Source organism: Prosopis cineraria, unplaced genomic scaffold (assembly GCF_029017545.1).
Source record: "Prosopis cineraria cultivar Desert tree isolate PC_DT_omini unplaced genomic scaffold, ASM2901754v1 PC4, whole genome shotgun sequence".
NCBI lineage: Eukaryota > Viridiplantae > Streptophyta > Magnoliopsida > Fabales > Fabaceae > Prosopis > Prosopis cineraria.
This window is the reverse complement of record NW_026555335.1, coordinates 37,846,925-37,901,398: the sequence shown is the minus strand read 5'-3', so window position 1 is coordinate 37,901,398 and position 54,474 is coordinate 37,846,925. Positions and strand designations below refer to the sequence as shown.

The 54,474-nt window shown below is 31.0% G+C and overlaps 4 protein-coding genes across 5 annotated transcripts; 1 reads left to right on the top strand and 3 right to left on the bottom strand.

Annotated features, from left to right (window-relative positions):
• Nucleotides 1-20,051: 20,051 nt before the first annotated feature.
• LOC129307750 (ferrochelatase-2, chloroplastic-like) lies at nucleotides 20,052-25,670 on the top strand. The gene is made up of 11 exons (XM_054948627.1): nucleotides 20,052-20,206; nucleotides 20,300-20,484; nucleotides 21,115-21,442; nucleotides 21,566-21,709; nucleotides 22,274-22,375; nucleotides 22,858-22,961; nucleotides 23,062-23,188; nucleotides 23,816-23,968; nucleotides 24,539-24,639; nucleotides 24,748-24,949; nucleotides 25,078-25,670. The coding sequence occupies exons 2-11, from the start codon at nucleotides 20,378-20,380 to the stop codon at nucleotides 25,300-25,302; spliced, it is 1,593 nt and encodes a 530-aa protein (XP_054804602.1). The 5' UTR covers nucleotides 20,052-20,206; nucleotides 20,300-20,377; the 3' UTR covers nucleotides 25,303-25,670.
• Nucleotides 25,671-26,611: 941 nt separating this feature from the next.
• Nucleotides 26,612-27,299, bottom strand: LOC129309692 (ferredoxin). Its single transcript, XM_054951365.1, has one exon. It carries the CDS (start codon nucleotides 27,230-27,232, stop codon nucleotides 26,786-26,788), a length of 447 nt encoding a protein of 148 aa, XP_054807340.1. The 5' UTR covers nucleotides 27,233-27,299; the 3' UTR covers nucleotides 26,612-26,785.
• A 4,040-nt stretch (nucleotides 27,300-31,339) lies between these two features.
• On the bottom strand, nucleotides 31,340-33,242 carry LOC129309630 (UDP-glycosyltransferase 88F5-like). The gene has a single exon (XM_054951278.1). The coding sequence runs from the start codon at nucleotides 32,969-32,971 to the stop codon at nucleotides 31,595-31,597; it is 1,377 nt and encodes a 458-aa protein (XP_054807253.1). The 5' UTR covers nucleotides 32,972-33,242; the 3' UTR covers nucleotides 31,340-31,594.
• Nucleotides 33,243-35,547: 2,305 nt separating this feature from the next.
• On the bottom strand, nucleotides 35,548-41,081 carry LOC129307741 (TOM1-like protein 5). Of its 2 annotated transcripts, XM_054948617.1 has the most exons (12): nucleotides 40,990-41,081; nucleotides 40,588-40,858; nucleotides 40,008-40,077; nucleotides 39,367-39,489; nucleotides 38,795-38,873; nucleotides 38,529-38,627; nucleotides 38,321-38,434; nucleotides 37,612-37,772; nucleotides 37,033-37,108; nucleotides 36,591-36,676; nucleotides 36,240-36,398; nucleotides 35,548-36,166 (listed from the first exon to the last, which is right to left on the bottom strand). In XM_054948617.1, the coding sequence occupies exons 4-12, from the start codon at nucleotides 39,465-39,467 to the stop codon at nucleotides 35,800-35,802; spliced, it is 1,242 nt and encodes a 413-aa protein (XP_054804592.1). In that variant the 5' UTR covers nucleotides 39,468-39,489; nucleotides 40,008-40,077; nucleotides 40,588-40,858; nucleotides 40,990-41,081; the 3' UTR covers nucleotides 35,548-35,799. The 2 variants fall into 2 exon arrangements, with proteins under 2 accessions (XP_054804592.1, XP_054804593.1); XM_054948618.1 differs by lacking the exon at nucleotides 40,990-41,081 and having other exon boundaries at nucleotides 40,008-40,092; nucleotides 40,588-40,944.
• Between the last annotated feature and the right edge of the window lie 13,393 nt (nucleotides 41,082-54,474).

Sequence of the window (54,474 nt, the reverse complement as noted above, 5' to 3'; positions counted from 1 at the left end):
GTTCGGTGTAGTATTATAACATCATATCCACCAAGGAATCTCAAGATGTTTTGATATTTTTAGAATCAAATGATAAATTTATCTCGAAACTTTTGCATGCGCCAGATATTTTAAATTTTTTATTAAAATAATATTATCTTTTAATTTTTAAAAAGAATGCAATCTCGCTCTATTTTAATCCCGAAACAACATTCATTGTTAAAATCCTTAATTTGACTATCAAATTTACATGTGGCAAGTTAAGCATGTGACTAGACCCCACGTGTCACCTTCCCTGTTCACACGACTCTCTCTCTCTCTCATTTTCATCTTCCCCTCGTTCTTCGTCCAGATTCTCCTCCTTCCCCTACTCCTCTCCCCTCAGTCCTCACTCTCACTGGTATCGACTAACTGAGGGTAGGCATCATGGCGGTGTTCCTCCTGAAGGGAAGATCTACACTCGTAGGTCGGTGTCTCTCCTCTGTCGACAACTTTACCTTCACTTTGCCCTGTGGCCACCCGGAGTTTGGTCACTCTCTTTCCCCTTATTTCTTCTTCCCGATCACCATACCTGTTTGTTTCTTGGGAATTTTGAATTTTTCTTTTTTCTACGTTCAAAAAGAGCTTGAAGGAATGTGTAATTAGAGAAGTGAAAGAGGAGATGAGGCTAGAGATCGCGAAAACAGTTCAGCGTTGCTAATGATTGTGAGGCTTATTAATTTGGTCTTCTGAATATTGTTTTGAATTTAGAGGAACGAAGAAATGGCCACCACAGTACGCTCCCTTCCCTTCACTAATAAAAATATGCAAGTAATTATAATAAAAATATCTCTAAGTACAATATTGGACAATGGCCCTTCATTCATTCATTTCTCCTATGAGATTAATTTCTATCCATCAAATCAAGCTCCTTTGGCCTTGTGAGAATGACATGAAGTAGGTGAGTTGGATCCGCCTTCACTCGTGCTTCCATTGCCAGATTGAAGAATTTGCAGGTTTATTATTAACTGGTGGCGACATGGGAGACGTTAGAGGGTGGTGTTTGTGATGATGGTGTTGGTGTTTTGTGGTTCCTCGAATCGTGAAGCAGCAGCCTCGCCCATTTCTCACGAACGGTCGACCATGGTAGTTCTGCTATGATTGGTTAGCCTCTCTATAGCCACTGCTCCTTGGGTGGTCAGGATGATGGTGTTTGCAAGTGAAAGATAGGGTGATACAAGCCCAAAAAAATCCATGTGGACCCATCTTTTGTCCCTCTCAGCAAATATATCTTGCCACGTGGGATTTTATTGGTCAACAAAGTTCATTCACCGTGCATATGGGTTAACAGTGGGGTAAAATTGCACACCTTCAAAAGTTGAAGGATTACATTACTCTAATAAAAAGTTTAGGATATTAGGCTTGATGAAAAAGTTTCAAGATAAATTTACCTTTTAATCCTATATTTTTATTTTATATGACTATATATTTTAAGATTTGATCTTAAAATTTTACAATAAGTTGATGATTTATTTATTTATTTATTATTTACATCTCTCGACTGATATTTGCTATCTTGTAACCATCACTTGAGTTAGATTATATGGTAATCAATATTGAGGTTCAACTAGAGAAAGAAAACAATGTTGAATGCTGAACAGTTGTGGTGGAGTTCTCTCAAAGTTGTTGGGAGCAGCAAGGCGTTTTTTCCGTTTGTACCAAACAAGATGCAATTAGAGCTTATGATATACTTCCTTTAATTTTTATTATAAGATACTTTCAATCTTTTTACATATATTAAAAAAAGTTAATTTTTTTATATTATAAAAAAGTAATATGTACTTTCATTTTTATCTTTAATTTTAAATAATAATATAACTATATTAAACACTTTTATACTTATGAGTAAGGGGTGAAATTGAAAAAAAAAAGTAGTTTAATCATTATAAAGTATCCTATATTTTAAACTAAAAATTACTTTTAAAATATATTTTATAAATATAATCGAAGCCAATATATTTATGTATAATACGAATATTTATTTTCTTAGGAAAATTTATAGCCGTCCTGTAGTTTTATCATATTTTTTAAGTAGGTCCCTGAAATGTTTTTCCTTTTTATCCAATCCTCATCGTTTCATCCGTCTGAGGTTTTTCCTTTTTATCCAATCCTCATCGTTTCATCCGTCTGAGGTGCTCATCTCTGACGTTAAATGAGGATCAACTGGCCTTGTAACAGCATTTGTGTCTGTTTGAGGGTGCTGACATGAATGATGACCTGTTCATCTCCATGTATAGACTATATTTTAAAACAGGATAAGGGTTTAAAATGTCCCTCAACTAAGCAAAAAGGGTCAGGATTACTCTTAAAATTAAGAAAGGGTTATTTATATCCCTCAACCTCTAAAAATTTCATCATTAGTGGGGCCACATTTGATTTTTTTAATATTTTTAATGGATCTCACCATTTTTTAATAAGATTAAGAATCTAAAATGCCCTTCAACTAAGCAAAAAAGGTCAAGATCGCCCTTAAAGTCAAGAAATGGTCATGTATATCCTTTAACTGTTAAGGTTTTTTATTCCATTATCCTACCGTCTATTTCATTAAATTTCACCTTTAATAGGGCCCATATTAAAAATTTTTAATATTTTTAATGGGTCCAATTACTTTTTTTAATATTTTTAGTAGGTCTCCTAAAAGCTTAAGCCATATCTTCAAGTGAGTCCCTGTTCATGCTTGTGAAAATTTAAACTTCACACTACGGCTCTTTGATGGCTCCAAACTTGATTTTTCTACTATAATTTCTAACATTGCCCTCAAAACTATCATTCCTAAATAGTGCAAGAACTCCATCAACCATTGCAAGAGCATGCTTCCTGTAACACACCAAATTTTTTTTTAAAAAATAATTTAACTCAACCATAGTTGGGTTACAGTCACCCAACACATTTTTTTTATATCAATAATTTCAATATAAAATATTTTATAATTGGCTTCAACTCGCACAATACAACATTTCATATAAATTTTTACCTCCCACTGCCACTAGGCTAAATCACATTTGTCCATCCTTATACTCCCAACAAGTAAAATAAACAATTTAGTCAATTTTCAACACAAGCCAGTTATTTGGCCTTATAATCGTGCCATTTTAACCAATCCAAAGTAAACCAAATATTAAAATTACAGTCATCCAAATTGTACCAAAAATAGAAATAGTTTGAAAGGCATGATTACATTTATATATTCATATAATTGACAATAAATAAAAAAGTCCTAATATTGGCAATATAACACATTATAAATCATAAATTAAATACCCAAAAGAGACAGTGGATCTATAACACTAAGCCTCTGGGACTTCTCCACGTGTCACTCGTGGCTCTTCTCCTGAAAATTGTTAACCACATAATGAGACTCAAAAGTCCCAGTAACCAAAGCCAATTTATGATAGTGTATACAAACAGTTAAGTGTGTGCTTACTAAGTGAGAATAAAAAATAATATAATTCCAACAAATATAAGAAATATTACAATACACACAAATAACCATCCTTATATCCCTCCATTAACCTCGAGCCGTAGCCCTCACTCGGTACTAAATTACCCGGCCAAAAGTAGATTAGCCCGAGCCCTTACAAGCCACCTATTGAGCTCCAATAGGGGCGTACCACGTGGCACATAAATACAAAAATAATAGCAAGTCTCCCAACACCTCCCACAATAATCAAACAAATTCATAATAATATTGCACAATATACAATATAAAAAAATTCATAATTTTCTCAATAATCACCCAATTAACATGAAGTAACACTAATCATAAATTAAAAGCATGGTTACCTTGTGGCTTTTTCAATAAATTATTCCTTAAAATTTCTCTCTCACCACAATCTTCACCAGTAATACAATCTACAAATAACATATTAGTTATAAATATTAGTTTCAATTTTTGAAACTAATAAAATAATTCTAATAATAGAATTAAAAATATAACATAATTCCTAATCTCAATCTTAATACAAATCTATAGTTAATACTATTAAGTAAAATTTTTTAACTCCTCTTTTAATTATCAATAAACATTAATAATCTAAAAATCAACTTCTAAACTAATTTCTATTATCAAAATTTTCTTTTTATTTCATAAATTCATACCTAAAATACCTAAAAATTAAAAATTGAGTCTCTAGCTTAGAATCATAATCCTATAACCATAATAATTCATTTCTCATCCCAAATAATCATCTAAACCTCAATAAATCAACATATATTTTCAGATCTAGTTTAGAATTTGATCCATAAGCCACAGATTCAAAGATCATCAATAAATTTATACTCTAGAATATTTATTATACTATTGACAACCTCAAAAATCATATTTATTCAACATAAATTCATCTCTCTTCCAGATCTTAAATTTTCTGCCACTACAAACTCAGAAACCAAAGAAGAAGAATGATTAAGAAAAATTTTTAAAACACTTACTTAGTCTTGAAAAGCTTAAAATCACACCCTAAATATCCTATTAAAAACTCTTACCTTAAAAATTTAGATATTTCGCACCGGCGACTCGCGTCTCTCCGCCTCAGCTCGCGCGCAGGAAAAGAATTGAAGAAATGAAAGGAAATGGGTGAGTTTTATAAAAATTCAGTGGGTCCCACATTTTTTTAAAAATTATTTCCTCTCCCTTCTTCTTTTTTTTTATTATTATTTTATTTTACTATTGATGCGGCGGCCGAAAGCGTTCACGTTTTCTTCCTTCTTCTTCCTTTTTTTTTTGCATACCTTTTTCCTTTTTTTATTATAATAATAATTTAATAATAATTTTTTATTATTTTTTTAATTAATTTTTTTAATAAATTTTTTTAAAATTTTTTTTTAATTTAGAATTATATCCTAAATTAAATTTAATAATTATTTTCTACTAATTTTCTTACCTCTAAATATTATTATTTATTTTTTTTAAATTTTTATTAACCCAAATTAACTATTAAAATTTAAATTGAAATATTACACTTCCAATGTACTCTTCAGGGCTAGCCAATCATGATGATAACAAGACTACGATTGATGTGTCGAGAGCCCTGTTGTCGTTGCTACTCCACTTACTTCAATCCAAGAACAAGCAAACGAGAGAAGGAATGAAGGGAAGAAAGGGAGAAGAAAGAGGGGTATTTTTTAAAATTATTAAAAAATATTAAAAAATGATGAAACTCATTAAAATATTAAAAAAATCAAATGTGGCCCCACTAACTATGAAAACTAAAAGAATAGATGATAGGATGATAGAATGAAAATCTTAATGATTGAGGGATATAAATGACCTTCTTTTAACTTTAGGGGTGACTCTAACCCCTTTCATTTAATTGAAGAGCATTTTAGACCCTTAATCTCAAAAAATATAATAAAAAAATATTAAATAAGTCTCACTATTATATTTTATTATGAAAAGATTGTTTTAAAAGATTCATGTGAGCCTCACTAATGAATTATTAAAGCTAGGGGCATAGAGGATACAAATCTGTGGTTGAGAGATAAAACTAACTTTAAATTAAGTTTAAAGTTATTTGTGAACTTTCGTGTATGATTCAGAAATATAAATAGCTGTTAACCCTTGAATAAACCATGAGGAATAATTCATTTAAAAAAGTTTAACTTAAAGGAATGTACTTAGAATCGCTTCGTCCCTAGATTTTGCGAGGGTAGAAAATGCACCCTTTTCAAATCAACCACGAGCCTCCCTCTTTTCTTTTCTTTTGTTTTTATTTTTTTATTTTTGGGTAGGTGAATCTCTCTTTACTTCCACGACACATACTGCTACAATATTCTTTAGGTAAGTAACACCCCTTTTGTTTATTGGAAAGATGAAAATTAGGGACCCCCTCATGCCATTAATTATAAGTAAAAATCTTAAATTATAAAAATATCAATAATAGATTATGATCCTTACTTGAAATTAAAAACATACATAAATTTACCAAATTTTCCTTCACTTGAAAAATAAAAAAATGACACTGTCAAAATTACTATCATGGGATGAAAATATTGTTAATATCAGTTGAGAAATCAAGACATAATAATTGGGAATGTAATGTTTTCTAGTATAAAACTAAAATTCACTTCTAAAACTTTTCAAGGACATTTGTGAATATATAACAGTCACTTAAAAATTTTTTAAAGTTACTTATGAATATGATGAATTCAATTATTTATGAATTTTTATACTTGTTAATATATAGGTACACTACTTAAAAAAAAGAAACTATTAAAATTATCATAGGATGAAAAGATTGTCGATCTTAATTGAAAAATTAAGGAACAAAAGTTGAAAATAGATTTTTTTCGAGTATGAAACTAAAATTTACTTTTAAAATTTTTTAAGGACACTTGTAAAAATACAATAGTCTTTTAAAAATTTATTAAAGTCACATTTAAAAAGCATTTTAGACTATTAACATTTTTTAATTTCAAGTAAGGACCATAGTTCACTATTGAAATTTCAACAATTTAGGACCCTTAGTTATAATTAATTGATTTAGGAGGTTCCTGATTGTCATTTTATCTTGTTTTTGTGGCAATACAAAGCACCACCAATTATTATAGTGTAGGTAATTTAGACAGCCCATCTTATAGAAGTCAAGGTTAATTCGAGCTTGTTTGATAAGCTTGAACCATAAAAAGCTTATCTGGATAAGTTGGATTCGAACATATCTAACATTTTGACATATTTATACCCCAAATACATGAATTATTAAATATTTTTTATTTTAAGGCAAATTCCAATTTTTGCCTTACAAGGAACTATTGTTGTTGTTATAAAAAATATATATATAATACACTTCATGAACACCTAAAAAATATAGAAGAATCAATTTTATAAGAAAAATGTTGGTCGTAAAATTTAAAAATCAAGATTATTAAAACACATTTTTAAAATTATTTTAAGATAATTTGTATATTAAAAATTATAAAAATATATCAATATGAAACTTTTAAATTTCTTGAAAATATCTATAACAATATATATATATATATATATATAAATTCTAAGGAATTAAAAAAATGCAAAATGTGAGTATTATCTATTGTGGGAGCTTTATTTGGGGTTTCAATGATAAAGTAAAATTTGTTTCAACATTCATGACTGAGGCCTTTCCATTCAAACGAACCTTAATGCTTGCAATGCATGTAATATTTGGGACTGATTGTCAACTCCTCTAGAATTGTGTTCTTTGCAGTGTGCCTGACTTGATTTATTCATAAAATCATTGAAACCTTTACATCCAAGATTGGCTTTTCCCTAACCTTTACTCCTCGATGGTAATTGTGTAGTTGATTTTCTAGCAGCTGATACTTTTAAATAAATGAGCCCTATGAGCATGTGGGGTGGGTCTCAACACCATCACTCTCTTTGTCCTTTCTCCTAATAAGCTTAGATGTGATGGAAGCTTTGATTATTGAGGCGGATACTTCGAGTCGAGCTACCAAGATGGGTGTTGGCTAATGCGTTTCTCTTTTTGTAGTTGTCTTTTTAACTCTCTTGTTTTTTTGTTCCTGCTTTGTTGTTGCTGTTTCCTTTTGTTCCTGGACTCTTTTTTATGATTCAATAGAAGTATCCTCAGCGCCCCCAAAAAAAAAATTCTAAGGAATTAATTAATGTGTAATGCAAATGCATTCAAGTATTTGGGAATGATACTCGTCGTTTGGTGCCACGTAATTGAACGATGACCAACAGCGATACATACATACATACATACATACATACATATATATAACTGGCCATGTGACGCCAGGAATCTCCCTCCACAACTTGCTCATTGCCTTTGCCCACTCGGCCACGGCAAAGAGACACTAAACAAAACATGACAAACAAACCAGAAATGAATCCAAGAGCAACAGAGCAACAAAAAATCAGGTCAAAAAACACAGCAAGAAAAGTGATTCTCCCTCTCCACTCAGTTACACTAATCATACTTAAACTAGTCTAAAACCAGCATTGAACTTATTTATATATGAACTCAAAATTGTCATGAAACAAATTAGCGAAACTTCCTACCATCATTATAGGTCACGAGTGTTAGATTATTTCTTATTTGGTTTACCATTACCAAGTCAAATGATCTGTTGCTGGTGATTTATTTTAATAATGTATTCTATAGATTTAGCAGGTGTGATGCGAGAGATTCATGGAAAGTAATTAGTTACGCAATGTGATGTATAGACGAGGGCAGAAACGGAAAGAAAAAATTTATTTGAAAAAAAAGAAGAAGAAAGAAACTATATCAAATTGTATGAGAGCTCACTAATCAACTCCATCTCTTAATCCTTAATTAGGCTCTTTCTTGATCTTCATCCTTGTGTCGAACTCCAGCGTCAGTTGAAATCACATCCTCTTTCTTCTCCCTCTCGTTAAGTTTCCGAAGAGCTCTCTCCAAATCATTATTTAGTTCTTCAAACTTTTTCAGTAACTTTCGAACTCGACGTCGATGATGGTGGAGGACCATCCTTAACCGCATTTTCTCGTCCATAATATTCACCATCTTAACTCGAACTAGTTGCAATTTTTTTTTTCACACTCCTTAAATTGCATTACCACCACGTGCGCTTTTATTTATAGACCTCTTGATTAGGGTTTTATTCCCTTTTCAAATTCCCATTTAAATTTGAGATAATATTGGTCTTTGAAAATTAATTAATTATTATTATTTTCATTTCAAATTTTATATTTTCAATGTCATTTCAGATATCTAATCTAATATTTATATTCAAACTAAATTTTTTAAATTTTATTTTTTATTAAATTTTATTTTATTTAAACAATATAGTTTAGCTTTATTTTATACTTTATTTGAAAACCAATTAAAATCTTCAAATAATTTTTTTATTTTTCAACGGAAAAGTTTCATAAATTAACAATAAATAATTCAATTATACATTTAAAAGAAACCTATAGTTATTAAATATTCATTAGCTAACAATAGATTAGAGATTTCACACGTCGGTTAAATTTATTATAAAATTTATTTGGTAAATTATAAAAATTAAAATTATAAAGATCTGATGAGGATAATGTCTTAGTAATAAAAAATATAATTTATAATTTCATCATACTTATATTGATATATAAGACAAGACCTTAAATATATGCAAATAAAAAATTAGATATATAAAGTTGATTTAAAAAAAATATGGTATATAATAAGAATATTCAACCGCTGATTTCAACACGTGGTGCTTAATTGGTGATCTGTTGGAAATTTGGATTTTTAATTAAATTTATTTAAATATTTTACCATAATAACCATAATTTGTTGGTATCAGAAAGAAATGTATTTAGGTCTTGTTTGTTTAAAATTAAAATTAAATAATTTTTAGTTAATATGGTATAATATGGGATAAAATATAATTAGGTTTAATTTAAGATATTAGGATTATCCAATAAGAAAATTTAAATAAGGATATTGATCCATTAGATTAGCTTTGATTATTTATTTCATTGTTATCTTAAATATCAGTATTTTTAATATTTAATTTAGATTTAGGATTTGGGATTTAAATTTAAATAAAGATACTTCAAATCCCAAATCATAAATCTAAATTAAATATTAAAGATACTGATATTTAAAATAATAATAAAATAAATAATTAAAACTAATCTAATGGATCAATATTCTTATTTAAATATCAGTAATAAAAAATCTTAATATCATAAATTAAACCTAATTATATTTTATCCCATATTATATCATTTCTCAAAGATTTTATAAAAAAATATTTATTTCATAGAAAATTTATAAAAATCAGACATTATTTATATTTAATTACTATAATAATAGAAATGTGATTATTAGTTAGTTATTTTTAAATTTTATGATATCTTGCTTAATTTTTTTAAAAATAATTATTATTATATTATTTTAAAAAATTTATGATATTTTATATATCCTACTTCTTTAAAGCACTTTCTCTTATCAAGGAATGAGAAAAATCAAACTGTAATAGTACGGAGACACCCCTTGGGCCTCGACTCGGTACTGGACTCTGGCCCATCACTGGACCAAAGCCGACTTTCCCACAGGTGGTACTGTGGTTATTCCTCACCACTGCCTCTCCAGGGTCTTTTGGAACCTCCCCAGACTCGAACCTCCAACCTCTACCACCTTAACGAAGTTGAGGCGAAGTCTGGTACCATTGAGTCAAGTTGACTCAATGGTACCAGACTTCGCCTCAACTTCGTTAAGGTGGTAGAGATTGGAGGTTCGAGTCTGGGGAGCCTCAACTTCGTTAAGGTGGTAGAGGTTGGAGGTTCGAGTCTGGGGAGGTTCCAAAAGACCCTGGAGAGGCAGTGGTGAGGAATAACCACAGTACCACCTGTGGGAAAGTCGGCTTTGGTCCAGTGATGGGCCAGAGTCCAGTACCGAGTCGAGGCCCAAGGGGTGGCTCCGTGCTGTTACATAAAAGGCGCCTTTTATGTAACAGCCCTCCTGGTTCACCACTGCCTCTCCAGGGTCTTTTCCCAGGCGCTGGACAACACACATGTCACCACATGATTGCCGGCTTTCCCACTGGTGGTACAGTGGTTATTCCTCACCCCACCCTCACGGGGGTCTTTTGGAACCTCCCCAGACTCGAACCTCCAACCTCTACCACCTTAACGAAGTTGAGGCGAAGTCTGGTACCACTGAGTCAAGTGACTCAGTGGTACCAGACTTCGCCTCAACTTCGTTAAGGTGGTAGAGGTTGGAGGTTCGAGTCTGGGGAGGTTCCAAAAGACCCCCGTGAGGGTGGGGTGAGGAATAACCACTGTACCACCAGTGGGAAAGCCGGCAATCATGTGGTGACATGTGTGTTGTCCAGCGCCTGGGAAAAGACCCTAGAGAGCAGTGGTGAACCAGGAGGGCTGTTACACAAACCAAAATCAAAAACTAAATCAAATTTCATTATTTGATTAAGGCTATTCAGTTTTTTGGTCCAATTCAATTTTTTTTAATATTTTAATTGATTAATTCGATTCAACTAATAAGATTCAAAATCAAATATATCAAACCAATCAAATTATTATTATTATTATTATATATATATTTGTAATTTGTTAATTTATAAATTATTTTTAGTTTATTAAGTATTATATTTTATTTTATTCTTTTTAATTTTATATTTAAATAAAAGTAAATATATAATATGATGAGTTGAAATCCTAACCCCTCATTAAAATCGACTACTATCACTTTACAAGCTCAATTTTATATATAAATCTAGTCTATTTCAGTAGAAAAAATAATAAAATTAGTCTAAGTCCAAGTAATTTAACATGAAACTCAAAATTAAATTAACTGATCAAACCAAACTGTCGAATTTCGATTCATTCCTTGTTCAATTCAACGTGGTTCATATTTTTAATATTGTTCGGTGGATTGGTTTTACACACTTTGATATCAAATTGACCGATGCTCACCCCTACTCTTATCTACTGTATTTGATTATTTTTAAAAATTACTCAAAGAACTTCTTAAAATAATTATAAAACTTTTTTTATTTTAATTATTCTCAAAAGTTTAAGCAAACATCATAAAAACTTAAAAAATAGATTTAAAAAAATAAGTAATTGTTTTATAAAATAAGTTAAAACAAACGGGTTTATAATTGATATTTAGTCATTGTTTTTTTTTTGCCAGCCATTTTTATTGTTATATATCATGCATTTAAATTTTTTTAATAACATTTGATCAATTTTCATCCCAATCACTTATAATATAATTTTAATTTATAATAATATTAACATGTTTTTATCCTAGTTGATTTTGGAAGCATTCCGTCATGTACAAAAAATATAGGAAAAATGATAGATTAATTTTACGAAATGGCATAATTTTTCTAGAGTCTAAAGATATGTTTCTATCATTAAGAAATTATAGGAAATGACACTTCTACTCTTTATTCATATTAAAAAAATTTGTAACTTTTCATTCATAATTTTTGTTCATATATTAATAACTTTTATTGCTAAATTTACAACAATTCAATAGTCATTCATAATTCTATATCTGCAGATTCTGATATACATCAGGTGTTAAAAATTCACAAATTTTCATTTACAACTTCTTTTTTCATATTAATAACTTTTATTTCTAAATTTGTAATAATTCAGTAGTCATTTACAACTCAACATATACAGGTCTTGATATGCATTAAGTGTTAAAAATTAATAACTTTTCATTCACAATTTTTATTTCTAAATTCTTAATAATTCAATACTCATTCACATCTCTAGGGATTTTTGTTTTAGTTGAAAGCAATTTGATCATTTTTTTTAATTCTCTAATAACAAAAAATTCCATGAGACTCTAAAGAAATTATGCCATTTCATAAGACCAATCTATCATTTATATAATTTAAATGAATTTTTCTATCATTTTTCCAAAAATATATGTTACTAAAAAAAATGGAAAACATACCGTGACCTTATGCATATTATTTTCACATGTGTCCTTCTTCTTCTTCTTATTCTTTTATTCTTTCCTCAGATTTAAACTTTTTTTCTGTTGGCCTGAGCTTTAAACATTCATGAGTAGTTTCAAATCCTTGCAATGGGGAATTCATGTTTATTATAGTTTTTTTTTTTAACCATCCATATTAAATATAGTTAGGAAAATAAAAAAAATGTTTATTCAAGACGGAATACAGTAATAAAAAAAAGGAATTCACCACTCTTGTTACTATCAATATTAATTATAAAATTTATAATAAATTATATCATTTAGAATGATAAATAATGCAGAATATATTCTTCCCAGTTAATACAACACGAAAGTTCACTTCATTTTATAATAAAATCATAAACAAATAAGAAGAACACAAATTACTCGTGCATTCACGGTGTCATGTCTTTTATTTTATTGTTTCATTATTGTTGTTATTGTTGGCCACGTTAGTAGCAAATTATCATAAAAATCTTAACAAATGATAATAAGGAATTCAACATATAATCTATAAAAGAATTTAAAAGGCCCTTTTAAATACCGTTTACGTAAAAAAATTTAATAATATACATGTGTGCAATAAAATCATGCTTTTAATATTGACTTTTTAAAATAAAATCAACAAGTGATTGTGTGATTATGATAAAATCATGATGTTTTTAATTGCAAATAAAATCATGCTTTTAATATGACACAGCTTCCAGAAATGAGAGGCTTCCAAATGTGCTCTGAAAAGTCCTCCCCTCGCGCCACATGGTTCAATATCACAATATGCATGCATCATGCTTTTAATGTTGATTTTTCTCCAATCAAATTTCAAACACTTGAATATTATAATTATAAGTATAAGTATAAATATAAATATAACTCCTTGCATTTAACTAAATAATGAAGTGAGGAAAACAATTACTCAATTGTTAATATTTAATTTTAGAATTGATAAATCAAATCTTTTTTTTCTCTCGTCACCACCCTTATCCGCACGTCTATAATCTTACCATCTTAACTCAAACTAATTGCAAATTATTTTTCACACTATTAAAGTGCATGCCTCTTGAATAGGGTTTTATTCCTCTTTTAAAATTGGATTCTTGGTTAAATTTGAGATGATATTGATATTTCATGATTAATTAATTATAATTAATTTTAGTTCAAATTTTATATTTTCAATGCCTTTTCAGATATCGAATCTAATACTTATATTCAACCTAAAGTTTTTAAATTTGTATTTTATTTCAACAATATTGTTTCGTTTATTTTATACTTTATTTTAAATAAATTAAAATATTTAAATAATTTTTGTTTTGATTTTTCAACTGAATAGTTTCATAAATTAATAATAAATAAGTTAATTATACATTTATAAACAAGCTATAGTTATTAATTATTCATTAACTAACAAAAGATTAGAGATTTCACTCGTCAATTAAATTTATTATAAATTTTAATTGGTAAACTATAAAATTTACAATTATAAAGATCTGATGAGGATATTTTCTTCAATAAAATATATAATTTATAATTTCATCGTAATTATATTGATATGCAAGACAAAAAATTAAATATATATAAATAAAAAATTGATTAAAAATTGATATATAATAAGAAAATTCAGCTCCTAATTTCAACATGTGGTACTTAATTGGTGAACAATTGGAAATTAAAAGTTTTAATTAAGTTTATTTAAAAAATTTACCATAATTATCCTAATTTGTTGGCAACAAAAAGGTATATAATAACAAAGAGAATGACAAATAAAGACCTTATAAGAATATTAGTGTCAAATTAAAATTTTTCAACAGTAATGTTCCCAAATTCAATATTCATTCTCCTAGGTTTCAGTACTAAATTTTTTTATTTGGTATTAATATTTTTACAAAGTCCTTACTTGTTATTCTCCTTGATTGTTGATATTTCATCATTTTTATTGTTATATGGTGCATTTTATTTTTTTATATAAAACATGTTTTTTCCTGTTTGATTTTGGAAGCATTTCATCATGCACAACAAATATTTATAAAACATGTGTTACTCAGAAATTTTTGTGTGGAAAACATGCCATGGCCCCCTTGGGCTTGTGCATATTATCTTCACAGGTCTTGTTTTTCCTCTTCTTATTCTTTTATTCTTGGGGAAATTATGAAATTTGTGATGATATTTAACTTCTTGTATTTTTTTTTTTTGGCCACTGAACTTCTTGTATATTTATACTTGTGAATTTTCAAAGCAGAAGCGATTTTTTTATTTGCTTTGGTTTTCAACATTATTTGTAAATTAACAGTTTAATTCAATGTGATGAGATATGATTAGACAGAAGGACTTTTGCACATGTAACCCATTTAATATGATCGAACAAAGATAACAATCTAACATTTCAAATATTTAGCAATGTGGTCGGATTAATATATAAGTTAAATTAAAATGATAAAAATGCCCCTTCTCCTCAAATCTGAAATGTATTGTGCCCACTAAGCTAATTGTAAAGTATTCAAATATTGATATATGATTGTAAATGGGCTACAACTATAATCATTTAGTTATGGTAGTTTTGTTATTCTATTACACAAGTTTTTTTATTTGTTTTGGGGATAAAAGAAAAAATCTCATCCCAATTGATTATAAATGGGCCACATTCCAAAATTTTTAAAAACTTCTCCTATAATTTTTTGTTAATATGTTTTTTAAGGCCATTGGGCCAATTTACTCTTATAAAAAATACAGGGTATTTGATTAGAGCTAATTTTATATTTTAATATTTGGTATTTCTTAATAGTTATTTTTAAAATCCACTTCTATAAATATTATTTTCTACTGGTCCTTTTTTGTAATTTCTCTCTATTCCTTGATTAGATAACGGTAGTTGGGCTGGCCCATTTCATTGGACCAGATTTAATAACTTCAACCCAAATAATGACAGTTGCGTTGTGCTTTCCCCTCTTTTAGCCCAACACAACCTCCATGGATAATTGGCAAACAATGTCTTAAAAGTTCTGGAAAGGAAAACATAACATTTGATTTTTATAATTTGCGTGATTACTGTTCCAAGCCTCTCTCTCTCTGTTTTTTTTCCTTGTTCGGTCTGCAACATTGGTCATATTTTCATAAGAATGTCAATGTGACACAAATGATATTAAAAATACTAACATATTATTGATATTATTAGTTTAGTGACAAAGTATTAAATTATTGTTGAGATGAACTTTCTAATGAAAAAAAAAAGCTTTAAACGTTCATGAATAGTTTCAAATCCTCACAATAGGGAATTCATGTTAATTATAGTTATGAAAATAAAAATAAAAAATGTTTATTCAAGACAGAATATAGTATTAACGAAAAAAAGGAATATACTTATCTTATTATTATCAATATTACTTATAAAATTTATAATAAATTATATTATTTAGAATAATAAATAACGCAGAATGTTCTTCCCATTTTATATAACACGAGAGTTCACTTTATTTTATAATAAAATCATACACAACTAATAAGAACACAAATTATTCTTGTATGCATGGTGTCATATCTTTTATTTTATTTTATTGTTTCATTATTGTTGTTATTGTTGGCTAAGTTAGTATCAAATTATCCTAAAAACATGAACAAATAATAATAATGAATTCAATATATAATCTATAAAAGAATTAGAAAGGCCCTTTTAAATATCATTTACATAAAAAATTTAATAATATGTGTGTGCATAATAGAATCATGCTTTTCATATTGAATTTTTTATAATTAAATCAACAAATGATAATAATAAAATCATGATTTGCAAAAAAAAAAAGAAAAGAAAAGAAAATCATGCTTTTAATATGTCCTCAGAAAATTCCTCTTCTCGTGCCACGCATGGTTCAATATACATGTATCATGCTTTTACTATTGACTTTCCTCCAATCAAATTTGAAACACTTGAATATGATAATTATAAGTATAAATAGAACTCGTTATATTTAAAAAAAATAATGAAGTGGGGAAAAAATTACTCAATTGTTAATGTTTGATTGAAGAATTGGTAAATCAAATCCTTCAAGCTTAAGTTTTTCCTTTCTCCCTTCATCATTAGCTTAGCTCCATTAAAATCAATTTTCTAATCAAATCTCAACACCTAGCCTTTTCTTTTTCACTACATTGTTTACTTAAATGTAATGAGTTATAATTATATTTATGCTAAAATTTAAACGCTGAGATTTGATTATAGGATGAATTGTAATGAACGCAAGCCAGTAGACCTATGTTTTGTTATTTTGCAAAAGGTGGAATGCAATTCACAGTATTATTTTAATTATATAGCATATAATGCAAATACTGCATTCTTTAAAATATGCATGTATCAATATTTGTCCTGTCTGGAAACAATGCTAATGGGAGGCCAAATAATAATTCAGTGAGAGCAGATATTTTTGTTAAATCACTACTACAAATCTGCAAATATAAGATGCCTCATATAAAACGATTGTAAGAAATTCATCCTAATCGACAATTGGTTCATAATTACAATGATTGTTCAACATTTATCCTAAAAATATAAGAGGCCTCATATAAAACGGTTGTAAGAAATTCAACCCATTATTTTTATCCCAAAAATTGTCCCTAATCCTGGCGCTATACTGATTGTAAGTTAGAATTAGATCAACAATACAATAAAAATTCTTCCCTCATTTCAACATTTCTTGCAACTTAATTTATGCCAGTTTTTGAATTTTTTTTATTGTGCATATATATCTTTTTTTATTGAAGATAATTTTATTCGAAATATAGTCATGTGTGATATCTCCCTCAACATGATTAATAATTCTTGATATCTTTAATTAAAAGCCGAACTGTTACTTTGCTATTTTATTCATACAATTCATAATAAAGTTTTTATGATTTTATATTGTTTGTTTAATTCATTATTGATATAAATTAGAACAATGTTAGAATACATCATATATTTTATTACCATGGTTTTTAAAAATATAACACATATTTATAATAAACACTTCTTTATGTAACTTTTCACAAATTTGAGCAAGTCAAACTCCAGTTGTTTGGTAAATAAGTTAGTTATAATTTTTTATAGAGTAAAAATTAGAGTACAAAATACTGATCATCCATTTAAATTTGTTTAATTTTATAAAGGTTCAGGCTTAAAAATTAAGATTTTTTTATGTAATTAGACTTTTAAACCTGCCTTATAAAAATGAGTTTGGGCTTGAGCAGCTTCCTAAGCTTTTTAAAAAAATAATATTGAAACATACAACTTAGAGAGTAAATCATTTAATTTAGCTAAATTGGGATGAGGATAATTGAGGTAAATGCTGATTTCTTAACAGTGAGGGATGGATTTATAAAGGTCATTACCTGTAAATTCGGTTTTAGCCCCATTAATGTTAGATACTTGACCATTGCCTCTATAATCTCTTTCCCTCCCTATATGAACAAAGTAGCTTGCTAATTAAAAAGATATCATAAAACTTGAGTCCTTTTTGAGCTTATCATTAATACTGAAGACGGTTAAAATGATGAAAAACTAGTAAGAATAAAGGGAGTGATTGATAAGACCGTGCACATAAGATTAGTTTACTTCACTTTTATACATAATGGCGCCACTCACAAATGATGACAGCACCGTCAACTAATAGAGTAATAGACTCACTTTTGAGGACCACAACCTTTTATTTTCAGATGAAGACTAGGGAAATTTGGATTAATGAAGATTTTTATGTTCATTTTAAATTTAGAAAATATGTTTTATTTATTTTCTAAAATATTATAAGGATTTGGATTTGTTTGATTTATTTTAAATTTTAGAATACTTTAATTAATTTATAATTTCATAATGTTGAATTTTATTTTAATTTTTTTGAAGAACAGGCTAGTGGCCCCAACTTTGAGCCTTTTTTTTTTAATTGTGCACTAGTATTTTCTTGTTAGAAGTAATCTTTGAATCTTTTAAATAAAAGTTGATCTTACAAAATGATCAACTTCAAAAAAACTATCAAACCGAACTTATGGATACGAACTTAAAAGAGTTGGGGTAGCACTTTTACTAACTCTAAACAAAATAAATAATATAGACTTTTTCTTGTTTTCAAACATACACATTACTTCAATTGTTAACACTTTTACTATTATTTCATTGAAACCTCTAAAATACTTAATTTTATTAATTGAAATTGTATAAAAAAAAGTTAAATTTACCATCTCGCATCATTATCTAATCTCTCTCCAATCTAACAAATTTTAAATAATTAAGTATGCTAATATTTAGATAAATATTTTTTTAAAATATTATATTAGAAGCAATAAAATTTAAACTAAATTAAACATGTGTTATATTGATTAATTTATCCTTATTATATTAAATTCATAATTTATCAAATTTCTTTTGCATCTATATTTAAAATATCATTTAACCCAATCTATGAAGTTAAAATGTAAACAAATTACTACATAAATAATTTCACATAACTAAATTTTTTTAAATAATTTTAAAACTAAAAATGCATTGAAATTATTTTTGGTAAACTAAATATTTTTTAAATATTTCATTAATGATTGTGTAGATGTGCTGAACCTTCTCCTCATAAAATTAGGAATTTCATCCACATGTAAACATTATTATACAGGCTCATTCTCTCTTCTATAGAGACTAAAATTTATCTTTGAATCTTATATTTAAAAGGGCAAAGTCTTGCACTCACTTTTTGGCCAAGTTTGCTTTGAATGTATTATGTAAGTTTTAATTTTTTAATCAACCCCTGCCTTATTGTTTGAAGGCAGTGGATGATGATAAGAGGGTTATTTAGTAGGTTTTCTTACAAGCTATTTTTGGTTCTTTTATTTATTTTGTATTCAAGAAAAAAATTACATTAACGTTAGAAAGGGCTATTTTAGTGTGATACTAAGTTGCTAACTACATAAACTTAAAGAAAAATAGCAATTAAGAACTTATGTATGAAATTTATATTAATTAAGGATTAGTTATTGTCAAAATTTAAATGGATACTTGTTAATTTAAATTAGTCTTTTATCAACAAGTATTCATTCGGGTTTTATAATAATTCATTTTAAATTAACAACAATCCATTCAGATTTGTTTTTTTTTCGAGTTTTGATAACAAATGATTCTTAATTGATATAAATTTTATATAGAGGTCATTGATTGCTATTTTCTCTAAACTTAAATAATGTTGATATCATATTACATAAAAATGTGAGTAGTTGTAATAAAAACTTATAATTCTTTACCATTTAATGATATATTATTACTAATGCACATATTTTTTCTAGAATTTGTCATCTCATGTGCTCCATAAAGTTGTTTTAATAATAACATCATGTTATTTTCTTCCATTTCAAAAATTATTTTATAGTCCTATAATTTTGATAAGGAAAAAGACTTTTCCCAGCTGACCGTAGAAAAATTCCTATGATTTTGGATAATGCAAAATGGATAAAAAAGGAAATTCCTGAAAAATGGGAGGCGGTAAAAAAACGTGAGAGTAGATAAACAAACAGGAAGAGGTGGTCTATATTTATTTCAATCTGATCCGTCGCTTTCAATCTCAACCCTGCACTAAATTTCCTTTGGGTTTCTGAAGAATCTCGATTTTTGCTAAAATTTCTACAATTGCCTCAAACTACGATTTTTAAAATAGACCGAACAGAGAGAAAGAAATTGTTTTTAGCGTACGTCCTACTAAATTTTACTAACTTCCATTCAGAGTTCACCTTCTGCTCAGTAGGAGCTCGTTGTAATTCCTAGTCATCAGTGTTAGGTGAAGTTCTTCTTGTTTTCCTAAAATTTTCTCGTTATTTATTTTTTAGTTTGGAATTTAATTTTCCTGTCGAGACTTTTCCCCCTGGTTTAGGGCTTCAAACAAAGCAGTAAGCGAAGAAACCTCAGTGTTGCTGCTTGGTTGCGTTGATTCACGAAGTTATTTCAAGCTATGAACTCTCCAACCCATCCCCCTTCATCTTCCTCTTCTTCTTCCTCGTATGCGTTTCGTCCTCCTCCATTCCTCACTCATGCTTCTCGTAATTGCAAGTTTCCTCTGTAAGTATTCCTTTTGGCGCCGGAAATTTATATTAAGAAGTTAGGAATTTTATATTCATAAGCTAGATGGTTCCCACTTGTTTGTGCGTTGTCATTTCCTTAGTTCTTGTCATGTATTTTGTAGGGAATGAGTATATTCTTTTGACTATTACCAACTGACGGGATCTTCTGATCTTAATTTTGAAATGTTAGTGCTGGCTTTTTCATGTTTTAACTACTGAGATTTAGTGCTTCTCCGTCAAGCTGCACGTTTTCTATTGGAATTAATGTTGTTGACGATTGGCGGATTTTCTGTACCACAATGCTATGCAATTTACTGCCAATTTCTATAGAAGATTTTGTCTGTCTTCTTCAATGCTATAGTTTTGTTCGAAAATTAGATTGATGATTTGCTTCCCACTATTCATTCAAGCTCAATTATTATTGCTTTCCTGTTTTTCCCAATATTTTTGTGTTGTTAGTTATAACCCCCTCAGTTCATTGTTCCTGGTATTTCACTAGTTTGGTTCAATCTTATCGCCAGAAGCACTCTTTTAACTTCATTTAGTAAATTTCTATGTCAAATATTTTACTATCAAATCTCAAGATCAATAAAATATTCTCAAGGTCTTAATATTCATTTTTCCACAGGTTGTTGCCACAGGCAATCCGTACTTCCCAAAAGATGTATCGCTGTTCTAGGGCCCATATGGAGGCTCCTATTAACGCTAGCCCCTCAAAAAATTACATAATGACCAGATGTTCTCATGGATGGTCTGGCGCACAAGCTTTTTTTTCCAAGCAATCAATCAACAAGCACTTGTTGCCAGCGGGAGCTTTATCAACTTCAACAACTCAAACTGTTTCTGGTACACCTCTTGTTGGCGACGATAAGATTGGTGTACTATTGCTAAACCTTGGAGGTCCAGAGACTCTTGAAGACGTGCAGCCATTTTTGTTCAACCTTTTTGCTGACCCAGTAATATTCTATCTTTCATGCACAAGACATCTAGGCTGAACTCCCTTTTTTATAAAATAATATTCAACCTCTTTAAATTGATATTAATCTAAAATTTTCTATTTCTTATTCATTATTATGTAGGATATTATACGGTTGCCAAGGTTGTTTGGTTTCCTTCAAAAGCCGTTGGCCCAATTTGTGTCTGTTTTAAGAGCACCAAAGAGCAAAGAAGGCTATGCTTCAATTGGTGGTGGCTCTCCTCTTAGACGTATAACTGATGCACAGGCATGGCACTCAGAAAACATGATTTTCATCTTAATTAGTAAAAGTAATTAGTAATTACTATTGCTTTACTCTGAACTTGTCAAATGCTGCATTGGAGTCTGGAGAACTTGAAATTTCAGTTTATCAATGAGTGAACTATATATGTTGGTAAGATTGTTCATATGCCTAATGTATGTGGCTGATCTTTCTTCAGTTTTCAAAGTATTAATAATTTATAAAGTGATACACAAGCACAATAGTTGATGGTGAAGAATTGTAGAGCTTACTAAAGAAGTCAGCTTTGAACTTTTATTCTCCAAGCTCCTCACTGTTGAAGTTAAGCTTTCTTATGTGCATTTATTATTGAGGCTGAATCACTTCTCTCATGAAAAATTTAAAATTGTTGATTTGTGTACTTTCAATTTTTTTTTTTTTTTTTTGTAATCTCATCTATATTTCAATTAATTCTTTCCTGCCATTTCAAGTAAACTTTTGAATTTTTAACCAATCTGTGGAGAGAACGATGTTCAAATCCTTACCAATGAAATTGAACATTATCTACGTGTTTAATGCTATCTTCCGCAGGCTGAAGAGTTGAGAAAATCTCTTTGGGCAAAAAATGTTCCTGCAAAGGTTTATGTTGGCATGCGTTACTGGCATCCATTCACTGAAGAAGCTATTGAACAGGTATTGGTTAACTTGATTTTAGATGACAAAATAAACACTGAACAACATTTTATTGAATGTTTGCTACTTTTGAATCTTCTACCTTTTTATTGTTATATATCTAAGTTAAAACTTGTTGCTGCAAGATTCATCTTTTAAAGGGAAAGCCCGTAAAATTTTTTACATATGATGTCATCACATGTTGCTTGATATACTCTTAAGTTTTAACTCAAATATTAACTGGTTGAACATTAGGTATATATAAACTTTGATGGCTTTGATGCAGCTATTGCTTTTCGCCATATTGATATTCCTTTGTTGATACCTTATATCTGAGTTCTATGCTTAATTATTTTTCAGAATGATTCAATCTAGTTCAAAATAATATGAAGTCCTATTCTACTTTGCCAAAGTAACCAACACAATTTTATTTGTACTTTTCTTTTTGGGATTTCATTTCTGTTTGATTATAGTATTCCCCCCCTTCAAAATATACTGTGTAGATTAAAAGGGATGGAATTACAAAGCTTGTTGTTCTTCCACTTTATCCACAATTTTCAATATCAACCAGCGGTTCGAGCTTACGTCTTCTGGAGAGTATATTCCGGTAACCACTAGAAAATTTGTTATCACATCATGATACACCAAAGATATAGACTGACATTCTGTTATAATTGTAAATTATTAAATATTAAACTATTCTTCAGTGAGGATGAGTATCTAGTCAACATGCAGCACACTGTAATTCCTTCATGGTACCAGCGTGAAGGATACATAAAGGCCATGGCAAATTTGATTGAAAACGAGTTAAATAGTTTTGACAACCCTAAGGAGGTACTGTATCTTTTATGATTTAGTGATTCAGATGAAAGGACTATGTTCTGTGGTATTTTTTCTGTTAGCATTGTCATATTTTGTTGAAATATTGACAGCGTAATTTATGTAGTCAACATCGTAGTTATGCCTGGGTGAGCTGTGTTCTATTTTCTGTTAGCATTCTGATATTACTGAAATAATGACAGCATAATTTATGTAGCCAACATCTCAGTTATGTCTGGGTATAGTGATTTTTTTCCTGTTAGCATTCTCATATTTTATTGACATAATGACATCCTAATTTATGTAGTTAAAATGCCTTGTCTATTTCTGGTTAAAATAACAGCCGTACTAGTAACTCATAACAGCCATACTGGACACTGGTAGCTGATAACAGTACGAATTGTAACATGGCCTTTTGAGGTGTTCGAGATATTCTGAAATGCAATATGCTAACCTTTTTGGTTGGTTTTTTATGAGAAAAAATTGTGCCTATCAACAAAATATGGTTGTTCTCTTATTTCCTTACTCGTCGTCGTAAGTTTTTCCTGAGGAATTCTTGTTATGCTTGTGCTTGTGCTTGGGAGTCATTTGATTGTCTGCCTGTATCCCTGTTATCCTTAGTAATTGAAATTCTGATAACAGGTGGTGATATTCTTTAGTGCGCATGGAGTTCCACTTGCATATGTGGAAGAGGCTGGTGACCCATACAAGGCAGAGATGGAGGAATGTGTGGATTTGATTATGGAAGAACTAGAGAAAAGGAACATAACTAATTCCTACACCCTCGCGTATCAGGTACCTTGGGTCATGGGTCATTCGATCTCTTGTAGGTCTTATTTCATATAAACCAATAGGCAGTATTGGTTTATGCTATGAAACGTTGCATGCTTCCTGGCCTGTATTTATCTAAATATATGAAATATGGTATGGAAATTCTAACTATAAGAACGGGAATTTTGCTAGCGTTTAAAATTTCGAGAGCAAAGAGTTAATCTAAATACTTATTGTTTCTTGTTATGCTTTATGTTGCTAGTTTGTAGTCCTCAACTGGACTCACGAATTGAAAGCTATTTTCAGAATGAGCAATCTTGGGCCATTATTTTCTAGCTGTTAGCATGATTTAGTCACATGTGGAAAGCTCTTTGCGAGTAGTCTACCTGACTACCTTTTGAGAAAAATCTCAGGACCCTTCAAATACTACTCAGGGCAGCTTTCTTGCATAACGTTAAATTCTCAACCAAGTCAAAGTGGTGGTGTAGATTGTTTTATCTTTTCCTGAGTAGTCTATTTGTAGACCTAGCTTTGTCATCCTACCCTCAAAGCATGATTTGTGACTCTGAGATTCTAGTGTAATCATTGTTACAGAGTAGAGTTGGACCAGTGGAATGGTTGAAACCTTATACGGATGAGACGATAATTGATCTTGGAAAGAAGGGAGTGAAAAGTCTGCTGGCTGTGCCAATTAGGTAATATTAGCCTTCCGTTTTTGTGATATTACCTTGCTCCTATCTTTATACTTTCTGGCTTCTTTCTTCATCTCATACTGTTCTGTCATTTATGTGCTTGATTCACAGCTTTGTCAGTGAGCATATTGAAACACTAGAAGAAATTGATGTCGAATACAAAGAATTGGCTCTAGAATCTGGTATAAAAAACTGGGGTCGTGTTCCTGCTCTAGGATGTGAACCCACCTTCATTTCAGATTTGGCAGATGCTGTAATTGAGTCTCTCCCATATGTTGGTGCCATGGCAGTTTCAAATCTTGAAGCGCGGCAGGTAGCCATTTCACTTCTCCTTTACTATGTATCTTTTCAATCAAGTAGAATGATCTTGACATTATCAAATTGTGAGTTGCATGCATGCATTATACTTGTATGTAATTGAAAATCTGGTTTCTTTGGCAGTCTTTGGTTCCACTGGGAAGTGTGGAAGAGTTATTGGCAGCATATGACTCTCAACGCCGGGAGCTTCCCCCACCGGTAATGGTTTGGGAATGGGGCTGGACAAAAAGTGCTGAAACATGGAATGGAAGAGCAGCGATGCTGGCCGTGCTTCTTCTGTTGTTTCTAGAAGTCACTACCGGTGAGGGGTTTCTGCACCAGTGGGGAATATTGCCCTTGTTTCGGTGAACGAACCCCCCTCGCCATTAAAAGGCAATGGAGTCTGGTTTTGTTCGTATATGAACATCACTTCTGTCCATCATGCACTACTTGGAGATCAAGTGTTGATTTTACCAAGTCAAGTTTAAGCACAGCGTTATTTGTGGATGGAAAAGAAAGAGAAAAGGAGAAATGTATAGTAAAATTGTAACAAAATGCCTGTGTTTATAGAAAGTTAAGTTTTGTTGTAAGCATTGCCATTTGGGTTTCGTGACTTGGGAAACCTACACGGCTGCTATAGGAATTATTAGTCGACGCTACGCTGCTGTATCCATTCCCCATGAATATTTAACTTATTGGTTTATAGTTTAAATAAGTAAAGCTGTATGCTTCCATCTTCTTTCCCTCCACATTCTTTGATTCTTGAAATGATTACTAATGAAAAAACATAAAGGAACAAAGAGGAGGTTGGCCAGTTTTAATTCATGTGTGGATTGAAATGTTATGATAAATTAAAAGATAATGTTGAAACCTTGTAGGGGAGCTTTGGTACGTCGACACAGGTAATAAATTGCATGATCAAAATGACCAGAACTAGCCCCTTTGCGTGGATTAGTAACTCTGGGCTGTGTTTGGTTTACAGAACTGTAAACACTCCTATTTCAGTTCTACTACCTCGAGAACGAATGGCAAGTTTCATGGGAATGTAGCAATTATAGAAATAGTTTTTATATAAAACATGTTAAACTGCAGAAGGAAATAGATATATCTGACATGAACGTGGCTCATTAGTCATTAAGTTTAACACAGGTTCAATTCAATACACTTCATTGCCTTACATGAAACGTGCCTTTTTCCCACGAGATATTTATTGCACTCGCAGCAATCCTCCGCGGGTACTAGCTAGAAAAACTCGAGGCAGAGTGTGGATCAGTAAATTTCAAATTTCAAATTCTTATATTTAAAATCTTTTACTTGGATAATGTAAAAAATTTAAATTTTAAGACAACAAAAAAGGAAAATAAGAAATGAAAATAGAACGAGAATGAAAAGATTAGAATGGCCAACATTTCAATCCTCAAATAACTAGAATATAGGAGATTTAAAATTGTAAAGAAATTATAATAAAATATGGATTTGGTTCAAGTCTAATTCCCTTAAATCCGAACTTAACATAATAGCATTCTTTATGTATACAAGAGTTTTGAATTTCGTTCAACCATAATTCAAAGTTAAATTTCACAGTTAATCGTGACATCATTGAAATCACCGGATGATATATATATATATGTGTATAATGATGGAATTCCTCAATAATCCTGTGAAAAATGAGCTCATATAAAAACAAGTAAAGCAGATTTATTATAACATGAATCGTTGATCATCCAGACTCACTCAGAGAGAGAAATTAAACTACAAGAAAATTCTTAATCAAAGCGACAAAACAAGACAACATTTCAATACAATATATATATTCATTCATGATTCGTAGTCATACAAACATGAACAATGCTTAACCAACGAGGTCCTCCTCCTTGTGGGTCTCAATCACAACATCAGATCGAGGGTAAGCCGCGCAAGTAAGAACCCAGCCTCCATCAATCTGGTCATCGTCCAGGAAGCTTTGATCGGACTGGTCTAACTCACCTTCCACAACCTTCCCGGCGCACGACGAGCACGAACCTGCTCTGCACGAGAACGGAAGATCGATTCCGGCCTCCTCGGCTTGGTCCAGAATGTAAACGTCATCAGGGCATTCGAATTCCTTTGGGCCTTCTGGCGTTAGCAGCTTCACTTTGAACGCCGCCATGCACGTCACGCGCCCTCGGATGCCACGGCGGCTGCTCTTTGTTCCAACGCCAAACACGGCCTGAAGCTTAGGTGCAGACCAGAGGCTTGTGGTAGGGCGTCTCCCGAGAAAGGAGCTGCTTACGACGGCGCCGGTGGTGGAGGTTGCCATTGTGGTCTGGACGAGCTGTGGAGGCTGGTGCTGCTAGCTGCTGCTAGAGATAATGGTTTTTGCGATGGGCCGATGGCTGTGTGGGTATATGTGAGAAAAACTCTGAGACGCAGAGTGAATCCACGTGGCATTATATTGTGAAGCGTGTTATCTATCTCGGTTATTCCGCAATACTTCGCAGGTTTAGATGATTAGAATCAAAGGCCGAGGTTGGGTTCTCGTGGATAGGGGTGTTCACGGGACGGGACGGGACCGGGACACCCCCATCCCGTGTCCCGTCCCGAGAAAAAGATCGGGACTGAATTTTAGTCCCGTGTCCCGTCCCGTCCCGAAAGTCGTCCCGTCCCGTTAAGAGTCGGGACGGGACCGGGACAAGATCGGGACGTCCCGCCGTCCCGATAAATGAAATAATATCGAAAAAAGATCTGGATAATAACATTCATTAAAATTTTAAATCATATAATTTATTAAGTTTAAAATCAAAACAACACAAGTACATAAATAATAATAATTTAAAATCAATTATTGAATTATATTAATCATAACTACACATTATAATAATAAACACAAATGATCTTTACACTATAAGATTAGTAACAACAGACAAGTCAAACATAATATCAAATCATTGTTATTCTACTTTAGTGAAGATGTACTAAGCTAATTACTCTTCTAAAAATAAGCAAAAAATACGTTGTAAATAAAAGTTATTAAATAGATATATATAAAAATAAATTATATTAATATAATTAATATATTATAAAAAAAGATATCGCCATGTTTACTCCATGCCATTAAAATTATCAATATAAAAAAACTTTAGTTTTAAATAAGAATTGTAAGTATTAAAATTATAATTGATATAATTAATATAAGTATAAATTATATAATATAATTAATATATTTAAAATAAAAAATAATATATATAATATTCGGGACGGGACGGGACGTCCCGATGGTAATCCCGTGTCCCGTCCCGTCCCGAACCTCTTTCCTGTCCCGTCCCGTAAAGTCCCGTCCCGATTAGTTTCAGGCCGGGACAAGACCCATCCCGATATGATCGGGACGATACCGGGCCAATCGGGACGGGTTCGGACTGAACACCCCTACTCGTGGAAATAATGTACACCGTTCAATTTTTCCTTACACGTCAATTGGATTTCATATAATTACTAACGTTATACCCTCGAAAAAAAGATTGTTTTATGATATTATAAGTTAGAGAAAATTAATTTCTCTCAATTTTAAATTAATTTAAAACATAGTTTCTTAAACCATCACATGCATAAAATATAAAAGAAAATATTATACAAATCTAAGAAAAAACCCCGGTGCAATGCATAAATTCATTCAATAATTTATACTCATATAATCTATAATAAATTGATTTGAATTATTTTTTTTTTGTAATGACTTGATTGAATACTCCGCATGACAAATTTGATTTATTTTCCTTTTAACATGTACTCATTCTTTAATCTTAGTTATAAATTACTTTTAACATATTCCAATCGTTAGTTAATTGTTTAAGCTCTTTGATCTTATTCTCTGTCCAACTTTTTGATATCTGGCCCTTTAATTTATTTTATTTCAATCATGCCTTTATAATTTGTCGATTAAATGTATTAGTCTCAAGTTAAAATTAATAATGAATGATTAATTTTTGCAAAACAAAAACACTTTTAAAATTTATAGAAAAATGGATTAACACGTTTAAAATTTTACACCTCTTGGATTTCGTATAATTTTTTAACGTTATACTTACCTATCATTAGAAAAACAAATTTTGGTTATAAATATAATCATAATATCGATCCTCCCAAAATTCTATCTCATGTTTGATGACATTAGAAATTATAACCACTCCCAAATTGTTTGGACTGGTTTTGGTGCACTGGGCTTGAGGGAGGAATTGGGCGAGGCCCAATATAAATTGTACAAGATATGAGCCCATCAGATAGCCGGCCTTGACAAAACTGAATGAAGCGCCGCGTTTAGGGAGCTGGCGAAAGTAAACGGAGCACTCACCCATGCCTCTCTACACAATAAGGTGCACTATCAGCAAACTACGCAAATAGTTACTAGCTCCTTTTGGTGCCAAAGTTTGATTTTTTTTCAGTTTTTATAAATAAATAACGAGCATGAATTGAAATTCTCTCAACATTATGCACAATCAATACAATTAACTCAACTTGCCTCACTCAATACTCAAAATTTCACCTAATGTCATTCCAAATTCTCCCAACATGACCCTCTTTGTCAATATAATTTAGGTTTTCCTAGACTATTTTCACTTTATCTTTTCCTCATTCTTACACACCAATAATGAAAGTTTAACTAGAGCATCTTCCATCATACTTTTAATTTCTTACTTCACTTTGGTACTCTAGGAAAATTGTGGTAAATAATCTTAAAAATTCATCCAATCATTTGATCTAACTACTCATCTCAAAGATTTACTTCTTCGGCACACTTAGCAAATCCTTAAGGAGCATGGCGCTTCAAACTCGAATCCCAAAACTAGGAGAACACAAATGAATGATTTCTTTCTAGGGATGGAAGGAGTAAACTTCACCAACAATAAAAGTTACCCCCCAAAAGATATTGAGTAAATGATAGATCTCTCCCAATTAAATTGTTGCATATATAAGGACTGATATTTGATATTCAAACCCCAAACAAATATTTCAATAACAAGAATACCTACCAATCGTGTTAACCTTAGTTAGTATAAATGAATGATTTTCCAATACTTGTTCTAAAGTAATTGGCTTCGTTTTTTCTTGGGTTAGTATTTTCTTTTATTTCTAAATAATTCACAATGCATGTTATATAGATTGATGATTTTTTTTTATGTAAGTGTACTTGTTTTGTTGGTCTTTAAGACTAAAATAATATAAAATTAATAATAAATTATATTAGCTAAATCTCATAAGTAAGGGCTCACACCTCTTGGATTCAATTTTGATATGGAATGATTAACATTATGGTGTTAATCATTATGATGGAAATTTGTATTTGGGTCAAAGACCTAAAATATTGGAATGAAAGAAAAAAAATTTTGCATTCCAAATTAGATTAAAATGCTCTGAATTTCAAGTTTTGGTTTAGATTTTCAAATAATAATTCAATTTTTTCACAAAATTGGTTAAAGGAATTGAATTAGCTTATTATTGAGTCTTGGGTTCAAGTCATAGGATATGCATTTTGTAATCATTTTAAATAAATATGTCAAAGGCATCTCGAAGTTTCTGTGAGGCCAATATTGATAATAATAATCTCAAACGAGCATAGCAAGTTTGGATTATTTAAGTTATGATATTGAATGATAAAAAAAAAGTCATCATCAACTCTTTATGGGATCAACAAGCTCAAGGGAATCAAAATCAACACTGAAGGCCCATTTATTTAAGATTAAAAAAATAATTTATTTTTAAATAGTTTATAAATTTTACGAAAAGAGATTATTTTATAAATATTTTATAAAAACGCAAACATTATTTTATGTTTGTTATAATAATAAATAGTGATTATTAGTTAATTATTTTTTAATATTATGATATCTTCTTTTATTTTTCTTCTATAAAAATAATTTATTATTTTAAAATTTTATGATATTTTTATGTATCTCGCATTTTTAAAATATTATCTCTCATTTATTGGATCATATCATTTTCAAAAGTTACTCAAAATGGTTACTTAAAATACTCAAAAGCTTTTTTATTTATTTCAATTATTTTTAAAAGTTTAAATAAACATTATAAAACTTGTATAATAGATTTTTTTAAATAAATAAATAATTTTTTTTATAAAATAAGCTGAAATAGATGGCCTAATAGAACATCGAGACGAGGTGCATAGCATTTTTGGAATTTCCAACATCCTTTTAACTCAATGCATAACATTTTTGGAGTCTCAAACATTCTTAATGCGAGAAACATCCTATTAACTTTGTTTCTTCAAACTTTTATGTATAGAGATGCCAATTATTGTGTCTATAATCTTGCTTAGTATGTCTAAGACAATATAGGAAGTTTTTGTGCTTTTGATCAACCCCAATCCTATTAGAGGGCGGTGGTGGATGCTGAGATAGTGGATGGTAAAAAGAATCAAACTATGTATGTGAACTAAATGTTTTGGGTTCTTTATTACAATATAGTTTCAGGTATCATTAAAAAACAAAATAACAAAATAACTCTTGAAAAAGAACGTTCTAATTAAACAGAAAGATAAACAGGTCCAAAATGGGTAATTCATTGTGCTACTTTCTCTCTCGGTTTCTCCCAAAGCACCGTTTGATGATTGATCATTAATAAATAAAATGAAGTTGGACAAATTCAGAGAAGGATAAGCATGAGTTGGTCAACCACGCTTCCAAGAGCTCACCAAGTCAATGAATGCATTTAAAGAGGACCCACCTGAACACCAAGCTTTGATGGCCATGGCTTTCATCTCCAAAATCCTGCATCTCATAACTTTCCCTTCTTCCATTTCCATCAATTGCCTTACTCTTCTCTCTACCTCATCTGAACTCACCAGCCCTTCTCTGCTTCCATCCCTTGCTGCTATTGCCACTTTCATCTCCTTCACCAAAATCACACTGTTCATATGCTGCTCTGCGTACAGTGGCCAAGCCACCATTGGCACACCATAGCTCACTGCTTCCAACGCTGAGTTCCAACCACAGTGTGTCACGAACCCACCAACTGATTCGTGCCTGAGAATTGCATTCTGTGGGGCCCATGATTTCACAACCAGACCTTTCTCTTTGATTCTCTCTAGGAAACCATGCGGTAACAGTTCATCCAATTTGGGTTCTGTGTTCAGACCCTGAGGACTTTTCACTACCCACAAGAATCTGTGGCGGCTCCTTTCTAAACCAATAGCTATTTCTTTTATCTGAGCTTCAGAGAACACGCCCTTACTTCCAAAACACAAGAACACAACACTTTCACTAGGCTGCTTATCTAACCATACCATGCAATCGGATGCTTCATCATAATCAGAAGTTGAGCGGGCAATAGCATGATCTTTAGCACTCGTAATCAATGGACCAATGCAGAAAATTGGGGGGGTTTGATCATTTGGGACACAATCACCATCTGTTATAGCTTGAACAGTGCGTGGTTCAAGAAAATTGAAGGTGTTCACTATCAATCCCTTGGATTTCAGTAGAGAAGAAGCAAAACACAGAAAAAATTGGTAGGAGGGGCTTTCTCGGTTCAGCACAGGTTCAGGGACGTTAGAAGCACTGAGAGAAGGCAAACCAGGAAAATCCAAGAGAGTCTCTCTGAGATCTGTGAAGCTTTTAGTGGTTTGGCTATGGAAGGTGGGTAAGTAGAGGAAGAAAGCCAGAGCAGAAGCACATGAAGTGAAGTAGCAGAAGATGGGGATGTGGGTGTTCAAGTTCTGATGAGGAGCTGAGGTGACGAGAGCCAAAATGGTGAAGGAGGAAGATAAAGTTTCTAGGGCATCAAGAACATTGAGAGCATTCATAGCGACAGAATCATAGACTGTAACTTGGAGGGAAGGGAGAGAAAGGAAAGAGATGGGAATTCGAGCTAGAGAGAGATCACTGATGTATGATGAAGAAGAAGAATTATGAGCAGAAGGCATGGATGGGACCAAGATGACAATGGACAAATGGGGTTGATGCTGCAAGATAAGCTTTCCGAATTCAACCATGGAGACCAAGTGAGCAAAACTTGGAGCTGGATACAGAACTATTGTTTCTTTCATTTCTACAGACCACAGGGAAGAAGACGAGGTCAAATCAGATCTCTCTTTTGCCAGAAAGATTTATAAGAAACGCACAACAGTGAAGTAATTAAGACGGGCAATCATAAGAAAAGTCAAGCAAGGAGAAGAAAGATCGGACTAGTCTATCAGATACATTATCCCACAATATATATACATAAACAGCTATTGAAATCCGTAAGAAGATATTTTCCCAATTAACCTTACCATAATTTTTTTTATAACAAAAAAAAAAAAAACAGGTGAGTTTGGTCTCTAAACTTGAAGAGTATTTGTAAAAATACTTATAGATTACCCATCAATAAAAATTTCATATTAATAGTGAGATTTGATATCATGACCTTATAAGTAGTATGAGTTAAATCTTTATCAAATAGACTAATCTTACTGTAAGTTTTGTTACATCAAAAAATAGGAAAAAAAAACTTTACAAGTTCTTATAATTTTTATCAATTTTGAATTAGATCTTGTAATTTATTTAGTTTGATCAAACCCTTCATTAAAAAAAAACTTATATACCTAAGGTGTTTATTTTCATTTAAATCAAGACATGTATCTTTTATAAATTACTTATTCTATAACAAATTATTGTTATTAATATTATCAACACATCAAAGTCAACATGTCTTTATTTAATTAGACAAGAGTATATTAAATATATAAGTTTTTCCGTTTGTTAATTCGTAAAGGTTAAAAATCTTTCATTTTTTTTATGAAATTAAGAACTTTTATATTTTTGTTAAAAAATATATAACTTTATAATTAATTATAAAATTTTCATAATTTAAAATACATATAATCTAGACACAACCATGATGAACAACTATTGTGCTTAAAACACAAAAAGAGCAGTGTCAATTTCTGCAATTGAAATCAATTAAGAGTAAAATGAAGAAATAATGAAGGATTTTACCTATTCCTGCAGAAGTAACCTGGTAAGCAATAACCTCGTACAAAATCTAGATTGTCAAGTATGATTATGAAACTGTAAGCAAGAATTACCTTGAGCAGTGAGAGGGAGAAGACATCTTAACTGGTCAGTATCGAATCTGGTGGCATCGTCGTTTCCTTAGCATGTGCTTCCTTCTACCTACCAACTGCATTGATTTATTCCCGCATGTAAGTCCACTCGATCTGTTTGATCGCTGTCAAATCAAATTACATAATTAATTATATTTTGAATAATTAATTCAATATCGACAAAAAGAATGTTAAACATTAAACAAATTACTTTGTATGAAAACATTAACTGAAAAATTAAAAAGGCATCAATATAGCCCAGGTTGCATATTTATTTGCTCTTTCTTTTACTGTTCTGTCGTTTGCGCCGTCTTATGCTTGGAAAAATTAAGACAATGATCGTTGACATAAATGTGAGAAACAGTAGGACAAAGGTCTAGAAAATGATTGTTGACATAAATGTGAGAAACAATAGGACCAAGGTCTAGAAATTACACTTCAGCTACCGCCTTTTGCACTTAATATGAGCAATTCAACTATTTCATATGAATTAAAAAAATAGTTAAAATTAATTAATTCAGATCCTTAAAATTGTCAAGTCAAAAATAATCATTACTTTTTTAAGATTATCATCTAATTAAAATAACCTATATTAATTGCATTTAATTTCTTTCTTGTATCATTTTTGGAAAAACACAATTAAAAAATATTTGTGAAAAAAAATTAATAATAATGACTTTTTGCACGATGACTTGCATTTAGAATTAAAAAAAAAATTGTGACTTGTATTAAATACGAGGAGTAACTCTTATTCATAAAATAAGAAAAAAAAAGAAAAAATTTTATTAAAGATCTTTTGACTGAACTTAATTTTAATTAAAATTTCTAAAATTTTAAAATTTCACTACAAATATAGGGGAATAAAATGAAATTGAAGAGATGATTAAAATGACTTTATTATCCTGATAAAACTAGGCGCATAAACAACTTATATAGAAAAAATGAAAATAAACAATTAAATATGCAGAATTTACAACTTTTATTAATAGTATAACATCACCATAACTCTCATTCACCAACATTAATTGTTTATTTCCATACATCAATTGTTCATTTTCCTTATATGTTATTTATATGTTTAACATCACTTATTTATTATTTATATGTTTAACATCACTTATTTATATTCATAAATATTGTGCTGTTTTAAATTTTACCTACATCACTTGTTTAATTTTCCACATGTAGCCTATTGATTTCTAAAGTCATCTCAGTTAACTTTTTAACTTTACTTTCATCCCCCACATACAATGAAAATTTAGAATTTTAGGAACTTTCACTGAAATTAAATTGGACCAAGACATTCTCCCTGAAATTTTCCCACACAAAAAAAAGAGAAAAAAAAAAAAAAGCATTCACACAAACTCGATTCAAACCAAACACAACCAAAAAGCATCCAGACTAAGGCAAACCCTACTAGATGGCATGACTTTGCACGAATAATTAGGAAGGATTTTTTTTTTTTTTGGTTTTTTTATGAGCAAAGGATTTTTTTTTTTTGGGGTCACAGATGCCAACAAATCAGAAAATAAATGGCCTTGATCAAACATGCATCTATTAGCAATAATTACAAATCTCAGGTCATGACATATGATCTCAAAAAACCACCACATCCATTTTATGAACCCAAGAGGATATGTCCCTCCCTCCTTATAACATAACCCACCAAGACTAAATCAGAAATCAGCATCCTCAAATCTCACAGCATAAAACTGAAACTCGACACTGAAAAGATAAATTAAAAGATAAAGTAGGGATGTATAAAATTCAAAAGAAGCCCTTCCAGAAGTCTAGTCACTGGAATCAAAGCTTCCACTGTGAGAGCTGCTTCCATTTAAACTATGTAAAGAGAGGCCCCTCATGTGCCCAGCCAGAGGAGAACCATCCGTTTTCTTTTCCTGAAAAAATCTCTCACGCTCAACATGCTTTGCAGGTGGTGGTGGAATGGCAACAAGAGGCGGCTCTCTGTCAACGCCCTTTCCATGAGGAGGCGGAATTGTAGCAGCAAGAGAACGAGGACTAACTTCTCGTGAAGGCTCCAGAGAGAGTGGTCTTATTAGTGGACGATTCAGTCTTTCTCCAAGCAAACCCAAGTGCGGAAAATGGGGTGCAGTCTCTTCATCTTCAGCCCTTACACAAGCCTTCCCTTTCCGTAATCTGCCAGACATAATCAGAGATAAAGGGACATTCGAAATCAAATAATGCCAGGGGAATTGAACAAGCAAGGCACCTAAGAAACAGTTGTTCAGCCTCCTCTTCCTCTGGTTCTTCATGGCCCAAACAATTAGCAGTTGCTGTAGCCCCACCAGAAAGAAGGTCATCATGTCTTGCAAGAACTTTATGAAGCTTCTCATTTAATTCAATCGCTTGAGAAATTATCTTCTCATCTCTACCAAAGAAACAAGGGACAAAAGCAGTTCAAGTTATAAATAACTATAATTCAATGAAACGGGCAAATAGCAATGTTTTCTTCCTCAGAATTAATACCAATGATCCGTGGCATACAGGTCATAAACCTAAGCCTCTCTCTATATAGGCCAAAAGCAGAAATGAGAAATTTAAGGCAGCCTTGTGTCCTCACCGAGAAGTCATCACAAGATGCATTAACCTTTGCTTCTGAAATGAACATTGTTCTACAAGGTCAAGGGTGAACTCATCCCTTGCTCCCTGAAAGAAATTAAAAAGAAAAGAAAGAAAGAAAAAGAAAATAGTTTTAGCATCATTGCTACACGAGAAGATGTTAAAAATAAAACAGCTACACTTTGAGACACTTCTGGACAAGGCAGCTATCTCAGTATCTTAGACGGCCTGTAATCATGTTTTCTGCCTTGTGCCTACAAATTTTGGCACAAGCTAAGTATTTCATTGCATTCCCATGGAGAAACTGCTGGATATAATAGCATCAGCATCAAGAAGGAAAAAGAAAGAAGATGACAAAGGCATGGCTGAAGTCATTATAATAAACTTACAGAACAAGTGCACATGTATGACAAATTCTCGGGAGTGACAGATCATTGGCATACCTCAGGATGCTGAGCATCAACAGCATCAAGGACTTCTTTCAGAACCTCTAATGCATTACTCGCCTTTTGAATAATACTGCAAGACGTGCGTTGAATTAAGTCATGTACTTTGCCAGAAGAAAATGGCAATAAGAACAAACTTTCTAGAAGGGTATTTCTCCAACAGTTCCCAGTTCCCTATAGAGGTCCCCAGATCACAATTCAATTCCTCCTAGATTTCACCAAAATCCACAAGAAAGAGAAAAGGAATCCACCCAAAATTAAATTTTGGCATTTTTCAATCTTTATCAAATTCGAAACATAACATGTCCACCTTTGCTCCCCACATATGTTGTTCTCTTTTCAATCTTTTCACTTGGCCTCAAAGTAGGAAGCTTTCCTGATTCTTACCATCATAATTTCTACAGCAATAAAAATTCTTTCATAATTATCCAATTCAAAACAATGGGTCAGGAACGTTGAGGGCTCTATTATTGACCAAATGCAAGTTCGCTATATAGTGTATGGAAAATGAGATTGCTATAAAACGGTTACTGAATATGTTGTCATATTATACTAGAACTAGATAGCAAAAATCACCTAGATTCAGGAACCGCTTGTGACTCTACTTGCTGAGCAACTCCCTCTTCCCTAGGTGAGCCCCACTCCCTGTTCAGTACGTTACTAATCTTAGTCGGTTGTGAGCTAGGATGATTTGATTTCACCACACGATCCCTTTGAGGAAATTGCACACCAGCACTCTATACAAAATATAAATATATTGCAGTTAAAACACTTCAGAGAACCAGCAATGATTTTGCATGAACAAAAAGCCCAAAACAAGTTAATACAATCAGTTGTATCACAAAGAAGGGATATATGAAGGTGAAAGCCATCTTTCATGTGGGTGGCAAATATCTGTTAGAAAGTAAGAAGCAAAAAATAAAAAAATAAAAAGGGGCCTCTAAGAATTACAACAAAAATACAAAAATCAAGATCAAAATATCTTGTGCGGCAATAATCAATTCTGTTCAAATACAAAATTAAAAATACTTCTCCATGAGATAGCAGTTTTGGACTTTGTGATTAAGGCATGCTAAACAAGCTTTAACAACCTATGCAGTCGTCCAGTAAAAACCAAAAGCCATATCAAGTCACTAAGATTTTCAACATCATGGCGCTTAAAGAATTCTCTCCTTTCTTACTAAACCAAGACACTAGCCCAGCCACCAAAAATAAATCAAATAATTCTAGATTAATCAATTCATACGAATAAGTTAACCTGGCAACTTCACATATTTGCACCTACCACTAATTCATAATAGGCATTATAATACTGGGGAAACTTTCCAGAAGCGCCACCAAGGGATGTTTGTGTAGCATCTAGAAGGAGAAAGATCCTCTCTCTAGCAGGCAAATCTGACTGCAAGCAAAGAAAATGCCAAAAATATTGAGGTCAGCCAAAACAAAACACTCCTCAGAGCCGAATCTATGTTAAAGGGAAAAAAAAAAATCACCTTTTTCTTCACAATATTCACTAGAATAGGAATAATTCCCGTATCAACCACAAGCTTATGAATAGGATCCCCAATATTGTTCATCAACATTTCCAACAACTAAAAAATCAACATATGAACAGATGATTTAGTAGGATATCATAGAACAGGAAAGCAATTTGGCTAAATAAAATTACATGATGCTTATTGTTTGAGGTATAGGTAGTATCAGGTTCGTCATCAAAATTTACATTATGCCAAATGTCTAACAAAGTCATTATGCTCACCATGACTGAATAAAGTTGACTATTGGGATTTTTGCTTGAAAGTCTTTTTTTAATAGCTTTAACAACATCTTTAGCTTGCCTGCAAAAATATACAATGGTTGAAACATTGTTACAAAAATTATTCCGGCAAATCAACATGCTCATCGATGTTCTGAATTTCAAAATCCAGACAAAAGTCGTCCAGTATCAAGAATCAATCCAGGGATGACCACAGTGGTGGACATTATTAGAATTGAAAATAAGGTATGTTAGGCATCAATATACCATATTTTCACCACTTAACCAAGACTTTGACAACCAATGCAGTCAAGATGAAACTGAATGAATCCCAAAAGACCAGCAATCAATTTTAGCATGAATACATTTCATGGGAAATTATTAAGTAGAAAAAGCCAAACAGTAAAGAGTCGTATTGAACAATGTAATGATCCAGGTTTATACTTTCATACAATACTATTGAGAATAACTTCATGGGCATATATCGACTGATGTTTTCTCTTAGAAATGTTCTAGGACGGTTATCAATCATAAGGAAACAATGACATAAAAAGAGTTAGAAGCAAGAGGGGTACCTTTGATCGTGAGCAACTATTTCACATATTTCAATATTTTTCATCCAATCAGTTTCAACCAGTTTTTCACTTGTAGCAGCTTTCACAAGCTTGGCTGCCATCTTGTTTCAGATTCAAATTCAACTACAAATGGAACATTGAAAGTGAACAGGTGATACGGAAGGGGATGCAGATGAGAAGCAAAGCAAGGTTTGAGGCCTTTTCAGTCTCAGCTGAAGAAACAAACATAGCCTACAGAAGTTGACCATAAAAGGCTAAAAGAAGAAAAACTTTTGGAATATCTTCTATATATAATAAAGAAATCGAAAAGTGAAATAATGAATGATACAAATCTTAGGAAACCTAACAACAGACATTTTTTCATTGTTATTGATGCAGCTAGCGTCTGCTGCGTGCTAATAAAAGAACAGTATGATATGCAGTTCGAGTTAACTTTTTATCTTTCTGTAAAGTACAGATCAAAACTCCATTTCCATGTCAAAAAAGATTGTAGATGGTCCTATATAACTCTCTAGGAGACTTCACTTTTGAGGGCAATTGATCATTCACTTGATTGATATCAGAACATTCTTAACTTGTACCATAAAACATCAACCCCGTCAATGGATAATAAACAGACCAGGGATGGCAGTGAAACTTACGATGCAAATTAAATATGAGAGTGGAATACGACCAGCCGTAGATAGAACTATTAGTGGATCATAAACTATCCTGCAACCAGCAAAACTTAAAAGGCCAATTAACTCAGCACTTCACTAGATTTCAAAAGCCAAAACAAATAAATGGCATCGAAGAAAATAAGCAAAAATTAATATTGGCATGTTCAGAACCATACCACCACCCTCTTCAACAAAAAAAAAAAAAACAAAAACACAGAAAAAGACCCAAAAAAAAAAAACGTCAAGAAACCCTGCTCTCAGATCAATTAATTTCACGTTATTCCTAGTCTGCAACTATTTTGGGCGTCATAATTAAGCTCGCAAACAACGAAACTTAACCACGCTCTCAGATCTTACGACTAGAAACTCTTCTACCGCACTTAGGCAGTTTTAAACATGGTTAAAATAAATGAAACCCAAAAGAATCTATGTACCAGCAAGATTTCATAATTGAAGAAAATTTACTTTAGACCAACACTAGTGAATTTGATAAACGGCAAAGAAAAGATTACGAGGTTCAATAGAATGAAAATTACAGCTAAAGAAAAAAGAAAAAACGTACTTCTGAAGATGGAAGCAACGACAGAGAAGACGAGGAAGAAGCCAAAGATGCACTGGTAAGCCCTGAAGAGCTTCAGCATTTCAATGGAGAAACGAAATCCCTGGAAGATCAAATACTACCCAACGTATTTTACTGCCGTCATCTTTTTCATGGACTGCTTTATATCTTTTTTTGGGTTAGCTTTAAGCCTTTTGAACGATCACTCCATACCAATTCCCTAATTGCAAGGTTGAGGAATTTCAAGCTTCAGAAACGAGAAATTGGTTGAAAGCTGGAATAAAAAATGAATAAAATATTATATAACTGAAAGGGAAAAATGGTTAGAAAAAAGAAACGCCAGGGGGGGGGGGGGTGAAGCAGAGCAGTGAAGCTCGAAAGCCAATAGACGAAAGAGAGCAGCACCGCCCACTGTGGATGCTCTAAACTCTCTTCCTAAGGCGAAAACTTCTTTTCCAAGGACGACATGCTGGCACCGCCCTTTGTTAACATCACCCAGCACTTTGATTTCTTCATCCTGCTACAACCTTCCATTCTTGACACGGTTAATAATCTTTCATTAATAATAATAATAATAATAATAATAATAATAAACCCTATTTTCGGCTCAAAAGAATTACGCTTGTCAATTTTTTTACCAAAGATTTGAGAGAGTCTCAACTTCAAGAGATATAGGCAATTTTTCATAAGTTACAGAACACAAGTTATTATGCGAAGATGACCAATTACTTGAAAAAAATAGGGGTTCTATGGTCCGCACGAGCGTCAACGCACAAGTTTGAGAATCAACATAAACCTTAAAAATGATGGAAAATTATAATTTTTTATTATGTTTATTAACTATTAAGTTTATTCCACAATGACATTTTTATAATGAATAAACTTTAGATAAGTTGTGTTTTGAAAATTCACCAAAATCAAAATATGTCTCCAAATTTAAATAACATTTATAAAATTATTTATAAATCACTCACCAATTCACATAAATAATGAAATTTAAGTTGATCACATTATTAATTATGGATTAACTCTTTATTAACTTGAATTACTCCTCTAGCCTTATTTATAGGTAGAGAGGGTATTAGTTTTAATTCTATTTATAGAACATTTTACTAGTAATTATTTTTATATTCATTCTTTTTTTTTTGTTCTTATTAAATGCAAAAAAAATTATTAAAAATAGTTGTTTTTTTAATAAGGGTAAAAGTAACAAATTATTAAATTTTAAGATAGAATTAATGAAGTTTAATTTTTTTTAATTTCAATGAAATATACTACAAGTAATTTATAAATAAGATTAAAAAGAATATTTTTTTAATTGATTATTGGACTGTGGATGGATCCCAAACATGGCTTTTTTTAATATATTAATATAGAAAACATGTTGTTAACTTATTTTTTGCTACAGCATTTTACTTTGAGAAACATGAGTTCGAATTTAATTCAAATATTGATAAAATTAATGTTATAAAATTGAAAATAGTTATTTTTAATGTTAAAAATTTGAAAAATGGTTATTACTAATGGATGTAGTATTAGATATTTTTAAAATGTGACATTAAAAAATTTATAATAATAATTTCAGATGTTTTGAATTGAAATTTTTTACATTTAAATTTTAAAATATTTGATTCAATATAGATATTGATAATTTGACATAATAAATTACTGGTATAAAATGTTAAAATTGACTCTCTCTCTCTCTCTCCATCTTTTTTGGGCAAAATTTACAATAGAATGTAGTGCCATATTTTATACAAAACTTGTAAATTTTAGTTAGGGATGTTCACGAGGTGAGTGTCTCATGTCTCATTCTAAAAAATAATTGAAATTAAATTGTTATCACATATCTCGTCCTGTCCCATTAGAAATTGAAATGGGACTACGAGGAGATCATGACATCTCAACATTTCAAGGCGGATAATATATGAGAAAGATCAAGATAGTGACATTCATGAACATTTTAAATCACATAATTTATTAAATTTAAAATAAAAATAACACGAGTACATAAATCATAACAATTTAAAGTTAATTATTAAATTATATCAATTATAATTACAAATGTATAACATATTATAATAGCAATTACAAATAATCTCTAAATTATAAAAGTAATAATAATAAACAAGCCAAGCACAATATAAATTAGTGATTTTCTTATTTAGTTGAGATATGTTAAATTAGTTATTGTTTTGAAAATAAGACAAGAATACAATATAAAAGAAATTTATTAAATATATAAATATAAAAATAAATTAATATTAATATAATTAATATATTATAAAGAACTATATTATCATGTATTATTTACTCTGTGTCATTGATATATCAATATCAAAAATTTTAATTTTAAATAAGAATTACACATATTAAAATTATAATTAATATAAACATAAATTATATTAATATAATTATTATATTTAATATATATTTTTTAAATAAAAATAACACACACACATATATTTATATGTATATAAAATATTCAGGATGAAATAGGACTTACTCCAAATTTATTTCTTATCCCGTCTCAAAAAATTTCAATTTCAAACTTTTTTTGGATTAAGACAGGATCCATTCTGAATTGAGATGCAACCAGGTCAATTAAGAAGGCTATAAATTAAACATTGTTAGTTTCAGTGTTGCTCATTCTAATAAATATTGGGCGAGACGTATCTGGATTTTCTGGTAAAAAAGAAAAAGTACAGTAACACGGAAGGTGAGGTTACCCCTTGGTTACGTTATCAGAATTCATAAGGCCAAGGCAGAGTGTGTCCCGGGACACGTGTCAGGCAGGAAAAGCGAACGGTGAAACAATCAAAGGCCTCTGGCACGTGCAGAGAAAATTGATGTGGTAGTATTTACTTTTTCTTTAAAATTTTTTATAAAAAGTTATTTAGTAAGCTCATATGAGCCTAAACTCCATCACTCACAGTCGTCGCTCATTTTATAAGGTTTTAAGCCCCGTAAAATTTTAAGCTAACAAAATTTTAAGGTATTTTATTTTTTTAAAAATAAAATTAACATTTTAATAAATATTTGTAACAATTTTTCTAAATTCACTCTATATTCTAATCATTTAAAATTTCAGTTATTTTAAACATATCATTCTTTTTATATTTTCGTTATTTATGCCTTTATGATTTTGATATTTTTTTTATCTTTCATTCTCATCTCTTACCCATTAAAAAATATAAATAAACTCATTGATTATTACTTTCATTTTTTCATTTCCGTTTTGAATGCCAACTTATCTTTTTTTTTTTACTTAAAATTTATTAAACTATCCAAATAAATAATTTTAAATAAATAAATTTTAAATGTAAAATTTAAAATGTTAGATAATCAAAATCTGTCAAATCCAAGCATTATCTAAATGAACTGTTTATAAACTTATTAGGGAACTAGTATTAAACGGTCAACCTAAAGTTTCAATTTCTACCACCTATTTTTTTTTTTTTTCAAAAACAATCTTAACAGCTAATGAATCCATGCTTGACATTAAAATTTTCAATTTATTCTTGAATTCTTATTCTCTCTTTTAATTGCACGTAAGTGTCTTGCTAATAAAAGTAATCATATTCGAAGTACCATTAGGCATTAAAGATAAGTATTTTTCTTAATAAAAATTTGTATAATAATTCCCCACAGTGTGAAAAATTATTTCCTTCCCCTGAACCTATATTGATTATTATTATTTTTTTTTTTACATGCGGCCTGACAATTGTAGCCGGCTAAATGAGGAAGCCACGTAGGATCCGCCCTAATTCTATCCACCAGATTTGTCGTTTTTATTCTTTTCTTCGCTTGACAAAAAAAAGTAAAAATAAAAATTGGGTCATTCGATCACACAGCCGCCCGCTTGCTGTCGCATCACTGCTGCGTTATCTGGAACCTTGATAACCCAATAAAAAAAAAAAAGCCCAGAGAGAACGAATTGCCCTGCATGCTCCCAAAACTAACATATTTGTATGAAGGGTCAGTAGAGTCTGAAATAATTTTGCAAAACCAAAAATTTTCCTTGCAATTAAATTTTTTAGTGAAAAGATGAAATTGTTTTTTTTTTGTAAAACACAAAAAAAATCTATAAATAATATTTAAAATTTATTTATTAACAATAAAATGTCTATTTATTTTATATAATTCACGTGATTTACATTTGAGTGAGAGAAAATTTGCAAGTTATTCAAATAATATTTACAATAAAAACTTCATGAATAACATTCAAAATATATTTATTAATGACAAAAGACGTTCATTTCACATGATCTATGTAATTTACACTTGTTGAATGAGAAAAATTTATAAATTATTCAAATAAAATTTATAACAAAAACTATATAAATAACATTCAAAATTCATTTATTTATAACAAAAAATCTATTTATTTCATATAGTCCACGTGGTTTATTCTTGTCGAAGGAGAGCATATTTACAAGTTATTCAGATAAAATTAACAATAAAACTTCCATAAATAACAGTCAAATACCATTTACTGTTATCAAAAGATCCATTTACTCACGTAAAAGTAATTACATATTCTCACTGAAAAAGTTAATTATAAGAGAGGTCTTAAGGTTTGTAAAATTATTTCATATTCTATTAGGCCTTTAATACAAAAATGTTGATTTTGGAGCTTATAGTATAATTCTCCCAAACAAAAAAATTGAATACTTGTTGCGTCGATCTTTCTAGCCCATAAGGCTTCAAGAGATCATTTTAATATTACTTTTTTTGACAAATCACCAAATAGATTATAGAACCTTTTTGGCTTTTGACATGACCTATTTTTTTAATTTTGATCTTGTTGTATTGTTTTTTCATGGCCTTGTATTAAAAGAAACAATTAAACACCTCTTATTCTTATCAATGTATTTTTACGTAATATATTTATTTTGTAATGAGGTGGCTTATGAAAATAAAACTTTCCTATAAAAAATTAAATTTTTGTACGCATAAGTAATAGGAGTAAGTAGTAAGAAAAAAGGAAAAAAAAAGTGCAAGAACCATCCATAATTATGGAACTTTGGGCCAAAAAAGCACAAGGTGTTACTTTTTTTGTGAAGCTGATAATGAGACCGTTTGTTTAAGATTAAATAATAAATTATTCTTACATAATTTAAAGATTTTTTAAAAAAATTATTTTGTAGAGATTTATAAAAAATAACATTATTTTATATTTAGATACAATGATAAAAAATGATTATTAGTTACTCCTTTTATTAAAAAATATAAGACATTTTTTGAGAAGTTATATGTTCACAAATATAAGGCATTTTTAGTCTTTTAGGATATAATCATTACATTTTTTTTAAAAGTGTCCCTATTGATAAATGACTTTATATTTATTATCAGGTGTTTAATAGGGATAAATATAAAAAAGATGAGGTAGTTTAAAAGTAAGTACTACTTATTGGGGGTGAGATTTGGTTAAAATACCTTACATTTTTGAATGGAGAGAGTAGTTATTTTTTACATTTTTATGATCTCTTTTTTAATTTTTTTATCAAAATAATTTATTAGTATATTTCTTTTAAAATTTTTATAATATATTTGCGTATCCTGCCTCTTTAAACACTCTCTCTCATCTACTGGCATAAATTATTATTAAAAGCTACTCAAAGTAGCTTCTTAAAATAATTAGAAATCTATTTTTTTTTATTCTGATTATTTTCAAAAGTTTAAACAAACATCATAAAAACTCATAAATAATTTTTTTTTTCAAAAGATAAGTGATTTTCTCATGAAATAAGCTAAAACAAATGGGCCAATTATAAATTAGGATTAAAGTCCAATTTCATACTTATACTTTTTTTTAGGAGTATTGAGCACCTTGTGCTTTTTAGTAGGGCAATTTTACCCCTGAATTAATTTTTGGAGAAGCAAAAAGGCCCTTTTATTAGCTAGCCATGAAATCTTCCATTAATGTGATAATGTGTTGACCTAACAAGGTTTCCAATCTATGATATTTGTGAATCCCTTGCAAATAGTTGAACAAATCCAAGGTCTGGAATGCTCAATCCCTCACTCTCTCCCTTCTCCAACTCCCTTATCACCATCGTCAATCTCAAACTTACAGTCGCATCTTCATCGATGTCAACCTCGAGTTCCTCAATCTCCCCCCCCACTACTTTGTTCATACATGAGGAGTTTGTTCTCTCTTAGCTACATCTTCTTTCTTCTCGACTAGATCTCCGTTTTGACACACATAAGCTTAAAAGAGTCTTCTATTTTTAAGCTTGATAACATTCTCAAATCCCTTGACTTAAGCCTTTTTGAATCTCTACCAACAGTAACTTTGTAGAGCTTCATGACTAGGTTTAAAGATTTGTTGCGTATAATCAAGAAGGGAAGGTAGTTTGTTAGATGAGAAAAAAATTTTGTGTCATAGTATTCTCTAAGAAGAAATTTTGGAGAAGCTAGCATGTTTTTTTGAGTAAAATAGATTAGCATTTTCTTGCCTACTTTTAGATCATTTAGAGTGAAGAACACATTTAGTTCTGGGTCCATTTGATTGTGATCCTTTGCCTTCTATAACATCTTCAATTTTAAATCCAAATTAATTAAGCATAAATAGACTAATTAAGTGTATCTATGAGGTGTGTGGGCCAGAGAGGCCTAACGGGCATGTTTGGTTTCAATTTCAATTCTAAACATGGGTATGAAGGAGAATCAGGTCACCTGAGAATAGAAGAGAAAAAATTTCTGAAAGGAGTAATTTTGTGCCACGCGTTGCGGCTTGGGTTGGTTTACCCCGAGCGCATGCGTGACAATACGCCTGGAAGAGGCCCTTTGTGTCATGCACTACGACGCATTTGTGTGTCTGCCGCGGTGCATGGTCAGATTTTTACAATATTAAGTCACAAACTAAAGTGAAAAAGAAGAAAAAAACAAAAGAAAATGAGAGAGTAGCGTAAAAGCTGAGCTAAGGGTTTGAAAAAACTGATTGTTAGAAGCAATTTAGAGCTCATAACACCCAAAGTAAGCTTTCCTTACTTAATTTTTCCTCTCTTCTTCTTCCATTTTCTTGATGATAAAGGTTAGGGTTTAATTGTTAATGATGATTTTTCGATCCATAAAAGTTTTGAGCCTGAACCCATTAACTTAAATAGAGTTAATGGGAGTAAATTGAGCTAAATAACTTGATATTAATAATTTTATATGATTGGTGGTTGGAGGACATTAAATATCCGAAATTCTCATAAATTTGGCTCAATATTATTAATGAGAGTTAAAGGAAGTTAAGAAGCCTTATGGATATTTCTACATGAGTCTAGAATAAATCTTGAGTATTAAGAAATAATGAAATGTTAGTGAAAAATAGCTCAAAATGGATATTGATGTTTTGCATGGTATATGTTTGTAGTATAACTACCATTGGCACCATTCAAGCTTTTTGAAAGCTTCGAGAGTAAATAGTTGAGGGGTGAAACCTTTAACTTCTCAAAGATTTGAGGTAATGGGGGGGAATTCTATCTTATACTTTTGTTGTCTATTAATTTATTGATTTATGAATTATCATTTGAAATGTATAAAATAAAAAAAAATGCAAGTGTGGCTTAATTTGTGAAGAAATCTACTAGATCAAATTTTTGAGTTTTATGTCTTATGATGAAAATTTTTTTCTTGAAAATAATAGTGGTGGATTTTCCTATTAGTATTTATTAGGAGTTCAATGATTTTGCAAATTTGAGGTACAATGATTGTGAATAGGAAAGTTCAATGATTTCACAAATTGTGAGGTACAATGATTGTGAATTGGAAGTTCAACGATTTTGCAAAATTGTGAGGTACAATGATTGTGAATTGGGAGTTCAATGATTTTGCAAATTGTGAGGTACAATGATTATGAATTAAGAGTTCAACGACTTGTTTGGTTTTAAAGTTTCATGAAATGTGTTTGAAAAGTTCAATGATTGTGTAATGATGAAATTCAATAAAAACTGATAATGTCAAGTTCTATGAATTGTATATGTGTGAATTATAGCATGAATGTACGTTACATGATTTTGAGAGGTGGGAGTTCACCTAGGAAGCAGAGTAGGCGATAAAATTCATGTGGCAAGGTCCCATCCATGTGATGGTGGTGTGCCTGGATTGATTCTATTCGTATTGTCCTACTTGTTCAATGAGGAACTGTCCCATTGGTTCAATGAGGGACTCGAACCTAGCTAGCTATCCATCGGTTCAATGAAGAAGCTAATCTAGGGTGTGTATGACACCTCATGGTGTGAGAAATAGGGAAACTATGATTTATAAGTGAGTTGGGTAAGCCTTGCCCGGGTAATCCTCTCACAAGTGTCTAGGCTAGGGAAGTCAAGAAATATAGACTATCCCATTGAGTTACAGCCGATGATTTCATGTCAGAGGAATAAAGAGGATATAAGGGAGGTGTGATCATGAATATAGTGAGTAAAGGCACTTGTTGTTTATATTGAGTCCATAATGATGACATTTTGAGTTGAGTATTAATTTCTACCATTATCTTGTCAATAATTTGCTTGATCAACTTTATTTATATGAAAAGTGCTAAAAAGCATTGTTTTTTAGGTAGATACTATTACATGAGCTGATTTGTGAATGTTTAATTTCTATTGTCTCACATGGGTTAACATATTAATAATAATTATCACTTGTATTTCAACTAAATGATATGCATTAATATGGTTAGTCGGACCTTGGTTACTGCGTAGTAGTTGTACATCCCGTTATCTTCAATATTTCAAGGAATAGCTCAAGAAGTGTGGACAAACAAAGGAACATACCTTGAGGCTTAGGATTAAGATCCATTTGTAATAGGCCTCTTTATTTTGGGTAATTTATGTATATGACAATTTTGATTGCCAACTAGGATTTTCTTTTTTGTTACTTACTTGCATTAAGTAAAATGTAAATTGTAATAGTATTTTGGCCCTAAGGACAGAGTTGATTATTATGTGTTATGATGATAGGGCCAAAATACTAATGCAAGTAAGGGTAGTAAATATTATGTGATGATTGGGAAATCTTGATGAAAATGTGGTGGTAAAACTCCCCTCTATATGTTTTTGAGTTTAAGGGGTTGAGTAGTGAAAATTTGATCTAATTATTCTTGTGTTTTGGTGCATTGCACAAGTTAATTAATGATTTGTATGTGGTCATTTGTTGTTTGTGGCTTATGGTCCTTGGTATTTTGTTCGGATACTTGAAATTTGCGAAAGTTGATGTAAAGGTGTAAGTTTTTAAAAAGGGTGTCCAATTTTTGTTTTAAAAAGAAATTTGAGTTTGAGACTGATGCTAATAGTTAGAGTCCGGAAAGAAGCGCTTCTGTAGACTCCTAGTTCACGTCATTTAGATGTCCGACGGAGATTTGGGGTGCGTCATAAGTTGGCCTTAATGCTGTCAACTTAACAGCAGAATTTACTGTCAAAATTCGTGCATTTACATCGCCGCATGTGTCACAGAGGTGAACATGTTGTAGAGCATGTTTAACAAGCCGTGGCGTACGCCTTATAATTTTCTGAATTTTTCTTGTTTCAGATTTTTGCATCATTGTACTCACTTATATAATGATCCCTACTTTCGCATATTTTTAAACTTTCATTTGCCTCTTTGTAGGATTTGAATTGATTTTAGTTTTATAAACGTGTGGTCCCTGTTGCTCACTGCAAGTGTATGGGTCGTAGCAAGTAATATAAATGAGTAGTAAAGTATCATTCCTTTAAGGATTTGTTTAAAAGCTATAATTAAGCAAAAGACTAAGCAAATTCGATCAAGTTGAGCTACACATAGTTAGGGGAAATAATTTTGCAAATGAAAACTAACACTAAAAAAAAAAAAAAAAGTGAGTAATTCACAAATTTCAAACACAATTTAGGACCTAGTATTATTTATCTCCTTTACATTTCATAATACCAAAATTACCTTCTCTCATAAATGCTTTTATTAAAAATAAATGCTAATCTAGGGTTCTAAAAATACTTGGACAAGTTCTCTCAAGTCATGAACAAGTGTTTAGTTAAATTAATTGCCCAATCTCTTGTTATAATTAATAAAACTCAATTTTAAACACCACCTCCTATGTGGTTATGCAAGGCTAGCAATTATATCTCTATCTTACTAGCAAAACCATCCATTCAACATGCAAATATCAAGTTCTTGCATAATATTACCCAAGTTTTACACTCAACCTAGCCCTCTCAAGAATAATTAAATAAACCCAACATCTAAATGGTGGCCAATCATGTAGAAACATTAAGGAAAGAGTAAAATAAACACATATATATATCATTAATCACAAAAAGAGAGGGGGAACATAGTGTTAATCCATACAAGGGTTCTAAATAATCCTAGAACAAAAGAGTTTAGTTACTCATAATCATTCACAAGCTACAAATATATAAAATAAGTGGATCCATTTCAGATCACAAAATAGGAAAAGGAAGAAGAATAGAAAAACTAAAGAAGAAGAGCTCCAAATGTCTTTAAAGCTTCAATCTCTTGATCCCAACTCTTTTAATGCCCAAATCCTAGCACAACCAGGCTCCAAATGTGTGTAAAAGTTTGAAGAATGCATTTTGGGTTGAGCTCTTAGAGTATATATGTCCTAGCCATCCAATTTCTGATAAATGAAATGTAGCGTTTTTCTGACAACGGTGAAAGTCATGAATGAAAGTCACGACTTTTGTAGTTTTGCACTGTTTTCGCAACTAACAAAAATTATTCATTTTGTGCTTGATTTCTTCATCCAAAAGCCTCACAAAAACATCCATAAAAGCTCTAGAAATGCTTCTAATCAAAATTTCAACCAAAATAACATGAAATTAGGCCAAAAATATCAAATCAAAGCCAAGAATACAAACCCAAAACAAAATACACATTTTTCTAATTTGGGCAATAAAAACATATATAATTGAGCCAAAATGAATTAGAATCTAAGAAAAATGTGATGAAATAATGTGAAATTCTAAAAGTTAACAATCCCCATTTTGTTTACCAATAAGAATTTCATATTTGATTATTACCATTGTCTCATTTTCCCAATCACTTAGGATGAGGGTTTAATTATGGGATTAGAAGGAGGAGGATATTACACCTTCACCTTTTCAGTATCTCTTGCAAGATTTCGTTGATCACTTGATGCTTCCTTCAGTTCAATGAATCATTTCCCTTCATCATGTTAGTTCAATCAATGCCTTGGTCAAAAATTCAAGCTTCATGCTGATCACTTGAAGCTAGTCCTAGGTAATTTTGCTAATTTTGGAGAAGTTGAAGTGTTTTTTTTTTTGGCAAGGCATTTCAAATGAAATTGTTCTGAATTTGGTTTATTCTAAATCACTAAGGATTGCCATTTATCTTGTTGAAATTTTGCTTGTTGGATTTGATCCTTTTTATTTGTTCTTTCTTCATTTTATTCATGGTTGATTCATCTTGTTAAGTGTTTTAAATGAGAATGATATGAAAATCCCTTAGAAAAATGAGTATTCTTGTGAAAAATGAAGAATTCATGTTTGGATGCATGCCCATGCTGTGGTTTAGAACTTTCACTTTGGATGCCAACTCAGATGGTCAAAGACTTCATGGATTAAAAGCCAAGTCAAAATTTGCATGAGACTCACGTCTTGCCACATCACCACAGAATGGGAGACTTCACGGTTAACTAGTAAAAGAGCATTTTTGCTCCTCTAAAAATTAGTTCATGAAGAAAATTGTCCTGTTTAAGAGTACAAGGTCCATAATGCTCATAGAAAAAAGAAGGAGGATAAAATTAGACTTTAATCCTAAAAATTAATCTCATTTAGAATAGTAAGAAAAAAGGGAGAATTATGGCCCAATCTCCCATAATGATTCTAATTACCCTTAAGTCCCATAAAATGTTCAAATTAGTTTCAAGTCTCTAAATTGTAAGTAAGTTTTATATGCAATTACAAAATGCCCTCAACTAAGTGGTCTCTTTTATCTTGCTTGATTGAATCATCGAATTCAGTTTTGGTGCTCACCTTAGCATGAGTACCATGGTACTTAGCACCAAAACATTGCCGTTTGGCAGCGTATTTTTCTTCTTTTGCTTTTTTTAAAACACAAATTTATTTTTATAATAATAAATAAATATTATAAAATTATTATTTTAATATTTAATAAATAAATAAATAAATATTAAGAGGTTAAATTGAAAACAGTGGAAGCTAACTCATTTTGTTAGACTCAACCTTTATTTTAAACTATTCAGATTATTATTTTATTTTTTCAATACAGTTTTCAATGTTTAAATCAAAATTTTTATTTAAACTATTCAAATTTAATTTTAATGTCTTAATATTTATTTATTGATTAAATATTAAAATAATAATTTTATAATATTTATTTATTATTATAACAATAAATTTGTGCTTCAAAAAAGTAAAATAAAAAAAACACTGCCAAACGGTAGTGTTTTGGTACTGAGCATCATGGTGATTATCCATTGAAATGAGTCCTTGAATCATCCTTTGCACTCCAGTTCCCATTAATGATGTCGGCCTTGTTTGAGTTAGGCATCATTGCACTAGCGTCAATCTCCTGTCCTTGTCTAAGGCTCTGAGCCAAGCACCATACACTGGTATGGCTCGTCTTCCCTTACTACCTCGTTTGAGTTTGACATTGCTCTCCTCCTTTACTTCGTGTTCATGTTATGGATGGTGATGGGCTTGTGCTCTACTCTCTTCATTTCAAATCTCCCTCTTCTCTTCCTAACTCTCTTCCCCCTGGCGCATTTAGGCATCTTTTAAGAGAATAGAGTGATTGTCCTTTCCAAGTAACCCATTTTGCTAAAGTTGGCCCACACAACAAAAATGACAAGAACAATGATGCCAGAGCATTAGTATAGGGAGAAGACCTCCCAACCATTTGATAGAGCCATACGCTAGAATCATGGTCACATAAAGAGGCACCATAGCAGTCATAACTTTATAGCAAATTAGAAAATCCTCCCTCTAAAGTCATAGAATAAAAAACAAAATTAAGAAATCTACCCTAGAGGTGGGAATATGAACCAACCCGACCCACATGGGTTAAGAGAAATATAGGTTGGGTTGAGTTGAGTTTAACTCATTTTTATATGGGTTGAAAAAATTCGAGCCCAATCCAACCTTTAAGGGTTGGCGAGCTAAATGGGCCAACCTGCCAACCTATTTTTTTATTTTTTAAAATTTATTTTTTATGATTTTTTTAAAAATTACACCTAAATAATAAGTTTTAATTTGATATTTTTTCATAATTCATTCTAAATATATTAAAATATTATTTTATAATATTTGTATAAAATATATAAATTAATACAGCTAAGTAAATCATGTTTGATATGGTTTATATTTACAAAATTTTCTCCTTTTTTTATTTTTTTAATAGTAATATGAGTTAAACAGGCCAGCCTTAACCCATTAGGGTTAACCTATATGGTTCGGGCTAGAAAAAACCCGTTTTTATTTAGGTCAATTTTTTTTTCAACTCAAACTGACCCTTATAATTGATTATTCGGGTCAACCCACATAACCTGATCCATATTCCTGACTCTAATCCCCACTAAGATGGCAAGACGAGTGAAGACATCGGTGGCGACTGTTGTGATGCCACCGCTAGTACCACCATAATAGGTCGCCCTCCCTCTCAATCAAAACATTTAGTCTCCCTAGTTTCTGACGCCCTTTGCCCAGCTCTTCATTGGCAAGGCTGTGTGCTTTCTATATTTGTATCCCTTGTCCCTTTGAGCGATGGTAATGGCAAGGTAGGCAAGCTTGAAGACCCGTCAGTAACGATGACCAAACAGAATTCATAAGAGGCATCCTCTACTTCAGTTTTAGATCTCATCAATTACTCTGTTAATATATGCCAGAGTAGGGGGACGGGGATGACAAATCAACCCCTGATTAAAAT

What these genes read in the sequence shown, in the direction of transcription:
- LOC129309692 (XM_054951365.1), bottom strand. Translation starts at nt 27,232, where the DNA reads ATGGCAACCTCCACCACCGGCGCCGTCGTAAGCAGCTCCTTTCTCGGG.
- LOC129309630 (XM_054951278.1), bottom strand. Translation starts at nt 32,971, where the DNA reads ATGAAAGAAACAATAGTTCTGTATCCAGCTCCAAGTTTTGCTCACTTG.
- LOC129307741 (XM_054948617.1), bottom strand. Translation starts at nt 39,467, where the DNA reads ATGGCAGCCAAGCTTGTGAAAGCTGCTACAAGTGAAAAACTGGTTGAA. An exon ending in GTCAACTTTATTCAGTCATG is followed by an intron (nt 38,628 to 38,794) that starts GTGAGCATAATG and finishes TTGATTTTTTAG; the next exon opens with TTGTTGGAAATGTTGATGAA. An exon ending in ATGCCTATTATGAATTAGTG is followed by an intron (nt 37,773 to 38,320) that starts GTAGGTGCAAAT and finishes TATTTTGTATAG; the next exon opens with AGTGCTGGTGTGCAATTTCC.
- LOC129307750 (XM_054948627.1), top strand. Translation starts at nt 20,378, where the DNA reads ATGAACTCTCCAACCCATCCCCCTTCATCTTCCTCTTCTTCTTCCTCG. An exon ending in CTTCTGGAGAGTATATTCCG is followed by an intron (nt 22,962 to 23,061) that starts GTAACCACTAGA and finishes ACTATTCTTCAG; the next exon opens with TGAGGATGAGTATCTAGTCA. An exon ending in GTTTTGACAACCCTAAGGAG is followed by an intron (nt 23,189 to 23,815) that starts GTACTGTATCTT and finishes TTCTGATAACAG; the next exon opens with GTGGTGATATTCTTTAGTGC.